Source organism: Bos javanicus, chromosome 8 (assembly GCF_032452875.1).
Source record: "Bos javanicus breed banteng chromosome 8, ARS-OSU_banteng_1.0, whole genome shotgun sequence".
Taxonomy (NCBI): domain Eukaryota; kingdom Metazoa; phylum Chordata; class Mammalia; order Artiodactyla; family Bovidae; genus Bos; species Bos javanicus.
The window spans coordinates 14,947,424-15,019,512 of record NC_083875.1 but is presented as its reverse complement, the minus strand read 5'-3'; positions in this window follow the sequence as shown (position 1 = coordinate 15,019,512).

The window sequence follows — 72,089 nt, the reverse complement described above, 5'->3', positions numbered from 1 at the left end:
AGATTTTGCTATTGAATTATTTTCTATCAGATTCTAATTTTCTATCAGAATTTCAGATAGAGTAACCACTAAAAATATAATTCAAAGAGTGTGAGTAAATAAGATAAATTGGACATAAAATTCAGTCATTACAGTAGTCAAAAATACAAAAAATAGGGAAAGAAGAAAAAAAACTAATAGAGGTTAATAGATGATCAGTCATAGGCTTTCAATAAAAGAATATCAAAGCCTGACATTGGAGGATTTCTGTTTCTGACATACACACAAAAAGTGACAGGTATTAGATCCATCCTCTCAAGTAGAAGGAAAAAAAAGGGGGAGTGGAACAAAAAGGACAAAATATACACAACAACAGTTCATCAGACTGTGGACATCAGAGATTAAAGGACAATGATACCTGGGAAAATGGGAAATGAACAATTTGAGCCCTACCGTCATCCCAGGTTAGTGTCTACTGAGGATTTCCATGGTATAATAAAAGGATGTGAAAACCAAGAAATTATATAGGTTGAGGACATGAATATTAGAGTCCAGAAAGACCAAGACAGCTAGCATTTAGAGACATACTATGGGGTCGCACAGAGTCAGACACGACTGAAGCGACTTAGCAGCAGCAGCAGCAACAAAGAGCAGAGAGCGTCACATAGAGAGAACACTGCAGATCTGCATAGCGTTTCTCTTGAGTGTTATTCAGCAGAGTACTGATCAGTACTTGTCTGTGAAGAAGATACTTATGTTTTAGAAAATAATCAGCTAAAAGAATCAAAAGGCACAGTACTGGGGACTCACAGCATGGGATTGTATCCCACTGCCATCAGTCAAACTAGAATACCTCATTGCTCATGAAAAATTGGGAATTGGGTGACAAACCCACAAGGTCTTGCATCAGAAGTTGGCAATAATTAGTACTTGTCTACATGAGATTTTGGCTTGACCTAACCAACCATATGGAAAAGGAAATGGCAAGCCACTCCTGTGTTCTTGCCTGGAGAATCCCATAGACAGAGGAGCCTGGCAGGCTGCAGTCCATGGGGCTGCAGAGTCAGACACGACTGAAGTGACTTAGCACAACCAACCATAAAATCCAACAAATCCAAATCAATTCCAAGAAACTTAGCTGCAACCCCAAACAAAACTGAAGAATATCTATAGGAATACAAAAATAACTAAAACCCAAGAAAATAAAATTAACAAGTGGTGGTAGTAATGCTTTAGTCATGAAGTCGTGTCTGATTCTTGCAGACTCCATGGACTGACTGTAGCCTGCCAGGCTCCTCTGTCCATGGGATTCTCCAGGCAAGAATACTGGGGTGGATTGCTGTTTCCTTCTCCAGGGGATCTTCCCAAGCTAGGAATGGAAGCCAGGTCTCCTGCACTGCAGGCAGATTCTTTACCAACTGAACTATGAGGGAAGCCCCTAAATTAACAAGTACTGGGATCCATTGAAAAAGTTGGGACTCAATGAAAAAGCACTAGCCATGCAAAGAAGCAGGAATATAGGCCAATAATTTGGAAAATACCAAATAAATCAAAACTCACCCACAAGTTTAAAGTATGTAAAAATTATTAAGCAATGATACATTAAGTTATTACTGCATCTCAGAGACATAGAAGATATTGCTTTTAAAAAGGAAATTGAAATTCTAGAGGCAAATACTACACAGCCTGAAATTTAAAATATACTAGATGAGATTAGTAACAGTTTAGATAATGTAGAATAGTAGAGGCATAACAATAAAACCTTTCCAAAATGAAACAATATTAAAAAAATCAAACTTGTAACAATTTAAATGGAAGATATCAGTGAGTTTATATGTTTGTGTGTGTAGAATAGGAGATGCAAAAACCACAGGGGTGGGGGAGGGATATCTGAATTAATATCTGAAATGTTCCCACTTTCAATTAAAATCCTAAATCCACAGTTCAAAGATGTCCAGTGAATTTAAAGCAAAGAACTGAGAAACAATCGAGAACCTTAAGTAATATAAAAGAACATTACAATCAAGTTGCTCAAAAGCAGAGATAAAAAAAATGAAAAGAAGGAAGAGAAAAACACATATATAGAGAAACAATCTTAGGAACAGTAAAACATTTATTATCAGAAAAGGGCAAGCAAGAATATAATGGAACAACATCTTATACTTTAAAAAAATATAGTTCTGTACCCAGTGAATTCTGTACCTAGTGGAAATAAATTCTGTGCCCAGATTTTATTATAAAGTCAGAATTTTCTCAGACATTCAAAAGCTAAAAGTATTTATCACCAGAAAACCTGCACTACCAAACTATTAAAGAAAGTCTTTCAAGCAGAATAAAAATGAAACCAGAAGGAAATGTGGATTTATAAAATGAAATAAGGGAAGTGATAGTGGCAACTTTATAGGTAAATATATAAGAGTTCTACACATTGGAGAAGGCAATGGCAACCCTCTCCAATACTCTTGCCTGGAAAATCCCACGGACGGAGGAGCCTGGTAGGCTGCAGTCCATGGGGTCGCTAAGAGTCAGACATGACTGAGCTACTTCACTTTCATTTTATACACATTTAAGTAATTTTTTAAAGGTAATAGTTTCAACAAAAATAATATAGTGTATGATTAATAGCATATGTAAACTCAAAACTTTGACAATACAGGACAAACTTCAGGAGGAAAGAAATCAACATGTGATATTTTAAGGTTCTTACAGTCTATGTGGAGTGGCATAATATCACTTGACTGTGACTGTGATAAGCTAAAATTATATATTATAAACAAAAACGGCAATACATCAAGAGAGGTGATAATGACTGGTTGTATCACTAATAGATACAGGCCTATTCAGATTGTTTATTTCTTCTTGTGTTATGTTTTGGCAGCTTGTCTCTTCTAAGGAATTGGTCCATTTCTCTAGGCTCTTAATTCCTCCAGTATCTAATTGCCACAAGACATATGAGATGTCATTTATTAGGGAAGCTCATTAGAGACTAACTGACCATGGGTTTTACTGGAGGCTAGCCATGTAGGCATCTTCTGCTTAGCATGTACCAAAACTCTAGACTTCTAGAAGGAATGCAATTATTCAGCATAAGCCATATCATTTGCAAAATCATTTAGGGAGCATAGGAGAAGGTGATGGCACCCCACTCCAGTACTCTTGCCTGGAAAACCCCATGGACAGAGGAGCCTGGTGGGCTGCAGTCCATGGGGTTGCTAAGAGTCGGACATGACTGAGCAACTTCACTTTCATTTTTCACTTTCATGCATTGGAGAAGGAAATAGCAACCCTCTCCAGTTTTCTTACCTGGAGAATCCCAGAGACTGGGGAACCTGGTGGGCTGCCGTCTATGGGGTTGCACAGAGTTGGACACGACTGAAGCGACTTGGCAGCAACAGCAGCAAGTACTTTTACCTGGTGACTCAGCAGGAAGGAATCCACCTGCAATGCAGGAGGTGCAACAGAAGCCATAGGTTTGATCCCTGGGTTGAGATGATCCCCTGGAGGAGGAAATGGCTACCCGCTCCAGTAGGTATTCTTGCCGGGGCAGAAGAGCCTGGTGGACTATAGTCCGTAGGGTCACAAAAGAAGCGGATATGATTTCAGTTCAGTTCAGTTCAGTTCAGTCGCTCAGTCATGTCCGACTCTTTGCGACGCCATGAATCGCAGCACGCCAGGCCTCCCACTCCATCACTAACTCCCGGAGTTCACCCAGACTCACATCCATCGAGCCAGTGATGCCATCCAGCCATCTCTTCCTCTGTCATCCTCTTCTCCTCCTGCCCCCAGTCCCTCCCAGCATCAGAGTATTTTCCAATGAGTCAACTCTTCGCATCAGGTGGCCAAAGTACTGGAGTTTCAGCTTTAGCATCATTCCTTCCAAAGAAATCCCAGGGCTGATCTCCTTCAGAATGGACTGATTGGATCTCCTTGCAGTCCAAGGGACTCTCAAGAGTCTTCTCCAACACCACAGTTCAAAAGCATCAATTCTTCGGCGCTCATCCTTCTTCACAGTCCAACTCTCACATCTATTCATGACCACAGGGAAAACCATAACCTTGACTAGACGGACCTTTGTTGGCAAAGTAATGTCTCTGCTTTTGAATATGCTATCTAGGTTGGTCATAACTTTCCTTCCAAGGAGTAAGTGTCTTTTAATTTCATGGCTTAGCCACTAAAAAACAAAAAAGACACTCTCATCATATAGGGAATGGTGGGAATACTCCTGAAATCCCATCCCAGACAGTAGTCAAGGGTCCGTTTTGCAAGCATGCCTTACTAAGGATAGCAGTCTCAGGACTGCTATGTTACTTATTCTCTGTACAATGTCCCTTTTGAGTTAATTTTGGTGCATAGTGTGAGGTAGGGTTCTAAATTAATCTTTTTGCATATGGATATCCAACTGTTCCAAAAACATTTGTTGAAAACATGATTCTTCCCTATTGAATTGCCTTGAAACCCGGGACAAATTTAACTGACCATAAATTTAAGTGTTTATTTATAGCTTCCAATTCTGTATCATTAATATATATTTATGCTAATACCAGTATTATATTTTATTAGTGTATTGTATAAGTTTTAAAATTGAATAGTGTAATTTTCCAAATTTATTCTTCTTTAACAAGATTGTGTTTACCATTTGGGATCCTTTGAAATTTTATATGAATTTCAGACCCACTTGTTATTATTTTTTAAATATGCCAGATAGGGTTTTGATAGGGATTATGCTGAATCAATAAACAAATTTATAGAGTTGATGTCTCATCCCAAACATTTCATTTTCCAATCCATGCACATATTTCTCTATTTATTTAGTATTTCAAAGTTTCTTTCAGCAATATTTTATAGAATTTGATATTTAACTCTTCAGTTCAGTTCAGTCACTCAGTCATGTCCAACTCTTTGTGACCCCATGGACTGCAGCATGCCAGGCCTCCTTATCCATCACCAACTCCCAGAGTTTACCCAAACTCATGTCCATTGAGTTGGTGATGCCATCATCGTCTGTCGTCCCTTTTCCTCCTGCCCTCAATCTTTCCCAGCATCAGGATCTTTTCAAATGAGTCAGCTCTTTGCATCAGTTGGCCAAAGTATTGGAGTTTCAGCTTCAACATCAGTCCTTCCAGTGAACATCCAAGACTGATCTCCTTTAGGATGGACTGGTTGGATCTCCTTGCAGTCCCAGGGACTCTCAAGAGTCTTCTCTAACACCACAGTTCAAAAGCATCAATTCTAGGTGCTCAGCTTTCTTTATAGTCCAACTCTCACATCCATACATGACTACTATAAAAACCATAGCTTTGACTAGACGGAAAATCATATTTTCTGTCACCAAAAGTTTTTTTTTTAATTTATTTTATAAACAAAATGTTTTAAAATTAATTTTCTTTCTTTGTTACACTGTTAGACCCTCCAACATAAAGCTGAAGAGAAGTGATAGTGGTCATTCTGCTTTGTTCCTTATCTTAGGCGAGTAGCCTTATGTCTTTCAATCTTAAACATAATGATGGCAATAGGATTTTTGTTGTTGCTTTTGAAGTTCTTTTATTCCTAGTTTATCAGTAGTTTAAAATGTTGGTATATTTCAAATGGGCTTCCCTGGTGGCTCAGTGGTAAAGAATCTGCTTGCCAATGCAGGAGACACAGGTTCGATCCCTGGGTTGGGAAGATCCCCTGGAGAAGGAAATGGCAACCCACTCCAGTATTCTTGCCTGGAAAATCCCATGGACAGAAGAGCCTGATGGGGTTGCAAAGGAGTCGCACAAACTTAGCAACTAAACAACAAAATTATGGTGTCTGTCAAGATGATCATGTGGCTTTTGTCTTTTATTCTATTAATATAGTGTATTTCAGTAATTGATTTTCAGGTATTTTCAATTTATTTTTGGGTAAAGAACAAAATTCTTCAGCTGGTCTTCTGAGCTCTGCCTGCACTGGTCTCTACAGTTTTATCCACTCTTAGCTTCTTCCCCTTGTCTCATTTTTTTTCTGTTCTTTAGAATATTGGCCTTCTTTCCATAGCCCAAGATTGCCTTTATACTTATCTCTACAAGGTCTTTTTATATACTCTTCTTTTGGGGCAGAAGGTACCTACCATTACCTGCCACATCTTTCAGTTAACTCACATTTTTCCTAGAGATCGTTTTTTAGTCATTCCTAACTGAGAGAAGTAGTTTCTCTGTTATAAGCTCCCAGTGTTCCATGTTGTCTTATCATAAGCCTTTGCCTCAATTCATAACATTGCAATTATACAATTTGAGAATAATTAATTGCAGCAAAGACTTATTCTCTTATTATTCCATGTTTTATTCCAAGTATCTAGCAAAGGACCTGGAATACGTTGGGCATTTAATAAATATTGTTGAATGTAAGAGTGATGAACCAAAATGAGAAAGGGTATTTTTAGGAGTGTTTTGAGGTATCTGTTAAGCTTAGATTATTTACTATGGCATATTCTGGAAAGTTTAAGTTGCTCAATATGGCTGAGCCAATAAATTCATACTGGACACTTATAAAAATTATGCTATAATTATAGACAGGCATGTTATAATGAGCTTACTACATCATAGTTAATAATTTTGTTTTATCCTGGTTATTTCCAGTTATTTAAGCTTTAATATTGGGGTCATTACTGTTCTCTGTTCTTTCTCCCTCAAATCTCACACAATTATTTAATAACATCTGAAACTTATTCTTTCCTTTAAAATGCCATTTCTACCACTATTTGCTTATATTTGTCTTATTATGTTATTCTTCTACCATCTCCCCAAAATTCATTTTACTTTTAATCCATTTACACCCTAATCCATGTGAAACATGTGAAAACAGATTTTTAAAAAGGGCAAAACATTTAAGAACAACTAAGAATTTCGCATGGCTGGATTTAGGGGTAAACTGGATGCAATCAAAGGTCTGAGGCTTGACAGAGACAACGGGTCCCCAAATTTGACTTTCTTCTGTTAAGTTCTTATGTATCATACAACCAGTGCAGGAAATTTTGGATACTTTTAGGCAAAAGAGTTACAGTACAGATATTTAACTTCTAGGAAAAGGATTATTATACCACTATAAGTGTTAAATAAAAATAATACAAATAATAGGCAGAGAAGTCAGAAGGGAAGTTATTGCACACTGAGTTTCTGATTAGTTATGTGGGTGGCACTGCCAAAGAATCTGCCTGCCAATGCAGGAGACTCAAGAGATGTGGGTTTGATCCCTGGGTCAGGAAGAGCCCCTGGAGAAGGAAATGGCAACCCATTCCAGTATTCTTGCCTAGAGAATTCCATGGACAGAGGAGCCTGGTAGCTACAGTCCATGGGGTCGCAAAGAGTCAGACATGACTTAGCCACTGAGCACAGCACATGTAATTACCTATAGTTAGGTTGAAAATAAACAGAGAAAGGATGTCTAAAGAGAGCCAATTTAATCTTTATCCTTGTTGTTGGCTGTATTAGAAGGAATAGCTGAAACAGGTCACATTTACTTTACTTTTTGCTTATGAGGCTTATTCTGCAGAGAGGACTGTCATCAATTTCCTTTCTGTTTTATTTCTACAAGTTTCGATGCTGTTGTCTTAATGATAATAAATGTACCTAATGTTGGCAAAAGCTGAGTAGTCTAATGAAAAACAAATCACAGTCTTTAATTTTCTATGCCCTATGCTAAATATTTATATCATTCTCAAAAGGAAAATAGGAAGTAGGTACTATTATTGACTCATTTTACAGATGAGGGAAGAGATGTAAGAGTAGATATTATTTGTTCCAGGCCAACCATTTAGTGTGTGGAACCATGACTCTGAGCTCAGGTCTGTGTCTAGGCTCTTAGCCACTGCATTTTACGGCCTGTGCTCTGTACTAGCACCTAAAAAGGGTCAAACAGTAAACAGTTTATTTCATCTTCACAATACTTAATGTTGAAAAATACATAAACTATTTCTATGTATTTTTGGTAGATTGAAAACTAGTTACTCTTTTACTTCATCTAGCAATAAAAATGACATTGTCTAACATAGCATTTCTTTTAATTCAATAGAGGTAAGGTTTAAACATTTATGTTTTAAACATTCTGTTAAGCCAAATAGGTTCATTAGGAGACATAACCCCTGTGGAAGTAAATAATATAGGCTTTTCTGTATTTCTCACAGAAATGGTATCACATTATATGTCAAATTAACCTCATGATTGTGTTTTATTTTTAATTATGTACATAAACTATGTCTTAAGAAATATAGTTAGTTTCTGTTATGTTTTTTCTTCTCATTCAGAATACCTGGAATACATAGAACATCATGTTTAACATAAAAACTCCAAATTTAGTACCAAAAAAGCAAAATATTAATGGAATACATCAGCAATAATATTCTTTATAAGCATTGCTACATTTTAGATTTCAAAAAAAGGGTTTTAGATGATGTTTCTGACCACAAAATAATTTGATTAAAAAACAAAGTGAAAAAACATCATCCTTGACTTGTAAAAAGTTATGCAAGTAGACACTATATGTTTATTAGTATCATAATTAGTTCTAAGAGGAATAAAATAGATAGTAGTTTTATAATTTTTCCTTTATTGAGTGAGATCATTTAATCCAATACATAAGAGACCTATGCTATGCTACCTTTTATATAATTATAAAATTTTACATTTTGTAGTCCCAGAAGAATAGTTTTGAGTTTCTGAAAGAGTAAGTTCAGAAGACTACTGAGGTACTGTTCTTTACCTCTTTAAGTAGATTTCATAAAATTCATCTGTCTTCACTTGCTACCATCTAAGATACCTCAACTTTATGACATTTTTTAAGTGAAAGTCTGCTGATTATTTTTTAATGTATTTAATTGTCTTCATGGGATTCCAGGTGGCACCGGTGGTAAAGAATCTGCCTGCCAAGGCAGGAGACACAGGAATCAAGGGTTCTTTCCCTGGGTTGGGAAGATGCCCTGGAGTAGGAAACAGCAACCCACTCCAGTATTCTTGCCTGGAGGTCTATAGTCCATGGGACTGCTAAGAGTGGAATATGACTAGGAACACACACATCCATTCAAAAAAAGAAAAACGTCCTCCATTAACATTGCATTTGCCTCAAGTTACAGCTTTAATCTTGTCTATCTTTCTTAACCAAAGTTCTCAGTTGAGTTGTGTATTACAATTATCACTATTTTTTGCTCTAAAGTCAACACATTGTTGAAACCCATTTTACATCTCCAATCCCTGCTATCTTCCAAAAGTAGAACAACCATGATTCTTTGGTGTTAAATCCAATAGGTATGACTCATATTTGAGATCTAATCAGCGGTCATCTGATTAGTTGATGGAGGGCATCACTGACTCCATGGTCATGAGTTTGAGCAAGCTTTGGGAATTGGTGATGAACAGGGAAGCCTGATGTTGCTGTAGTCCATGGAGTCACAAAGAGTTGGACATGACTGAGCAACTGAACTGAACTGAATCAGCTGTTGATACTTTTGACTACTCTGTCTTTGATTAAATTACTGAAGTCAAACTTAAGCTCCTGGTTTTCCTTTCCTGTGAGTCTTTATGTGTGTGTGCTTAGTCTCTCAGTCATATCCGACTCGTTGCTGCCCCCTGGACTGTAGCCCACCAGGTTCCTCTGTCCATGGGATTCTCCAGACAAGGATACTGGACTGGGTTGCTATTCCCTTCTCCAGGGGATCTTCCTGACCCAGGGATCAAACCCGGCTCTCCTGTATTGCAGGCAGACTCTTAACCATCTGAGCCACCAAGAAGCCTATTCAGTTCAGTCGCTCAGTCTTGTCTGACTGTTTGCAACCCCACGGACTGCAGCATGCCAGGGCTCCCTGTCCATCACCAACTCCCAGAGTTTACTCAAACTCATGTCCATTGAGTTGGTGATGCCATTCAGTCATCTCATCTGCTGTCATCCCCTTCTCCTCCCACCTTCAATCTTTCCCAGCATCAGGGAATCTTTTCCAGTGAGTCAGTTCTTCCCATCAGGTGGCCAAAGTATTGGAGTTTCAGCTTCAACATTAGTCCTTCCAATGAACACTCAGGACTGATCTCCTTTATGATGGACTGGCTGGATCTTCTTACAGTCCAAGGGACTCTCAAGACTCTTCTCCAATGCCACAGTTCAAAAGCAGCAATTCTTTGGCACTCAGCTTTCTCACATCCATCCATCCATACATTCATCTCACATCCATACATGACTACTGGAAAAACCATAGCCCATTACTGTGAGTCTCTCTGCCCAAATAATTCTACCCTTTATACTCCTCGATGTAATACTTAAATTATGAGATTCTTAGGACTCCATACTCATTCAATTATGTCATTCACCTTTCTGTCTTCAATTACCATTTATAATCCCTCAAACTGTATCTCTGGTCAGGTCTCCTGTCTCAGCTATAAATCTTCTGGTCCAAATAATTACTTGTCATATGTATTTATTTGTTTTATAAATGTCTGGACCTTAAAATTTCAAATGTAACATTTTGTTGAGTTGTAATAGTTCTTTATTTTGCATATTAGTCTTTTTTGAGATAAGTGCTTTGAAAATGTGTCCTCCCATTCCATGGGTAGTTTTTAAACTCTTTTATAATGTCCTTTGGTTTACAAAACTTCAATTTGTATAGACTGCAGTATTTTTTTTTTTTTAATTCATTGCCATGCTTTGGTGTCATATCTAGGAAACCAGTACAAAATCAAAGACTATGAAAAATGTTTGTATGTTTTCATCTATGAGTTTTATAGGTCCAGCTCTGATAATCTGAACTTTGATTTATTTTATTCTTTGTAAACAGTATAAAGTAAGGGTCCAAATATATCTTTGGAATGTGTATGTCTATTTGTTTAAGTATTATTTGTTAAAAATGATATTCCTTCCCTATTGAATAGACTTGGTACTTTTGTTGAAAATCAATAGACCACAGATGTATGGTTTATTTCTAGAGTCTCAATTTTATTCCACTAATCTACCTGTTCATACTTATGATGGTAACACAGTGTTTTGACCATGATAGGTTTGTAGTATGTTTTAAAATAGATAAATAGCAGAATAAGCTATTGAGGTTTTGATAGGCATTGTACTGAATCTTTATATTGCCTTTGGTGAGTACTGACATCTTAATAACTTTAAGTCATCTAATTCCATGAACACATGATTTACTTAGTCATTTTTAAATTTCTGTCTGCAATAGTTTGTAGTTTTCAGTATAATACTTAGTCCTACAATTACTTAGTTGAACATATTTCCAAGTATATTAATTTTTGATGCTATTGTCAATGGAATTGTATCTTGATGTCCTTTATAAATTTCTATTTTATCAAGACTTTATGTTTTTGAGCAGTTTTATGTTTACAGCAACATTGAAGAAAAGGTACAGAGATTTCCCAAATACTTGTTATCCTCATATGTGTACAGCCTTACAATTCCCAACATCCCCCACCAGACTGGTACATTTGCCTCAGTTGGTGAATTATACTTTCACATCATAGTCAACCAAAGCCCATAGTTTACATTAGGTTTCACTTTTGGTGTTGTATATTCTATGGAGTTGGAAAAATGTATAATGACATGTCAGCCTCCCTGGTGGCTCAGCAGTAAAGAATTCTCTTGCAACGCAGGATCAATCCCTGAGTTAGGAAGATCCACTGGAGAAGGAAATGGCAACCCACTCCAGTATTACTGACTGGCAAATCCCCTAGACAGAGGAGCCTGGTGGGTACCAGTCAATGGGGTCACCAGAGTCAGTCATGACTTGGTGACTAAATCACCACCAACATAATGATATGTATCCATCAGTATGGCAACATATAGAGTATTTCCACTGCCCTAAAAGCTCTCTTTGCATTGTATATTAATCCCTCTTCCTGTCGCCAACACCTGACAACCGTTGATATTTTAGGGTCTCCAAAATACATTTCAGTTCAGTTCAGGCGCTCAGTCATGTCTGACTCTTTGCGACCCCATGAATCGCAGCACACAAGGCCTCCCTGTCCATCACCAACTCCCAGAGTTCCCTCAGACTCAGGTCCATTGAGTCAGTGATGCCATACAGCCATCTCATCCTCTGTCATCCCCTTCTCCTCTTGCCCCCAATCCCTCCCAGCATCAGAGTCTTTTCCAGTGAGTCAACTCATCCCATGAGGTGGCCAAAGTACCGGAGTTTCAGCTTTAGCATCATTCCTTCCAAAGAAATCCCAGGGCTGAACTCCTTCAGAATGGATTTCCTTGCAGTCCAAGGGATTCTCAAGAGTCTTCTCCAACACCACAGTTCAAAAGCATCAATTGTTCAGCAGTCAGCCTTCTTCACAGTCCAACTCTCACGTCCATACATGACCAATGGAAAAACCATAACCCTGACTTGATGAACCTTTGTTGGTAAAGTAATGTCTCTGCTTTTGAATAAGGTATCTAGGTTGGCCATAACTTTCCTTCCAAGGAGTAAGCGTCTTTTAATTTCATAGCTGCAGTCACCATCTGCAGTGATTTTGGAGCCCAGAAAAATAAAGTCTGACACTGTTTCCCCATCTATTTCCCATGAAGTGATGGGACCGATGCCATGATCTTCGTTTTCTGAATGTTGAGTTTTAAGCCAACTTTTTCACTCTCCTCTTTCACTTTCATCAAGAGGCTTTTTAGTTCCTCTTCACTTTCTGCCATAAGGATGGTGTCATCTGCATATCTGAGGTCATTGATATTTCTCCAGACAATCTTGATTCCAGCTTGTGCTTCTTCCAGTCCCATGTTTCTCATGATGTTTTCTGCATATAAGTTAAATAAGCAGGGTGACAATATACAGCTTTGACATACTCCTTTTCCTATTTGGAACCAGTCTGTTGTTCCATGTCCAGTTCTAACTGTTGCTTCCTGACCTGCATACAGATTTCCCATCTCTTTCAGAATTTTCCACAGTTTATTGTGATCCACACAGTCAAAGGCTTTGGCATGGTCAATAAAGCAGAAATAGATGTTTTCCTGGAACTCTCTTGCTTTTTAGATGATCTGGTGGATATTGGCAATTTGATCTCTGGTTCCTCTGCCTTTTCTAAAACCAGCTTGAACATCAGGAAGTTCACGGTTCACGTATTGCTGAAGCCTGGCTTGGAGAATTTTGAGCATTATTTTACTAGCATGTGAGATGAGTGCAATTGTGTGGTAGTTTGAGCATTCTTTGGCATTGCCTTTCTTTGGGATTGGAATGAAAACTGACCTTTTCCTGTCCTGTGGCCACTGCTGAGTTTTCCAAATTTGCTGGCATATTGAATGCAGCACTTTCACAGCATCATCCTTCAGGATTTGAAATAGCTCCACTGGAATTCCATCACCTCCACTAGCTTTGTTTGTAGTGATGCTTTCTAAGGCCCACTTGACTTCACATTCCAGGATGTCTGGCTCTAGGTCAGTGATCACACCATCGTGATTATCTGGGTTGTGAAGATCTTTTTTGTACAGTTCTTCTGTGTATTCTTGCCACCTCTTCTTAATATCTTCTGCTTCTGTTAGGTCCATACCATTTCTGTCCTTTATCTTGCCCATCTTTGCATGAAATGTTCCCTTGGTATCTCTAATTTTCTTGAAGAGATCTCTCTGCTTCAGTAGTGTCCGACTCTGTGCAACCCCAGAGATGGCAGCCCACCAGGCTCCCCCGTCCCTGGGATTCTCCAGGCAAGAACACTGGTGTGGGTTGCCATTTCCTTCTCCATGAAGAGATCCCTAGTCTTTCCCATTGTGTTGTTTTCCTCTATTTCTTTGCATTGATCGCTGAGGAAGGCTTAAGCGCAGGCGGCTGCAACCGGTGCACTTGAGTGTGGCCGAGAGGAGCTACCCCACATCCAAGGTCAGGGGCAGAAACCGGGAGGACCCCATGCCCGAAGGGCAGCGGCCAAGAGGATTTACCCCACGTCCGAGGTCAGGGGCAGTGGCCGAGAGTGCCAGGCTGTGACCGCACAGGAATGGCCGAAAAGAGATACCCAAGTCCAAGGTCAGGGGCAGCAGTCTAGAGGAACTACCCCTTGTCTGAGGCCAGGGGTGGCGGCCGGGAGGACCAACCCCACGTCCAAGGATCGGTGGCTGAGTGGGCGCAGGAGGGCCTAGAGGAGCTATCCCACACTGAAGGTCAGGAAGAGCTGTGGTGAGGAGCTACCCCTCGTCCAAGGTAAGAGAAACCCAAGTAAGACGGTAGGTGTTGCAAGAGGGCATCAGAGGGCAGACACACTGAAACCATACTCACAGGAAACTAGTTAATCTAATCACACTAGGACCACAGCCTTGTCTAACTCAATGAAACTAAGTCATGCCCATGGGGCAACCCAAGACGGGTGTGTCATAGTGGAGAGATCTGACAGAATGTGGTCCACTAGAGAAGGGAATGGCAAACCACATCAGTATTCTTGCCTTGAGAACCCCATGAACAGTATGAAAAGGCAAAATGATAGGATACTGAAAGAGGAACTCCCTAGGTCAGTAGGTGTCCAATATGCTACTGGAGATCAGTGGAGAAATAACTCCAGAAAGAATGAAGGAATGGAGCCAAAGCAAAAAGATTACCCAGTTGTGGATGTGACTGGTGATAGAAGCAAGGTCCGATGCTGTAAAGAGCAATATTGCATAGGAACCTGGAATGTCAGGTCCATGAATCAAGGCAAATTGGAAGTGGTTAAACAAAAGATGGCAAGAGTGAACGTCAACATTCTAGGAATCAGCGAACTCAAATGGACTGAAATGGGTGAATTTAACTCAGGTGACCATTATATCTACTACTTCGGACAGGAATCCCTCAGAAGAAATGAAGTAGCCATCATGGACAACAAAAATATATTTAGTGTCCCCAAATAATACTAAATAATAAATTTAGTGCCCCCAAATGTTATATACTTGGGAGCCATGCCATATTTAGCTTTCAATTGATTTCTTATACTGAATAATATGCATTTACACTTCCTTAATGTACTTTCATGTCTTGGTAGCTCATTGCATTTTCAGTCAGTTCAGTAGCTTAGTCGTATCCGACTCTTTGCAACCCAATGGACTGCAGCATGTCAGGGCTCCCTCTCCATCATCAACTCCTGGAGTTTACTCAAACTCATGTCCATTAAGTTGGTGACGCCATCCAACCATCTCATCCTCTGTCGTCCCTTTCTCCTCGCACCTTCAATCTTTCCCAGAATCAGAGTCTTTTCAAATGAGTCAGTTCTTCGCATCAAGTGGCCGAAGTATTGGAGTTTCAAGCTTCAGCATCAGTCCTTCCAAAGAATATTCAGAACTGATTTCTTTTAGGATGGACTGATTGAATCTCCTTGCTGTGAAAGGGGCTGCCAAGAGTCTTCTCCAGCACCACAGTTCGAAAGCATCAGTTCTTTGGCATTCAGCTTTCTTTATAGTCCAACTCTCACATCCATACATGACTACTGGCAAAACCACAGCTTTGACTAGACAGACCTTTGTTGACAATGTCTCTGCTTTTTAATATGCTGTCTAGGTTGGTCATAACTTTTTCTCAAAGGAGCAAGCATTTTTAAATTTCATGGCTACAGATACAATCTGCAGTGATTTTGGAGCCCCCCAAAATAAAGTCTCCCACTGTTTCCCCATCTATTTGGCATGATGTGATGGGACCAGATGTCATGACCTTAGATTTCTGAATGTTGAGTTTTAAGCCAACTTTTTCACTCTCCTCTTCACTTTCATAAAGAGGCTCTTTAGTTCTTTTCACTTTCTGCCATAAGTGTGGTGTCATCTGAATATCTGAGGTTATTGATACTTCTGGTAATCTTGATTCCAGCTTGTGCTTCATCAGCCCAGCGTTTCTCATGATGTACTCTGCATATAGTTAAATAAGCAGGTGACAATATACAGCCTTGACATACTCCTTTCCTATTTGGAACTGGTCTGTTGTTCCATGTCAGTTCTAACTATTGCTTCTTGACCTGCATACAGATTTCTCAAGACGCAGGTCAGGCAGGTCATCTCTTTAAGAATTTTCCAGAGTTTGTTGTGGTCCACACAGTCAAAGGCTTTGGCATAGTCAATAAAGCAGAAGTAGATGTTTTTTCTGGAACTCTCTTGCTTTTTCAATGATCCAAAAGATGTTTTTTAGTTGCATTGCATTTTAGTGCTGATTTATACCCCATTTTGTAGGTGTATTAGTTTACTCATTCACCTACTGAAGGACGTTTTGGCTGCTTCCAATTTTTGACCATGATGAATAAAATTGCTATAAATCTCCATGAACAGATTATGGTGTAGACATAAGTTTTCAACTCCTTTGGATAAATGCCAAGGAGTCCTGTTGCTGGATTCCTCTCTCCATTTTGATACCTGGTGACTAGCAGTCAGAATCATATGGAAAGTATGTCCACAAAACTGTCTTACAAAGTAATTGTTCTACCATCTTGCATTGCCACCAGCAAGAAAGGGAATTCCTGTTGTATTACAACTTGTCAGCATTAAATGGTGTCAAGGGTTTGGATTTGGCCATTCTAATAGCTTTGCAGTGGTACATTGTTTTCCTTTGCATTTTTCTGATGACATATAATGTGGAAAATCATCTTTTCATATACTCATTTGCCATCTGTATATCTTCTTTCACTGGGGTGTCAAGTTTTTTTATCTATTTTCAATTTGAGTTTTTCTTTTTTCTTTTTGTTAACTTTTAAGAATTCTTCATGTGTTTTGGATAATGATACTTTATCAGATGTGTCTTTTACAAATATTTCATCCCAGTCTGCACCTTGTCTTCTCATTCTCATAAACTTTTTTTTTCACATAATTGGCATCTTTAATTTTAATAAAGCCCAACTATCACTTCTTTCTTAAAAAAAAAAAAAAAACACTTTATTTTTGGCTGCACTGGATCTTTGTTGCTGTACTCAGGCTTTCTCTATTTGCAGTGAATGGGGTCTACTTTCTATTTGCAATACATAGGCTTCTCATTGTGCTGGCTTCTTTTGTTGCAGATCACAGGCTCTGGGGTACATGGGCTTCAGTAGTTGTAGTATGAGAGCTCTAGAATACAGGCTCAGTAATTCAGTTCAGTTCAGTTCAGTCGCTCAGGCGTGTCCGACTCTTTGCAACCCCATGAATCGCAGCACGCCAGGCCTCCCTGTCCATCACCAACTCCCAGAACTCACCCAGACTCACGTTCATCGAGTCAGTGATGCCATCCAGCCATCTCATCCTCTGTCGTCCCCTTCTCCTCCTGCCCACAATCCCTCCCACCATCATAGTCTTTTCCAATGAGTCAACTCTTTGCATGAGGTGGCCAAAGTACTGGAGTTTCAGCGTTAGCATCATTCCTTCCAAAGAAATCTCAGGGATGATCTCCTTCAGAATGGACTGGTTGGATCTCCTTGCAGTCCAAGGGGCTCTCAAGAGTCTTCTCCAACACCACAGTTCAAAAGCATCAGTTCTTCAATGCTCAGCTTTCTTCAAAGTTCAACTCTCACATCCATACATGACCAATGGAAAAACCATAGCCTTGACTAGACGTACCTTTGTTGGTAAAGTAATGTCTCTGCTTTTGAATATGCTATCTAGATTGGTCATAACTTTCCTTTCAAGGAGTAAGTGTCTTTTAATTTCATAGCTGCAGTCACCATCTTCAGTGATTTTGGAGCCCCCCAAAAATAAAGTCTGACATTATTTCCACTGTTTTCTCATCTATTTCCCATGAAGTGATGGGACCAGATGCCATGATCTTCATCTTCTGAATGTTGAGCTTTAAGCCAACTTTCTCACTCTCCACTTTCAGTTTCATCAAGAGGCTTTTTAGTTCCTCTTCACTTTCTTCCATAAGGGTGGTGTCATCTGCATATCTGAGGTTATTGATATTTCTCCTGGCAATCTTGATTCCAGCTTGTGCTTCTTCCAGCCCAGCGTTTCTCATGATGTACTCTGAATAGAAGTTAAATAAACAGGGTGACAATATACAGCCTTGACATACTCCTTTTCCTATTTGGAACCAGTCTGTTGTTCCATGTCCAGTTCTAACTGTTGCTTCCTGACCTGCATATAGGTTTCTCAAGAGGCAGGTCAAGTGGTCTGGTATTGCCATCTCTTTCAGAATTTTCCACAGTTTATTGTGGCTCAGTTGTAGGTGGGTATGAATTTTTAATTCTTATACATTAGGAATAAATTGACTTCTTTTCAATTTATAGTGTCCTTTGACTATTGTCCTTTGACAAATTGTCCTTTGACTATTGTCAAAGGATACTAAATTCTATTATACCTGATATTAATACAGTCACCTCACATTTATTTTGGTCATCATTTTAATGGAATACCTTTTTCTATCCCTTCACTGTCAGAGTGGTTTGTATCTTTGGATCAAAAATAAGTTTTTAAGACCACATGTAGATGGGACATATGTTTCCATTCTGCCATTCTCTGCATTTTAATTGGCAATTTTAATCCATTAACATTCAAAGAAATTACAAGTAAGAAATGACTTACTTCTGCTATTTTGCTGGTTTTATATATGTTGTATATTCTTTTAGTTCCTTAAGTTTAGTACTTCCTCTGTGTTCAAATGATACTTGATAGTGTACTCTTTAATTCACTTATTTTTAATTGGAGGAAATTGCCTTGCACTAGCATGTTGGTTTCTCCCATAAATCAACATGGATCAGCCATAGGTGTTCATATGTCTCCTTCCTCTTGAAACACCCTCCTACCTCTCACCTCATCCCACCCCTCTAGGTTGTCACAGAGTACAGGTTTAGTCTCCTTGCATCATATAGCAAATTCCCACTGGGTATCTATTTTACATATGTAATGTAATCATTTTCATGCTACTCTCTCAATTCATCCCATGCTTGATATTGTACAATTTGATTCCCTTATCATGTCCTTTTCTGTACATCTTAAATTTATTTTCTTAGTGATTTTCTTGCAGGTTACAATTAACCTCATAAATTCACAGCAACAAATTTTGTATTAATACTAACTTAGCTTTGGTGTGCCATGTGTGATCAGTTTTGTCCAATTCTTTGCAATCCCATGGACTGCAGCCCACCAGGTTCCTCTGTCCATGGAATTTTTGAGCCAAGAATACTGGACTATGTTGCTATATCCTCCTCCAGGTGATCTTTCTGACCCAAGGACCAAACCCACGTCTCTTGCATTGGCAGGCAGATTCTTTACCACTAAGCCACCTGGGAAGCTTAGTGTCAATAGCATACAAATCCCTACCCCTTTATGTCTTTATCCCTCTTCCTTTATGTGGTTATTGTTAAAAAAAATTACAATATCCCATTAACATAGAATTATTCTTCTTTACATTGGTCTTTTATATTGTGTAGGCAAATAAGAAGAATGTCAAACCTGAAATAAAATAATATTGGCTTTTATATTTACCTTTGTGGCTGCTTTACCAATGTCCCTTATTTATTTATATAGTTTTTATTTACTGATTACTGTCATTTCATTTCAGCTTGAAGGACTATCTTTGGTATTTCATTTAGAGTAGATATGCTAACAATAAACAATTTCATTTTCTGTTTATCTAAAGGCTATAATATTTACCTTTAACTTTTGTAGGATTACTTTGATAGACAGTGCTTGATTGACAGTTTTTTTTTTGTTTCAACACTTAAATGTATCATCCCATTGCTGTCTTCCTTTAAGATTCCTCATAAGAAATAAGCTATTAGTTATAGTGGGGATCTCTTACACATGATGAGTTCCTTTTCTTTTGCTGTTTTCAAGATTCTCTCTTTTACTTTTTTGTCATATTGGTTATGAAAAAACTTGGTGTGGATATATTTGACTTTAAGTTTCTTGGAGATCATTAATTGGATATATAGATTCATGCTCTCATCGAAGTTGAGAAATTTCAATCATTATGTGCTCAAATATTCTTTCTGCCCATTTCTCTCTCTCCTTTCCTTAAAGTGCTCCTATTGTGTCTATATTGGTACACTTGATGGCATACCACAGATCTAAGCTTTATTTTTCTTCATTATTTTCACATTTCTGCTCCTCAATTGGGATCATTCAATAGTCCTATCTTCCAGTTCATAGATTCTCTCTTCGCTTCTTGATTTTCTGATGACCTCTTCAGAGAATCTTGAATTTTAGTTATCGATCTTTTCAACTCCAGACTTTCTTTCTGGTTCTTCTTAATAATTTCTCTTTTTGATATTTTGTTTGTTGAGTCATTATTCTCTTAGCTTTCTTTAGTTATTTTCTCAGTTACCTTTTGAACATATTTAAGACAATTTAAAGTTATTTTATACTACCAATATGTCTGTTTCCTGTCAGCTTCAGTTTCTCCTTCCCTGTGAAAAACCCATAGTTTCTTGCGTATCTCATACTCTTTTGTTGAAATTGGATACCTTTGATAATATTATGTGGTATCTCTGGAAATCAGATTCTCCCTACACCCAGATATCATTGCTTGTTGTTAGTTGTAGCTGCTTTAGTTTTCTAAACTATTTGACTATATTGTTTGTTGTGTGGTCTCAGAAATTTTTATTAATTTAGTTCATAGTTATAGTTTTAACATGAGATTTTCTTAAACTTCCAGACCCAAGAAAAAAATAACAAAACAAAAATGTTCTTTGTCTTTGCCAATTGGCTCTGTTTCAGAACACTCCTCCCATGCTTTGTTGTTGATGTTCAGTGGCTACACCATGTCTGACTCTTTGGGATCCCCTGGACTGCAGCACACTAGGCTTTGCTGTCCATCACTATCTCCTGGAGTTTGCTCAAACTTGTGTTCGTTGAGTTGGGGACGCCATCCAACCATCTCATCCTCTGCTGCCCCCTTCTCCTCCTGCCCTCAGTCTTTCCCAGCAACAGGGTCTTTTCCATTGAGTTGGCTCTTCATATCTAGTGGTCAAACTACTGGAGTTTCAGCATCAGTCCTTCCAATAAGTATTCAGGGTTTGTTTCATTTAGGATTGACTGGTTTGATCTCCTCGATGTCCAAGGGTCTCTCAAGAGTCTTCTCCAGTACCACAATTCGAAAGCATCAATTCTTTAGTGCTCAGCCTTCTTTATGGTACAACTCTCACATCCGTACATGACTAGTGGAAAAACCATAGCTTTGACTAGACGGGCCTTTGTCAGCAAAGTGATGTCTCTGCTTTTTAATATGCTGTCTAGATTTGTCATTGCTTTTCTTCCAAGGAGCAAACATCTTTTAATTTTGTGGCTGCAGTCAAAATTCACAGCGACTTTGGGCCCCACCCCCAAAATAAAATATGTCACTGTTTCCACTTTTTCTATATCTATTTGCCACGAAGTGATAGGGCCAAATGCCATGATCTTTGTTTTTTAAATGTTGAGTTTTAATGCAGCTTTTACTCTTCTCTTTCACCCTCATCAAGAAGCTTTTTAGTTGTTCTTTGATTTCTGCCATTAGAGTCATATAATCTACATATCTGAGGTTGTTGATATTTCTCCCAGCAACCTTTATTCTAGGTTGTGATTCATCCAGCACAGCATTTCACATGATGTACTCCACATGTAAGTTAAATAAATAGGGTGACAGAATATAGCCTCGTGTCACTCCTTTCCCAATTTTGAGCCAGTCTGTTGTTCTTTGTAAGTTTTTAACTGTTGCTTCTTGACCCACATACAGGTTACTCAGAAGACAGGTAAGGTGGTCTAGTATTCTCAACTCTTTAAGAACTTTCCAGTTTGTTGCGATCCACACAGTCAAAGGCTTTAGCATCACAGAAGCAAAAGTAGATGTTTTTTTCTGGAATTCCCTTGCTTAATCTTTGATACAACAAATGTTGGTAATTTGATCTATGGTTCCTCTGCCTTTTCTGAACCCAGCTTGTACATCTGGAAATTATTGATTCATGTACTGTTGAAGCCTAGCTTGAAGGAATTTGAGCATAACTTTACTAGCATGCGAGATGAGCACAACTGTATGGTATTTGAACATTCTTTGACATTGCCCTTCTTTGGGATTGGAATAAAAACTGAGTTTTTCCAGTCTTGTGGCTACTGTCGAATTTCCCAAATTTGCTGACATATAGAGTGTAGCACTTTAACAGCATCATCTTTTAGGATTTGAAATAGTTCACCTGGAATTCCATCACCTTCACTAAGTTTGTTCATAGTAACGCTTCTTAAGGCCCACTTGAGTTCCCACTCTAGAATGTCTGGGTCTAGGTGAGTGACCACACCATCATGGTTATCTGGATCATTAATACCTTTTTTTTTGTAGAGTTCTTCCATGTGTTCTTGAACCTCTTCTTATTCTCTTCTGCTTCTGTTAGGTCCATACCATTTCTGTCCCTTATTGTGCCCATCTCTTCATGAAATGTTCCCTTTGGTGCATTTGGTAAAATTGGTATCTCCAATTTTCTTGAAGAGATCTCTAGACTTTCCCATTCTGTCATTTTCCTCTGTTTCCTTGCATTGTTCACTTCAAAGCCTTGTTATCTCCCCTTGGTATTCTTTGGAACTCTGCATTCATTTAGTTATATCTTTCCCTTCCTCTTTTGCCTTTCTCTTCTCTTCTTTCCTCAGCTATTTGTAAGGCCTCCTCAGACAACCATTTTGCCATCTTGCATTTTTTTTTCCTTTGGGATGCTTTTGGTCACCACCTCCTGTACAATGATATAAACCTCTGTCCATAGTTCTTCAGGCACTCTGTCTACCAGATCTAATCCCTTGAATCTATTCATCACCTTACTGTATAATCATAAAGGATTTGATTTAGGTCATATCTCAATGGTCTAGTGTTTTTCTCTACTTTGTTCAATTAAGCCTGTGTTTTGCAATAAGTAGCTCATGATCAGAGCCATAGTCACCTCCAGGTCTTATTTTTGCTGACTGTGTAGAGCTTCTCCATCTTTGGCTGCAAAGAGCATAATAAATCTGATTTTGGTATTGACCATCTGGTGATTTCCATGTGTAGAGTCATCTCTTGTGCTTATTCAGGTCATTTACAACTCTGCTTCAGCCTGTAAACTTACTGCTGTGTTGAAACTAAATTTCAGTTGAAACGTTTTGATCTTTCAGGTCTTTGCTGAGTATACATTCTACTTTTTGAAAGTTTTTAGCTTTCCAAATTTCCTAGTGTATTCAGGAACATTTCAGAGCTCTTTTTCCACAAAGTATCTTTCTAACCATCTTTACCTCCAAGGATTTTAGCATGCCTATTGTCTGTCCTCTTTCAGTATCCTATCATTTTGCCTTTTCATACTGTTCCTGGGGTTCTCAAGGCAAGAATACTGAAGTGGTTTGCCATTCCCTTCTCCAGTGGACCACATTCTGTCAACCCTCTCCACCATGACCTGCCCGTCTTGGGTGGCCCCATGGGCATTGCTTAGTTTCATTGAGTTAGACAAGGCTGTGGTCCTAGTGTGATTAGATTAACTAGTTTTCTGTGATTATGGTTTCAGTGTGTCTGCCCTCTGATGCCCTCTTGCAACACCTACCGTCTTACTTGGATTTCTCTTACCTTGGACATGGGGTATCTCTTCACGGCTGCTCTAGCAAAGCACAGCCACTGCTCCTTACCTTGGATGAGGACTATCTCCTTACCACCGCCCCTCCTGACCTTGAATGTGGAATAGCTCCTCTAGGCCCTCCTGCATCCGCGCAGCCACCACTCCTTGGATGTGGGGTAGCTTCTCTCGGCCGCTGCCCCTGGCCTCGGGCATAGGGTAGCTCCTCTCATCTGCTCCTGCGCTGTCGCATATTACATAAACCAAACCTGCCTCCCAGTGCTCCACCAGGACCAGAGGCCACCTTGATGCCCAATCCAGGGCCAGGTGAAGTTCCTGTAGCAGCCACCTTGGCAGGCTCTGATCCCAGTGACAGAAGCCTCTGGCCAACACTTCTAGGATCTGGCTCCAGCCTAACTGCTCAAGCTATACCCGCCTCTCCCAGTGAGTACTGACTCCCCAGGTCAGTAGGTGCCCAATATGCTACTGGAGATCAGTGGAGAAATAACTCCAGAAAGAATGAAGAGATGGATCCAAAGCAAAAACAATACCCAGCTGTGGATGTGACTGGTGATGGAAGCAAAGTCCGATGCTGTAAGAGCAATATTGCATATGGACATGGAATGTTAGGTCCATGAATCAAGGCAAACAGGAAGTGGCAAACAGGAGATGGCAAGAGTGAATGTCGACATTCTAGGAATCAGTGAACAAAAATGGACTGGAATGGGTAAATTTAACTCAGATGACCATTATATCTACTACTGTGGGTAGGAATCCCTTAGAAGAAATGGAGTATCCATCATGGTCAACAGAAGAGTCCAAAATGCAGTACTTGGATGCAATCTCAAAAACGACAGAATGATCTCTGTTTCCAAGGCAAACAATTCAATATCAGAGTAATCCAAGTCTATGCCCAACCAGTAATACTGAAGAAGCTGAAGTTGAATGGTTCTATGAAGACCTACAAGACCTCTTAGAACTAACACCTAAAAAAGATGTCCTTTTCATTATAGGGGACTGGAATGCAAAAGTAGAGGAAGTCAAGAAACACCTGGAGTAACAGGCAAATTTGGCCTTGGAATACGGAATGAAGCAGGGCAAAGACTAATGAGTTTTGCCAAGAAAATGCACTGGTCATAGCAAAAACCCTCGTCCAACAACACAAGAGAAGACTACACATGGACATCACCAGATGGTCAACACCGAAATTAGATTGATTATATTCTTTGCAGCCAAAGATGGAGAAGCTCTATGCAGTCAACAAAAACAAGACCAGGAGCAGACTGTGGCTCAGATCATGAACTCCTTATTGACAAATTCAGACTTAACTTGAAGAAAGTAGGGAAAACCACTAGACCATTCAGGTATGACCTAAATCAAATCCCTTATGATTATACAGTGGAAGTGAGAAATAGATTTAAGGATCTAGATCTGATAGATAGAGTGCCTGATGAACTATGGATGGAGGTTCTTGACATTGTACAGGAGACAGGGGTCAAGACCATCCCCATGGAAAAGAAATGCAAAAAGCAAAATAGCTGTCTGAGGAGGCCTTACAAATAGCTGTGAAAAGAAGAGGAGAGAAAAGCAAAGGAGAAAAGGAAAGATATAAGCATCTGAATGCAGAGTTCCAAAGAATAGCAAGAAGAGATAAGAAAGCCTTCCTTAGCAATCCATGCAAAGAAATAGAGGAAAACAACACAATGGGAAAGACTAGAGATCTCTTCAAGAAAATTAGAGATCCCAAAGGAACATTTCATGCAAAGATGGGCTCAATAAAGGACAGAAATGGTATGGACCTAACAGAAGCAGAAGATATTAAGAAGAGGTGGCAGGAATACACAGAAGAACTGTATAAAAAAGATCTTCACGACCAAGATAATCATAATGGTGTGATCACTCACCTAGAGCCAGACATCCTGGAATGTGAAGTCAAGTGGGCCTTAGAAAGAATCATTACAAACAAAGCTACTGGAGGTAATGGAATTCCAGTTGAGCTAATTCAAATCCTGAAAGATGATGCTGTGATATTTGGCAAAAGTAATACAATTATGTAAAGTTTAAAATAAAATAAAATTAGAAAAAAGAAAAAAGATGATGCTGTGAAAGTGCTGCACTCAATATGACAGCAAATTTGGAAAACTCAGCAGTGGCCACAGGATGGGAAAAGGTCAGTTTTCATTCCAATCCCAAAGAAAGGCAATGCCAAAGAATGCTCACACTACGGCACAATTGTGCTCATCTCACACGCTAGTAAAGTAATGCTCAAAATTCTCCAAGCCAGGCTTCAGCAATACGTGAACCGTGAACTTCTACATGTTCAAGCTGGTTTTAGAAAAGGCAGAGGAGCCAGAGATCAAATTGCCAACACCTGCTGGATCATCAAAATAGCAAGAGTTCCAGAAAAACATCTATTTCTGCTATATTGACTATGCCAAAGCCTTTGACTGTGTAGATCACAATAAACTGTGGAAAATTCTGAAAGAGATGGGAATATCAGACCATGTGATCTGCCTCTTGAGAAACCTATATGCAGCTCAGGAAGTAACAGTTAGAACTGGACATGGAGCAACAGACTGGTTCCAAATAGGAAAAGGAGTACCTCAAGGCTGTATATTGTCACCCTGCTTATTTAACTTCTATGCAGAGTACATCATGAGAAATGCTGGGCTGGAAGAAGCACAAGCTGGAATCAAGATTGCTGGGAGAAATATCAATAACCTCAGATATTCAGATGACACCACTCTTATGGCAGAAAGTGAAGAGGAACTAAAAAGCCTCTTAATGAAAGTGAAAGTGGAGAGTGAAAAAATTGGCTTTAAGCTCAACATTCAGAAAATGAAAATCATGGCATCTGGCCCCATCACTTCATGGGAAATAGATGGGGAAACAGTGGAAACAGTGTCAGACTTTATTTTTTGGGGCTCCAAAATTACTGCAGATGGTGTCTGCAGCCATGAAATTAAAAGACGCTTACTCCTTGGAAGGAAAGTTATGACCAACCTAGACAGCATATTGAATAGCAGAGACATTACTTTGCCAACAAAGGTCCATCTAGTCAAGGCTATGAATTTTCCAATGGTCACGTATGGATGTGAGAGTTGGTCTGTGAAGAAGGCTGAGCGCCGTAGAATTGATGCTTTTGAACTGTGGTGTTGAAGAAGACTCTTGAGAGTCCCTTGGACTGCAAGGAGATCCAACCAGTCCATTCTGAAGGAGATCAGCCCTGAGATTTCTTTGGAAGGAATGATGCTAAAGCTGAAACTCCAATTTTGGCCACCTCATGCGAAGAGTTGACTCATTGGAAAAGACTCTGATGCTGGGAGGGATTGGGAGCAGGAGGAGAAGGGGACGACAGAGGATGAGATGGCTGGATGGCATCACTGACTCGATGGACGTGAGTCTGAGTGAACTCTGGAAGTTGGTGATGGACAGGGAGGCCTGGCATGCTGCGATTCATGGGGTCGCAAAGAGTCGGACAGGACTGAGTGACTGAACTCGACTGAAGTGATTGTCTGTCCCAACTTTTAGCGTTTGCCCCAGGGGCTTACACATTTGCCTTTCTATTGTTTTGAGGAAGGAAAATCTTTTCCTGATCATAAAACTGATTGTTTTGTTAACAATCTATCTAAAACAAAAACTCTGCCTTTTAGGCTCAAATTTCCAGTATTTTATTCTTCCACATATCATCTTGAGGACGTTATTGACAAATAACCTCTTTCTAAAAAGAATACTGGATTATTCTTGCATTTTATGGCAAAGAGTTATGCTACTACTGATTAGAAACAAATACCATCCCTTTTTTGACAGAAAATGACGATGTGCAAGTGAGATGTTGAATTTGTGTCTGCGTGTGTTTTCCATCTCCAAGTGATGGTGACTTGGATTAACTCTGACATTATCATTTTATCATAAATACACTTGACCTTCAAGAAGAGTCTACTGATTAGTACCCTGAGGATACAGATGGAATTTTCTTCAAAGGCTTGTTCAGCCCCACGTTTATGGTGTCATGTTATAGACATGTCAGGTGAGTGTATGCTCCTCGGTTCTGTCTCATCACAACAAACATTTGGAGTGACGGACATTAAAGCCTTTGGCGCGTTACAGGTCTCGGGTCTTGGACAGACTGTGTTATATATCTTAGACAAATCAGTGTTACAGCTCTATTTTATTTAGAAAAGAGCAAGAGAATCCATCCTCAAGGCTCGAGGGCATGCCGATCCACAGACGTGAAGAGAATAGAGTGAGGAAGAGCTCCAGCGCATGGGAGAGAAAGAGAGAGAGAGCACGCTTTGGCTCCTCTTTTTATATGTTTTTTCCTCCCCCTGGGCCTGCCCTATGTAAATTGGGCTAGCCAGGAGTGCTGTTTGTTCTACCCGAGGTCCTCACTAAGGTCCTCGGACCTTCTTTTGACCTTCCTTTGTTCTATTTTCACTGGGTTTTCCCTTCCTTGTCTTTTAGCCACCGCCATTTTGGACTCCTGTTTCCTATTCTACCTACCTAACAGACAGAATGCTTTCCCAGGTGGTGCTAGTGGTAAAGAACCCGCCTGCCAACAAAGGAGATATTAGAGACTCAGGTTTGATCTCTGGAGAAGGAAATGGCAACCCATTCCAGTATTTTTGCTTGGAGAATCCCATGGACAGAAGAACCTGTGGAGGTAAAGTCCATGTGGTCACAAAGAGTTGGATATGACTGAAGCGACTTAGCACATACACAAAGTTGCTTCTCCAACCTGAAAGAGTCCTCAGTGAGGCAAAACAAAGTTAAGCTTCTGTGCCAATCTTTCAGGGAATCTCTAGGCATCCTGGAATGGATGAAGCATCCGGGCTGGAAGAAGAACAAGCTGGAATCAAGACTGCCAGGAGAAATATCAATAACCTCAGATATGAAGATGACACCACTCTTATGGCAGAAAGCAAAGAAATAAAGAACCTCTTGATGAAAGTGAAAGAGGACAGTGAAAAAGTTGACTTAAAACTCAACATTCAAAAAACTAAGATCATGGCATCCGGTCCCATCACTTCATGGCAAATAGATGGGGAAACAATGGAAACAGTGACAGACTTTATTTTGGGGGGCTCCAGAATCACTGCAGATGGTGACTGCAGCCATGAAATTAAAAGACACTTGCTCCCTGGAAGAAAATCTATGACCAACCTAGACAGCATATTAAAAAGCAGAAACATTATTACATTGCCAACAAAAGCCCATCTAGTCAAAAGTATGGTTTTTCCAGAAGTCATGTATGTATATGAGAGTTGGACTATAAAGAACGCTGAGCACCAAAGAATTGATGCTTTTGAATTGTGGTGTTGTAGAAAACTCTTGAGAGTCCCTTAGGCTGCAAGGAGATCAAACTAGTCAATCCCAAAGGAAATCAGTCCTGAAAATTCATTGGAAGGACTGATGTTGAAGCTGAAACTCCAATACTTGGCCACGTGACATGAACAACTGACTTATTGGAAACTTTCCAACTTTCCCTGATGCTGGGAAAGATTGAAGGCAGGAGGAGAAGGAGACGACAGAGGATAAGATGGTTGGATGGCATCATTGACTCTATGGACATGAGTTTGAATGAGCTCTGGTAGTGGTGATATACGAGGATGCCTGGTGTGCTGCAGTCCATGGGGTTGTAGAGTTGGACATGACTGAGCAACTGAAATGAACTAGACATCACACAAGCTCAATTACTTTTGCATAAAAGTACTTCTCCTCCCTCTGGAACCAAGAACACATCTAAAAATCCAGAACACCATCTTCAAGACTGTCACTGCCCCCAGAAGCGCTGTGTGATAAAAGTAAATGAAAACTGCACAAAGCTGTCCAACTGACAGCTTCCTTTCTTCACTATAACTGAAGAGGAAAAGTTAAAATTTACAATAGCTTCCTACTCATTCTGCTTCTGTAACTCAGCTTGCTTCTTGCAAAGTCTGGATCACATAGGTCACGTAGTCTTGGAAAATGGAGACTTACAACCATGCTAGGAACTGAAGCTTATCACACTCATGCTTGCCCTGCTTTTGCAATTGCCTAGCAATGGCAACCCACTCCAGTACTCTTGCCTGGCAAATCCCACGGACAGAGGAGCCTGGTAGGCTGCAGTCCATGGGGTCGCTAAGAGTTGGACACGACTGAGTGACTTCACTTTCACTTTTCACTTTCATGCATAGAGAAGGAAATGGCAACCCATTCCAGTGTTCTTGCCTGGAGAATCCCAGGGATGGGAAAGCCTGGTGGGCTGCCGTCTATGGGGTCGTACAGAGTCGGGCACGACTGAAGTGACTTAACATCAGCAGGAACAGCCCCTATAATCCTGCTTAACCATGCCTGTACGTGTAAAGGTCAGGCATTCCCCCCTACCTCCCTGTCCTAAGCACTGCTCCGTGTGCATGAGACCACTAGTTTAAACCAGCCCATAAACAGTTAGCATCACCCACTATAGTCTGATGTCATGCACTGTCTATAAAAACTTTGTAACCCCTTTGTTCGGGGCTCACAGCTAGTGTTAACTCCTCTGGGCCCACCGGCATTCACCAACTCTCTGACTGCGGTGCTTGGTTTCTCAGTTACTGGTTTCTGCAACATAACCATCAAATTAAGCTAAGCCATTCTTACCTCTTCCCAGAAGATATCCCTGTTCTCTTTATAGGTCATCTCTTATGCATATTTGGCTCTGGTCAATGCATTCCCCATCTGAAGAATCTGCAGACTAAAATCTACAAATTTGATTATTTAATTTTTATGCTTAGAACATGTGAGAGTTTCACATAGGCACTTAGTCTAAAAGCTAAGATGAGTCCAATAGATTTAAAGACTTCATGTTTGTGTTCCTGTCTATTTCAACTTGTTAACCACCTTCTTTAGATCTCTACATTTGAGGTGTACTGGTCTCATCTCACTTTCTTGAATTAACCTTACAAACTCCTCCCTATTTTCTCTTCATCTCAGTGGTCTCTTTTTGCTTTTTGTTTCGTTTTCTCTTTTACCTATGAGTTCTCAGGCTTGTTAAATCTTTCTGATACTCATTACCTCACTAGTTCAACTAGTTACTAACTAGTTCAACTAGTTACTTTCTTAGCTTCAGGTCTACTCAATGCTTACTTTAATAGAAATGACTATTGTTGCGCTCTACATTCTTTTATGCAAAGCATTGTCACTAGATTGGCAACATCTGCATTACTGGTAGGCTTGATACAAATGAAATATCTGTACAGCAACTTAGATATGCTGAAGATAGCTTGGGAGTTTGAAGTTTTGAGGCTGATGAGCAAGAATCAGTGCTTTAACAAGCTCTCTGGACAACTAGTAGTTATGATCAAATTTCAGAATTACTGCTCTAGTGTAGTTTTATAACTTTCATAGCTTCTTGTATTTTCTCTTTTGAAATAGTTATCACTTATTTTTCAAGTTCTTTCTACCTCATTCTTTTAAAAGTTCCTTAAGAGCATGACTATAAACATTTTTTATCACAACATAAATAAGAACTGAAATATATCTTTTGAAAGAATAAATTAGTTAATTCAATAATTGATTTTAGGACCATGTATTGCAAAGAATGGAAGACCTGCTGATGACCTCTGAGGTTTCTCCCTGTGATCTGGAATCCAGATCATTATTTCTCACATTGCTAGTGTCCATCGAAATTGCATAGAGGTTTTATTAAAATACAGATTCTAATTCAAGAGATGTAATTGTGAGACCTGAGATTCTGCATTTTTAACAAGGTTCCTGTTGATAGCTACTGCTATAATTTAGAATGTAATTTAAAGAGTATGGATAGCATATTCCTTGAGTATTTTGGTGCATCAAATCTTTGACTAGAAGAACCAAATACACTTTTATTTTTGCTGACCTGTGCTTTAAGATAACCACTATGTTTCTTCCTGTTATTGAGGTGAAGCTTTTTTTTTAGAAGTATACCTGTGACATATTCCTAAGTATACTATGTGGGTCAGGGCTCTTTGGTTTTCTGTGGATGAAAAAATAGGTTCAACCACTATTTCCTAATAGCCTCGCATGCCTTGAGCTATTCTGTTCTGTTCTTTTTAGTGCAATACACATCTTTTCAAACAATTTGTTGATGTTAAAAAATAGTAAAAGAACTGGCTTGTCAAGAGTGGAGTTGATACTTGTCAATCAAAACAAACCTCTTGGGAAAAACAATCCAGATTCATTTTATTTGACTGTTTTCTGAAAGGCAAGTGCATTTTGAGAGGAGTTTGGTAATGAAGCAAGGAGAGCTTTAAGCCAGAATTGACAGGTAAAGCTTCAGCAAATTTATCTTAAATTATATATTTAAATAATACAAAAGGTGAAAACCACTTTAGGAAAGAATTAAATAATGAAAAGTTCAAAGAGACAGGCCCAGAGGCCTTGCTAATAACCATTTTATTAGCTGTGGGTCATTCGATAAGTCCCTTAATTACTCTAGGCCTCATTATTGAAGTGGAATTGATAATTACTACTCATCTTGCGTTATGGTTTTATGAATCAAATCAGGTAATATATAATAAAATAGTAGTACATGAAAATGTAAATGATTAGGATTAATTCATATTGTTGTCATTCAGTCACTAAGTTGTCTGACTTTTTGTGATCCAATAGACTGCAGCATACTTGGCTCCTCTGTCCTCTACTATCTCCTGGAGTTTGCTCAAATCCATGTCCGTTGAGTCAGTGATACTGTCTAAACATCTCATCCTCTGCTGCCCCCTTCTCCTTTTGCCTTCAATCTTTCCCAGAGTCAGGCTCTTTGCCAGTGAGTCAACTCTTCACATCAGGTCGCCACAGTGTTAGAGCTTTAGTATCCGTCCTTCCAATGAATATTCAGGGTTAATTTCATTTAGGGTAGACTGATTTACTCTCCTTGCTGTCCAAGGGACTCTCAAGAATCTTCTCTAGCACCACAATTCAAAAACAATAATCCTTCAGCGCTCAGCCTTCTTTATCATCCAGCTCTCACATTTGTACTTGATTGCTGGTAAAACCATAGTTTTGACTATTCAGACCTTTGTCAGCAAAGTGATGTCTCAGCTTTTTAATATGCTGTCCAGGTTTGTCATAGCTTTCCTTCCAAAGAGTAAGTGTCCTAATTTCATGGCTGTGCTCACTGTCCCCAGTGATCTGCAGTTCGTAATACATAGTAAATGCAGCACTGTCCCCAAAGTCATGTGCATCATCCGGGATCTTTACCATCTCTTTGAGAATAAGTACTTGACTGTCTGTGACTACTAGAAGCTGTGCTAACATTCTATTAATAGCATGACTTCAAAGAAGGACTAAAAAAAAAACCACTTTAAAAATTGAGTAAATTAGAAAATGTGAGCTAGAATGTATCTGATTATTTTAAACTGCTTTTCTGACCTTAGATTTGGAGAAAGCTTATGAGGATTTCAAGAGTTATTTTAGAACTAAAATTAGATTCTGTGTAAGTTTTCTGTTTTAACACAGTGATATTCTAAATTTGTACCTGGAAAGCATCTCTGGTCCTCCCCACCCACCTTAAATTATTAATACATATTAGAGGTATAGCATTGCCACTAAATAGTTTTGCAAAATGAATAATTATATCAAGGCCTCATTTTGTGCCCATGCTAGAAGAATCTTGGTAAAAATGTTTTAGTCTGGACACAAACTCATTTGTATAACAAAGTGAGAATCTCCACCCCCACCCTTACCCCCACATACACACAAAAGAATAAGGAAAATTAAGTGAGGGAAAGTGAACATTTAGAAAAGATGGGTGATTGTGACAATGGCATATGATTCCTATTTCCAGCATCATTGAACTCAAAATTGGGTATTAGAGTGAGAAGGTGACAATGCAAAGATGAATAAAAGCTAATGAATGCTGCTCTACAATACTCTTAGGACACCAAGAGCAAGGCATGTTGGGACTATTACTAGGGTTAATAGAAAAGGCACTGGCAAATACGGTGCTCGGACTGCCAATGACGGATGCAGCAATTACAGTGTCAGTGGCAAGCATACCAGCTGTGATGCCTCACTAACTTCAATGTTAGGAACTGGGACCAGAGATTAATACTCAGGATCATTGCTACTGAGGTATCAGTGGTACTTTGAGTAGATAGCAACTCTGGTCACATAGCTCCTCCTTTTTGGATGTAGTGTTGATTAGAGACACCAGTGAAGCAGCAAAGAAAGAAAATAGACAACATCTGTTATCCAAGACAGTTAATCCTTGGAACACTCATCAAGCATCCTCTGGTCATTTCTAGACAATTTTAGGAGAAACATGTGGCAGGACAGATTTAGGTTAGAGATGTTGAGAGAGTGTCAGTGAAATGCTATTTTATTTTTCAGTTGTGATCTGAGAATCAGTGGTCACATTTTGTATAATTTGGGTAAGCAAAAACATAACAAAAGCAATACTTCATTCTAATGCAAACAACACATTTAAAGTTTACTACAATAATATTTATTTTTTCTGGTAACAAGACTAATATGTTGAGAATCTAGTCTATTCTAGCCAATGCACTTACATCTAATCTTTATAATGAAAGGGCTTCATTCTTTGGTTACTTCAACTCTCTCAAATCAACAGGCTCCCTTCTTTACTCACATCACTCTGAATAACAAACTGTAATATCTTATTTAAACAAGGACATTAATAAAACCTTCCCTCCACTTCCTCCTTCATTTTGATGAAGATGTTCATGTTAAGACCATTGATCACTTCATTCTGTAAGATCCAGAGGAAACATTTTGTTTTACCTGAATGACATTCATCAACATCTGACATGATTGCCTATTTGTTTCTCAGTTTTCCTCCTATCACTTCACCCTACTACACTTCCTTCTTATTTTTCTGAACACTTGTACTAAGTCTTCATTATCATTCTTCCATTTTTTCTGACCTCTACATGGTATAGTTGTTTAGTTTTGGGCTTAGAACCCCTTCCTTTTTTCTCTGTATTTTGTCCCTAGGCGAGCTCTCTCCTGTACTTTGATGATGTCAAATAACATTAATATGGATCTTTGTGATTTTTATGTATATGTCAGGAATCTCTCTAATCAGCTCATTTTTATATTAAAGAACCTACTTGAAGTCTTCACTTAAATCTTGCAAACATATAAAACTGAACTTTTAATTTCGTTTCCACCCCTTGTTTCCTCCTGTTCTTCTACAGTTTATTTCAGTTCAGTTCAGTTGCTCAGTCATGTCCCACTCTTTGCAACCCCATGAATTGTAGCATGCCAGGCCTCCCTGTCCATCACCAGCTCCCGGAGTTCACTCAAACCCGTGTCCATTGAGTCAGTGATGCCATCCAACCATCTCATCCTCTGCCATCCCTTTCTCCTCCAGCCCTCAATCTTTCCCAGCATCAGGGTCTTTTCAAATGAGTCAGTTCTTTGCATCAGGTAGCCAAAGTAGAATCCCAGGGATGGGGGAGCCTCGTGGGTTGCCGTCCATGGGTCGGGCAGAATCAGACATAACTGAAGTGATTTAGCAGCAGCAGCCAAAGTATTGAAGTTTCAGCTTCAACATCAGTCCTTCCAATGAACACCCAGGACTGATCTTTAGAATGGACTGGATGGATCTCCTTGCAGTCCAAGGAACTCTCAAGAGTCTTCTCCAACACCACAGTTCAAAAGCATCAATTCTTCAGTGCTCAGCTTTCTTCACAGTCCAACTCTCACATCCATACATGACCACTGGAAAAAGCATAGCCTTGACTAGACAGACCTTTGTTGACAAAGTAATGTCTCTGCTTTTCAATATGCTATCTAGGTTGATCATAACTTTCCTTCCAAGGAGTAAGTGTCTTTTACTTTCATGGCTGCAGTCACCATCTGCAGTGATTTTGGAGCCCAGAAAAATAAAGTCTGACACTGTTTCCCCATCTATTTCCCATGAAGTTATGGAACCGGATGCCATGATCTTAGTTTCTGAATGTTGAGCTTTAAGCCAACTTTTTCACTCTCCTCTTTCACTTTCATCTGTGAATGGTGCCACCAACTATTCATATCCTTTATGTATTCCTTCCCTTCTCATACAAACCTCTCAGTCCAACCCATAAACCCTAGGTTTTCAATCCTCCTTCTGGCACGTTTTGTCTGTAGTCATGTGTTTTAGTGAGGGCTTCCCAGGTGGTTCACTGGTAAAGAATCCACCTGCCAATGCAGGAGACATGGGTTCGATTCTTGGGTTTGTAATATCCCCTGGAGGTGGAAATACCAACCTACTCCAGTGTTCCTGCCTGGAAAATTCCATGGGTAGAGGGGCCTGGTGGGCTACAGCCCATGGGATTGCAAGGAGTCGGACATGACTGAGCACAGCACAGCACATGTGGTTTTAGACTCTGGAACTGAAAATAATAAACTGCTCTTACACATTCCATTCATTCAATCAAAACATATGGACTATATATTTAAAATAAACATAACACTATCCATCATTTCATTCAACTTTAAACTAATGAGAACCTATACAGTTTTTCCATCAAATAATCCACTGCTTTTTAGCAGCTATAGCACTAGATACATATTCATTTGCTGGTTGTGTATGTTGTCAGATATTACTTTTGAAACTTGTAAGGGAATTTTAAAAGGAACATAATGGCCCATGGGAAACCTTGTAAATTTAGAAAGAAACAGTCACCTGCAAAATAGTAACCGTGTTTACTCACTAAACAATTATAGCTGAATTCTCTTTAGAGAAATAAACAAGCTATTCAGCTCCTTCAAATTGATTTTTACCTTTATATACATTACACTTATTTTGGCCACCCCTTTTCTTAAAAACCACTAAACATAAGAACCTTATAAAGTTATTTGTACCTAAAATAAACTAGGAAGACATTATTACTATTCCTCGCTCTTTTCCCTTAGAGACAATGTGCTTTCTTCACTCTGACTTTTGCTTTAATATTTGTGAAAATTAAAGGATGATGCATCTTAAATAGACAGCTTTGATTTGCATAAAATACAAGTTTGCCCAAGCTCTTGAAAGCACTTCAGAGAGTACTTAAAGGCTGAGAATATTTCCCTGCTCATTATATATGCAACACTCAACTGCATCTGGTGATATATATTTTATTAACAGTGTTTCCCTGTCTCCCTGCCCAAATATATTGATTTACTCATCACACTACCCTTTCTCTCCCTATTCCTATTTGGTTAGAGTGCCATTGTGTATGGAGGTGGGTGGGGACAGGAGAGAAAAAGGGGAGTTTTGAGTCAAAGCACAGGAAACTGCTCCAAGGTGAATAGGATGAGACTTAGTGTGCTTTTCTGAAGAGGCAAGGCAGGAAGGGAGGGGGAAATAGACAAATATAGACAGCCTCTAGCCTTGCCAAGAATTTTAATTTGCGTGAATATTTAGACAGTGCTTGGATGCTCAAGTACAATGAGGGGGAAACATCCTTACTTTTGTGAGTACATTAATCCAAATTTTTTTGTTATCATCTTGCTTTTCATCAATTTACTTCTTCCTTCCTTCCTTTCTGCCTTTCTCTCTCTTCTTTGTTCCCTTCCTTCCATCCTTCTTTATTAGCTCACCTTTTTGCTGGTCTAGTATAAACAGTGCATCTTAATTTTCCATTGGAGAAAATCAAAATGTTACCTCATCAGTACAAGGTTTAGCATAGCTCTCAGAAACTGTGCTGTGGCAAGTGTGTTCCCCAAGCCAACACAGGTTCTCATTAACGCTTACCTGAACTCTACTGAAAATATTTAGCTGGGCTTCTAAATTGCAATCTTCCTTTGTTGTATTGTTTACGTAATCACCTTATAGTTACTGTACATACACATACACACACACACAGACACATATATATAGCACATATATATTTTGATAAAAGATAAACTGAGACACATGAAAACTCTGGTCCCATGGTTCCATGATACTTGTATACTAAATGAATTCCTTTAGATTTCATTAGAATGCAGATTCCCAAAGCCTATCTACAAAATTTGATTTACTTGTTCTTGGAATGTCTCATGAATCTCCATTTAAAAAAAAAAGATGATTCTGATATTTAACAGTCTAATCACATTTTTTCCTGATAGCTCAGTTGGTAAAGAACCCACTTGCAATGCAGAAGACCTTGGTTCGAGTCCTGGGTCGGAAAGATCTGCTGGAGAAGGGATAGGCTACCCATTCCAATATTCTTGGACTTCCCTTCTAGCTCAGGTGGTAAAGAATCTGCCTGCAATGTGGGAGACCTGGGTTTGATTCTTGGGTTGGGAAGATCCCCTGGAGAAGGGAACGGCTACCCACTCCAGTATTCTGGACTGGAGAATTCCATGGACCTTAGTCCATGGGGTTGCAAAGAGTCGGACATGACTGAGCGACTTTCACTTACTTAATTACATTAAACTTCTCAATATACTCATAAAAAATACCTACTTCATTCTCCATGTTTTTAGTAGTTTCTTCTTTTAGAATATTCTGAATTTCACAAAAATCAAGTCAAAAGTCTCCTGTATATCACTGTCTAGACTAAAATAACCCTGTCTCATCAGTCCTTCCCAGCACCTCACCCATGCTCCCAACTGTCTTCTTTGATACTGTGTTAAAGTAAGTCTTGGGATTTCTCAGGTCGCTCAGTGGTAAAAAATCCACCTTGTAATGCAGTGGGTTGAGAAGATCCCTTGGAGAAGGAAATTGCCACGCACTCCAGTATTCTTGCCAGGGAAATTCCATGGACAGAGGAGCCTGGTGGGCTACAGTCCATGGGGTCACAAAGAGTCAGACATGACTGAATGACTAAACAATAACAACAATAATAAGTTTTGTTTCATTTGACAATTGTGTTTGTTTTTGCAAGCTTTTGTTAGTGTTTGCATTTCTTATATTGGTGCAGTGACTGACACATAATTGTGACACAGAAAAACATATTTTAGGAATAAGCATAGAGTTTTCCTTTTCTTTCAGAATATTTGATGTGGAGATATGTATAAAAACACTAGCTATATGTAATTTCCTCATTTTTATTTTCAATTATAAATTTAATATGTATAAAATAAAATTTAAATAGGTTTAATTAAATAAATACAAAGGGTGTCCCTGGTGGTTCAGAGATAAGGAATCCTCCTGCCAATGCAGGAGACTTGGGTTCAATCCCTGGGTGGGGAAGATCCCCTGGAGAAGGAAATGGCAGCCCACTCCAGTATTCTGGCCTGGAGAATTCCATGGACAGAGGAGCCTGGTGAGTCCACGGGGTCACAAAAGAGTCAGACATGACTTAGTGACTAAATGACAACAACAACAAATAAATACTAAAGGTCTCCAAAACCTACAACCCAGAGAAAATACATTTGCTGACATTTCTTGTAGATCTTTCAACTATCTTATACACGAAATATTATTTTTCTTTCAATAAAAAAAGGGTGGTTGCATTTTAGAATTTGCTTTAATTTTTTAATCAACAGATTGCATTTCTTAGAGCAGTATTAATGTTGCAGAAAGGACAGAGAGATGCTCAGCCCTACTCCTCAGGCCACCCCCCATCCTTTATCCACCAAGTCTTTCCCTATTATTAACATCTATCATTGGTGTGATACATTTATTAAAATCAATAAACCAATACTGATACATTATTATTAACTAAAGTCCATAGTTACTTTATTTTTTTTTTTAATTGGAGTATAGTTGCTTTACAATGTTATGTTAGATTCTGCTGTACAACAAAGTGAATCAGTAAAATTATACATATACCCCCTCGCTCCTGGACCTCCCTACCCCCCACCCCTATATCCCACCCCTCTAGGTCATCACAGAGCTGAGCTCCCTGTGCTATAGTACAGGTTCCCACTGGCTATCTATTTTACGCATGGTAGTGTATGTACGTCAATCCTAATCTCCTACTTTGTCCCACTCTCCCAATCCTCCTCCATGTCCAGATATCCTTTTTCTATGTTGGTGTCTATTGCTGCCCTGGAAATAGGCTCACCTGCACCACTTTTCTAGATTCCATATATATGCATTAAAATATGATATTTGTTTTTATCTTTCTGATTTACTACATTCTATATGGGGTTCATTCTTGGTGTTTTACATTTCTTTGGGTGTAATATCATGTATTCACAATTATATTATCATAAAAAATAGTTTAACTGCCTTAAAATTCCCTGGGCATCACTGATCCTTTTATTCTCTGAATTGTTTTGCCTGTTTCAGATGTCAGCTAGTTGGAATCATATGGTATGTAACCTTTTCAGATTGGCTTCTTTCACTTATCAATATGTATTAAAGGTTTCTCCATTGTCTTTTATGGGTTGATAGCTCATTTCTTTTTATTGCTGAATATTATTACATTACTGGATGAGTCATAATTTTCATATCCATTAACTTATTGAGGGACATCTTAATTGCTTCTGTACTCAGTCTCTTAGTCGTGACCTCTTGGACCATAGCCCACCAGGCTCCTCTGTCCTTGTAATTTTCCAGGCAAGAATGATCCAGGGATCAAACCTGCATCTCTTGTGTCTCCTGAATTGGCAGGGGAATTCTTTACTACTAACACCACCTAGGAAGCCCTTAGTTGTCTCTAAGTTTTGGAAGCTATGAATAAAGCTCCTGTAAACACCCAAATGCAAGATTTTGCATGTTCATAGTTTTCAATGTATTTTGGCAAAAGACTAGGACAAAGATTGCTGGGTAAAGTGGTTACTCTATGTTCAAGTTTGTAAGAAATATCCGGTTTCTTCCAATGTGATTGTACTATTTTGTATTCCCATCAACATGAATGAGAGTTAATCTTACTTCATATCTCACCTGGATGTGGTGTTGTCAGTATTTTGGATTTTAGACATTCTGGAAGATGTGTAGTGGTTCTCATTATTGTTTTAATTTTCAATCCCTTAATGACATATGATTGCAATCAACCTTTTATATACTCATCTGTATATCTTCTTTGGTATGATGTCACTTCAGATCTTTTGTCCTGCTTTTCTTTTCACTTATTTTGAAATTTCCAAATCATAAGTTTATTTAAAAAAAAAAAAAACAACAACAGATGTCTATTTTTGACAGTATCTACAAAATACTGTAACTTAGGAAATTTGTATGTTGATATGGTAGATTTTCTCCCCTAAATATTCTTATAAATATTTTCTAGTTGAACTAAAGTGATCCCGTAAGTTGGGCTAGGTATCATTATAAAGTAGGAATAAATGTCTGAGATTAGTAAGTCTCATTCAAGTAGCAAACATAGACAGGTATTTAGAAGACTTAACTTCTAATGTACAATCATAGAAGATGCCACTCAAGTTGGTTCCTATAATGTAAGCTGTGTAGACAGGAGCTATTAAATAGAAAAGTCTAAGCATAAAATTCTGATAGTCACTTAAATGTATATAATCTCCCTTCAGAAACACATATGGCATTATTTAATATAAGCATCATTATACATAATTGATTTTATTTAAAATATACACTATTAAGAGCAAATTATAGTTTTATTACTGATCTTGACAAAATACTACTTTAAAAAATCACTTGTGAATCAAATGGATATAAAAACTAGTTATCATTTTTGCCTCAGGACATGTAAAGTTTAAGGACAAGAGACAGTGTAATGGAAACAGTATAATATATATTGTGGTAGAATTTCTATGTAAGAAATCTAGTGACAAAAAACTACTGGAGAGGATTTTGACATACATGTAAAGACTCATATTTTACAATGTTAATATTTACTCCACACTGCAACACTGATTCCTTTTTCATAAATGCTTATGAATACCCCACTTCCATATTCAGAATTACAGTGCCCTCATGAAAAGAATTGTGCTTTATCTACTTCATTAGCCCTTGAATGAATGAATGTGCTTCAGTAATATATATTCTATAGATTTCTGAGAAATTCAAGAGAAAGACTTCTGTGGTATGGTTACGGAGTTATATTTAGAACAACAAAGGATAGAGAAGAAATTTAGAAAACAGAAACCTACAAAAGATGTGTGGTTTTTGTACAATTATGTCGCCAAACTGATTCAGTAAAACAAAGTGAGTGTAGCCAAGTAAATTATGTTCACTCATATAAACCTCCTGCTGTATATGTTTTTGTGTGTGTGTGTGTGTGTGTGTGTGTGTGTGTGTATTTTATGCTTTATGACTATTTTATTTTATTTTTTTTAAACATGACTTCTTAAAGGCACTCAAAAAATTTTGTAAGTTGTTTAAAACTGTAGTCATTATAGCCATTTGCTAGACTACTTTAGAAATGCAGTGAATAATTAGAATGAGAGGCATTGGGCATGATAGTATATTCTTCTCTATGCTGTATGCCAATGGAAAATTAAAGATGTGTCCTGGTTTCTTTCCATATGTATCACATAATCTAATGGTTGCTGCTGCTGCTAAGTCACTTCAGTCGTGTCCGACTCTCTGTGACCCCATAGACACCAGCCCACCAGGCTCCCCCATCCCTGGGATTCTCCAGGCAAAAACACTGGAGTGGGTTGCCATTTCCTTCTCCAATGCATGAAAGTGAAAAGTGAAAGTGAAGTCGCTCAGTCATGTCCGACTCTTAGCGACCCCATGGACTGCAGCCCACCAGGCTCCTCCGTCCATGGGATTTTCCGGGCAAGAGTACTGGAGTGGGGTGCCATGGCCTTTTCCGAAACTAATGGTTATGTACTTCTATAATCAATAACTGTTATATCATACATCAAAATAAACAGTTGAAATTCTAATAGTCATCTCAAAATGGATGTTTCCAAATCTTAACTACTATTTCCATTACCCTCCTGACTCTAGCATTCTCCAGTCACCGTCTCAGTTAAATATACTTCCAGTCTTCTTGTTGTCAGGCTCTAATACCTGGAGTTATCCTTGATCTTCTCTTTCTCTCACACTCTTCATCCATGCCTCCAGGAAATTATGGTTATTTTATTTAGAAGGTATCTTCACAACCTGAATATTCACTACCTGTACTGCTATCAGCAGACAGAGATACCATCAACTTTTTTCTAAATTATTGCAAGAGCCTCCTGGACTGTTTCCTTGTTTTTAAACCTGTCCCCCTGTTTACTTTGAAATTCTAATGTCTTAACATAGACATTATGTTATGTTATATCTAATGTCTGATCCTTAACATAGAGCACCCAGGATGAATATTTTAAGACAACTTAGAATATAACACTCAAATCTTACTAAAATACTATTTTAAATGGCTCTCCATTTCATTCACAATAAAGCTAGAACCCTTATATAGTCTCAAAAGTAATGGTAAGACCCTCATTACCTCTAGATAGCATCTTTTTTGCCCTACCCTGTATTCACTAAACTCCTTCATGTTTCTTTAACCCAAGTTTACTCTTGCCTCAGTGGTATTGCTTCAGTCTTCTAGCTGCAGTTAATTTTCCCCAGATACATCCTTGGTTAAATTTCTAGCCAATGTTAAGTTTTGTTCACATCTCACCTTCTCAGATAGGTTTCCCTTAATGACTCTAATTCATATTGTAACCTGTTCCTTCCACCCCTATTTCACCTCCTCATGTCTGTCATATCTGATCCCTTTTTTATGCTCTATTCTTTTCTGTTTGCTCTACAGTCTTCTTAAGGACACTCAAACACAGTTCTGTCTCAGTCTCTGTGGGGTCTCTGGGTTCTGGTGAGCACAAGGTATGTTTGAGCTGCAGGGTCAGGGGCTCTGGGTGTAGTAGACCTGTGTATGGCATAAGCCCTCTTGGAGGAGGTTGCCTTTAACCCCACCACAGTAGCCACCAGAACTTACACAGGACTGGTGAAATAGACTATTGGAGGGCAGAAACAGAACCTTAGTGCACCAGAACCCAGGAGAAAGGAGCAGTGACCCCACAAGAGACTGACCGAGACTTGCCTGTGAGTGTCCAGGAGTCTCCAGTGGAGGTGTGTGTTAGCGGTGGCCTGCTGCTGGGGTCCAGCACTGAGTGCAGGGTTTGTGCATGCAGCCTTTTGAAGGAGGTCACCATTGTCTTCATCTGCAGGTCAAACAACAGGGAGGGAACACAGCCCTACTCAGGGACAGAATAGTGGATTAAAGATTTACTGAGAATGACCCCAGTGGAAAATTCTGAAAGAGATGGGAATACCAGACCACCTAACTGGACTCTTGAGAAACCTATATGCAGGTCAGGAAGCAACAGTTAGAACTGGACATGGAACAACAGACTGGTTCCAAATAGGAAAAGGAGTACGTCAAGGCTGTGTATTGTCACCCTGCTTATTTAACTTATATGCAGAGTACATCATGAGAAATACAAAAAGGTTAAATGGTTGTCTGAGTAGGCCTTACAAATAGCTATGAAAAGAAGAGAAGTGAAAGGCGAAGAAGAAAAGGAAAGATATACCCATTTGAATGCAGAGTTCCAAAGAATAGCAAGGAGAGAAAAGAAAGCCTTCCTCAGTGATCAATGCAAAGAAATAGAGGAAAACAATAGAATGAGAAAGACTAGAGATTTCTTTAAGAAAATTAAAGATACCAAGGGAACATTTCATGCAAAGATGAGCTCGATAAAGGACAGAAATGGTATGGACCTAACAAAAGCAGAAGATATTAGGAAGAGGTGGCAAGAATACATAGAACTGTACAAAAAAGATGTTCATGACCCAGATAGTCACGATGGTATGATCACTCACCTAGAGCTAGACATCCTGGAATGTAAAGTCAAGTGGGCCTTAGGAAGCATCGCTATGAACAAAGCTAGTGGAGGTGATGGAACTCCAGTTGAGCTATTTCAAATTCTGGAAGATGATGCTGTGAAAGTGCTGCACTCAAAATACGAGTAAATTTGGAAAACTCAGCAGTTGCCACAGGACTGGAGAAGGTCAGTTTTCATTCCAATCCCAAAGAAAGGCAATGCCAAAGAATACTCAAACTACCTCACAATTGCACTCATCTCACATGCTAGCAAAATACTGCTCAAAATTCTCCAAGCCAGGCTTCAACAGTATGTGAACTGTAAACTTCCAGATCTTCAAGCTGGATTTAGAAAAGGCAGAGGAACCAGAGATTAAATTGCCAACATCCCTTACATCATCAAAAAAGCAAGAGAGTTCCAGAAATATGTCTACTTCTGCTTTATTGACTGTGCCAAAGACTTTGACTGTGTGGAAAACAATAAACTGCGGAAAATTTTTAAAGAGATGGGAATACCAGACCACCTGACCTGCGTCCTGAGAAATCTGTATGCAGGTCAAGAAGCAACAGTGAGAACTAGACATGCAACAACAGACTGGTTCCAGATCAGGAAAGGAGAGCGTCAAGGCTGTATAGCATTACCCTGCTTATCTAACTTATATGCAGGGTACATCATGGGAAACGCTGGGTTGGATGAAGCGCAAGCTGGAATCAGATTGCTGGGAGAAATATCAATAACCTCAGATATGCAGATGACACCACCCTTATGGCAGAAAGAGAAGAACTAAAGAGCCTCTTGAAGAAAGTGAAAAAGGACAGTGAAAAAGTGGCTTAAAACTCAACATTCAGAAAACATTCATGGCATCCAGTCCCATCACTTCATGGCAAATAGATGGGGAAACAATGGAAACAGTGACAGACTTTATTTTTTTGGACTCCAAAATCACTGCAGATGGTGACTGCAGCCATGAAATTAAAGGACGCTTGCTCCTTGGAAGAAAAGTTATGACCAACATATCAGCATGTTGAAAAGCAGAGGCATTACTTTGCCAAAAAAGATCCATCTAGTCAAAGCTATGTTTTTTCCAGTAGTCATTTATGGATGTGAGAGTTGGACTATTAAAGAAAGCTGAGCACCGAAGCATTGATGTTTTTGAACTGTGGTGTTGGAGAAGACTCTTGAGAGTTCCTTGGACTGCAAGGAGATGCAACCAGTCCATCCTAAAGGAAATCAGTCCTGAATATTCATTGGAAGGACTGATGCTGAAACTGAAACTCCAATACTTTGTCTACTTGATGCGAAGAACTGATTCATTTGAAAAGAGCTTGATGCAGGAAAACATTGAAGGCAGGAGAAGGGGATGACAGAGGATGAATGGCTGAATGGCATCACTGACTCAATGGACATGAGTTTGCGTGAACTCTGGGGATTGGTGATGGACAGGAAGGCCTGGCATGCTGCAGTCCATTGGGTCCCAAAAAGTCAGACATGGCTGAGCAATTGAACTGACTGAGTCTTCTTAAGGACTAATCAGTTTCTTCTTTAATTCATCTCTTGTCTCATATGCTATCATAGGCAGCTAAAAGAAGCTGAAAATCTCTAACTGGGATCTCTTTAACCAAAGTAATGAGGTTCATAAATTACTCCTTAATCTCCTAAATAACTCCCTTACAACTTGAAGGAGACCTATGATCACCCACCTTTCTGCCTGGTTAAGGGAAGAGCAACTGAAGCAACCATCCTAAATCAAGTGAAGTAAAAAAGAGAGAGAGAATGGCTAAGGTGGCTGGGTCTTGTAGAGCAGAATATTAGCAAGGAGGGAGCTACACAAGAGTTCTAAAAAACATTACAAATAATTACAAAGGAGATATAGCCAAAAACTGAATAAACCTTCTTTTAGCTCTTATAGAACTGTCTTCCTTCAGAATCAAAATTACTTTGTATTGTATATATCTGGACTTCCCTGGTGGCTCAGATGGTAAAGCGTCTGTCTACAATGTGGGAGACCCGGGTTCGATCCCTGGGTTGGGAAGATCTCCTGGAGAAGGAAATGGCAATCCACTCCAGTACTATTGCCTGGAAAATCCCATGGACAAAGGAGCCTGGTAGGCTACAGTCTAAGGGGTCGCAAAGAGTCGGACATGTATGCTTTGCTTACACCTTTTTTTGTATTCTGTAAACTTTTTGAAGGCAGTTGGTTGTGCATAAAACCATGTATTTTTAGCAATGATCAGTATTTGTTGAATTTTTTTAAAATATTAAAATAGTAAAAAAATGTCTAGCTCATCTTCTTTTTTTTTAAGTAAATGGAATCACTTAGTTTGATATTATGAATATATATCTATTTTTAAGTTAACTATAATTTTCAGTAGCATAATTGATTGCCATTTTGCCTCTTTATAAATTCTTAACATATCATAATATATACTTAAAAGTTATTAACTGGCATTAGGCACGCTCTTCAACAGTGCCTAGACACTCTTTGTGCTTAGTCGCTCGGTTGTGTACAACTCTTTGTGACCCTTTGGACTGTAGCCCACCAGGCTCCGCTGTTCGTGGGATTTTTCAGGCAAGAATACTGGAGTGGGTTGCAATTTCCTTCTCCTGGGGATCTTTCTGACCCAGGGATCAAATGCACATCTCCTCTGTCTCCTACATTACAGGTGTATTCTTTATCTGCTGAGCTATCTGGGAAGCCCAGACATTCTTTACATCTAAGTTAGAAACAAAATTAAGATACTATATGTAGCTTGTAAAAAGAAAAAAAGGCTAGTTGTTGGTTTTAACTTCATAACTGTTTAAGCTTATGAATTTTATCCAATCTTCAATGCATGCTAGAGAAGAAAATTTTACTAACAAATTAAAATTTTAGTTTTAAACAGAAACTATCCAAATTAGCTAATTTCTAGCTGCATTTCCTTTACCACTGACTATAATATGTGGTGATTATATAGGTAGGCTATAACCCTCACCCCTTACCTCCTGTTAGTATTCACTAGAAATGGAAAATGATGATTTGAACAAGCCTATAAAATATGATTTATCTTAAAATTCACTAAGTGAAAGTGAAGTTGCTCAGTCGTGTCCGACTCTTTGCGACCCCATAGACTGTAGCGTACCAGGCTCTTCTATCCATGGGATTTTCCAGGCAACAGTACTGGAGTGGATTGCCATTTCTTTCTCCAGGGGATCTTCCCAACTCAGGGCTCAAACCCGGGTCTCCCGCATTGTAGACAGACGCTTTACCATCTGAGCCACCAGGGAAGCCATCAAGGAAAACTCACTAAAGTTTCTTAATAAATTCTTACATCGTATTCTAAAACTCTGTAGTACTTATGACTCTTTTACTTTATAAAAGTCCAAGATTAATAAACAGGAAGAAAGAAGGAAGAAATATGAAAGAAGTATTTTCCCTAAAGTGAAAATTATAGTCTATTTTTATCAATGTTTACTTTCAAAAATAAGGATGTGGTAGGCTTGGCACCCCACTCCAGTACTCTTGCCTGGAAAATCCCATGGACAGGGGAGCCTGGTGGGCTGCAGTTCATGGGGTTGCTGAGGGTTGGACACGACTGAGTGACTTCACTTTCACTTTTCACTTTAATGCGTTGGAGAAGGAAATGGCAACCCACTCTAGTGTTCTTGCCTGGAGAATCCCAGGGACGGGGGAGCCTTGTGGGCTGCCGTCTATGGCGTTGCATAGAGTCGGACACGACTGAAGCGACTTAGCAGCAGCAGCAGGCTGAATAATGGATCCCCAAGAGCTTGTCATGTCCTAATTCCTGGAACTTGTGAATATTATTTTATATGGTAAAAGATTGGAGAAGAGAATAATCTTGATTTATTCAGGTTGACTCTAATTGCAGTCACAAATATCTTTATCAAAGGGAGACATGGGGAAATTTGACACAGACAGGGTAAATCAATGTGACCAGGGAAGCTGAGACTATAGTGATGTGGCCATAAGCCAAGGAATGCTGGAGGAAGCAGAGAATATATCCTCCCCTCGGTTTCCAGAGGGAGTATGACTTGGTCAACATGACTTTGGCTGAGTGAAACTGAATTAGACACCTGGCCTCCCTAAATGTGAGAGAATCAATTTATGTTTGTGGTGATTTGTTGCAGAAGCCAGCAGAAGATAATATAGTATTGTTGATAACCAGTTAACTATTCTTAAAGCCCAGTCTTTACGGGTTTCCCAGGTGGTACATGATAAAGGATTTACCTGACAATGTAGGAGACACAAGAGAAACAGGTTTTATCCCTGGGTTGGAAAGATCCCCTGGAGATGGAAATGGGAACCCACTCCAGTATTTTCATCTGGAAAATGCTATAGACAGAGGCTCCTGACAGGCTACAGTCCATGGGATCACTAAGAGTTGGACACAAGAGATTGACTGAGCACAATAACGTTGAGTCTTTAATAGCAGGAAAAAATGAGATTTGTATACAATAAGATTGTGGAGCTACTCTGTAACTTTTTCTATTTAACAAAATAAAAACAAATATTTTGAGTAAATATTTTTGTTCCCTGTTCTAGCACCTCATCTAGTCTTAGGAAAAGAATCATAATAGGCACTGAATAGGTTCAGGATTCTCAAGGCATTTCATTCACCCTATTTGAAAACTCAATAGATTTTCCTCCTGAGGAGAACAGATGAATCTGGGCTGTGTTGGCCTCCATTGCCCTATCTTCTCTTTCCACAGTCTTTTACAACTTCTTTTCTTTTAGTTGGGATGCAAAGCTTGAGGAAGGGGAAGAAAAAGGGAACTAAAATTGATCCCATCCCAACTTATATTCTGGTTAAAAATACACAAAAGCACAAGAAGTTCCCCCAAAGAAGAGAGGACTACGGAGGAGTTCTCTGGACACGTCTGCATTTTCTCAGATTTGGGGAAATACATGTAAACCTGGGACAAATGGAAAAGCACATTCCTGAACTTTGTCCTGCTCACTTTCACTCATCCGTCAGTTCCTACCATCTGAAATCTAGTAATTAGATTTTTTCTTAGGCCCTTTCAAGTTACAAGGAAAGAAGAATGAGTTAGGAAACCAAAGATGAAAGGGACTTATTAGGTGAATATACGAAGAAAGGAAATCCAGACAGCTCTCTAAGTGGCTGGACCTGTACTTCAATAAATATTATTTCCATCTTCACTTAAAGCGGCCAGAATTCAAAAGCACTATGGAGAGCTGTAACTAATGCTGACAAGTCTTTGACAGGGAGAAAAAAAATTCACCACATTCCATTGGCTTTAAAACAGGTTTTGGTATAAAGGAACATTTTCTAGAAATGTTTGATAATCCCGCTTTCTTGGATTATATCTGGTATTTCCGGTAGTTCATATTCTAAGCATTTCTATTTTCTTGTTTGCTTGGCTTAATTAGTACTCAAGTCGGCAGTAGTTTGGACACTCAAGCAGCAATAGAACTTAATAGGCTTTTCCAGTAAACACCAGTTTCGGTTTTATAGAATCTATTAGTTTTGGAGGAATCTCTCTTATGGTCTTCTCCTGTTTGACTTATTCAAACAGCTTCTGCTCTTTCTCCTTCTTGGGTCATTTTCTGATTTTTCTCACATAACATTTCGTCAGGTTACCTAATTAAAAAAAAAAAAAAAGTTTGGCAACCACTTTCAGTCAAGTTGGGCCGTAGGCGCTAAATAATTGGCAAGTTCCCATCTGTATTATATGTTAATGCAGGTACAGAAAATAAAAGGATGCATTTTCTGTATAGATATAGTAGCGATAGAATTAACTAGAAGTTTATTTACCATTAAAAAAATAACTTTGCACTAATAATTCTAAATAGTATTAGTGATAAAACATTCCTCCTTGCTGGGGTACATGGCTGCAACTGCTCCTTCTCTCTTGATATACCATTTACAAATAGCCATCTTCCCCATTCTTATGAATTATATCTTAGAAGAATTTTTTTACATGTTTTCCTATTTTTTTAATTTTTTATTTTGTATTTGAGTATAGCTATTCATACATATACATATATCCATTTTCCCCCAAACTCCCCTCCTATCCAGTCGGCCACATAATATTGAGCAGAGATCTGTGTGCTATACAGTAGGAATTTGTTAATTATCTGTTTTAAATATAGCAGTGTATATATGTTGATTGCAAGCTTCCTATTCTGTCCTTCCTATTCTGTCCTCCCATCTTTCCCCCCTGGCAACCATAAGGTTACTTATTAACTTTATTTTTTATTGAAAAATAATTTACAGATGGTAAAATGCACAACACTTAGGTATTCAACTTGATGTATTCAAACTGAACCCTTGCAACCACCCATCTTAATAAAAATATAGAACATATCCATTAACCAGAAATATATCTTTAGTTCACTTCTAGTCAATTCAAAGCCAGCCCAAAACACCTCATTTCTAATTTTTTCACTGTCAATTACATTTTCATCTTCTTGAATGCCATTTAAATGAAATATGTCCAGCTACATTTTCATATTGCTCTGTGTGTCTGTTTTGTGCCAGTAACTTATTGCTTTGATGACTGTAGTTTTGTAGTATAAAGTCAGGGAGGGTGATACCTCCAACTTTGTTCTTTCCCCCCTCCCCCCTTAAGATTGGTTATTCAGGATCTTTTGTAGTTGCATATAAATTTTAGGATTATTTGTTCTGATTTTGTGAAAAATTCATGGTATTTTTTATAACAGGGAGTGCAATAAATCTATAGATAATTTTGGGTCATACAGGGACTTCCCTGGTGGCTCAGATGCTAAAGCGTCTGCCTACAATGTGGGAGACCTGGGTTCAGTCCTTGGGTTGGGGAGATCTCCTGGAGAAGGAAATGGCAACCCATTCCAGTATTCTTGCCTGGAAAATCCCATGGACGGAGGAGCCTGGTAGACTACAGTTCATGGGGTTGCAAAGAGTTGGACATGACTGAGCAACTTCACTTTCACTTTGGGCAGTATGGACATTTTAACAGTATTCATTCTTCCAACTCATTAACATGGGATATCTTTCCAATTTTTATCACCTTCAATTTCCTTCATCAATGTTTTATTTTTTTTTCCTGTATGTTAATGTTGCATCCTGCAACTTTTCTGAATTAATTCATTCTCACAGTTTTGATGGAGACTTTAAGGTTTTCTATATGTAGTCTTATGTTACCTACAAATACTGACACATTTAATTCTTTCTTCCCAATTGAGACACCTTTTATTTCTTTTTTCCATTCTTTCATTAAAAAAAAAAAGAAATCTGATTGGTGTGGCTAGGAATTCAAAGGGTGAAAATGTTAGTCACTCAGTCGTGTCTGCCCATGGACTGTAGCCCACCAGGCTCCTCTGTCTATGGGATTCTCCAAGCAAAAATACTGGGGTGGGTTGTCATTTCCTTCTCTAGTGGATTTTCCTGACCCAGGAATCAAACCCAGGGTTCCTGCATTGCAGGCAGATTCTTTACCATCTGAGCCACTAGGAATCCAAATAATATAGTAAACAGAAGTGGCAGGAGTGGGCATCCTTGTCTTATACATGATTTGGGAGGAAAAGCTTCAGCCTTTCACCATTGAGTATGATAAATGTTGGTTTGTCATAAATAGCCTTTATTATGTTATGTCCCCTGTATACCCACTTTGATGAAAATTTTATTATGAATGGATATTAAATTTAATCAAATGCTTTTTATGCATCTATTGAGATGATAAGGTGATTTTTATCTTTCTTTTTGTTAATGTGTATCACAATGATTATGTTGAACCATCCTTGTGACTCTGGAGTGAATTAAACTTGTTCATAGTGTATGATCCTTTTTATGTATGGTTAGATTTAGTTTGCTCATGTTTTGTTGAGGACTTTGGCATTTATGCTCATCAAGGGTATTGGCTTGAATCTTTTTTCTTTTTTTAGTGGCTTTGTCTGGTTTTCATATCGTGGTAGTAGTCATCTCATAGAAGGAATTAGAGAGTGTTCTGTCCTCTTCAATTTTTTGAAATAGATTGAGAAAGTGAAAGAAAATGAAGTTGCTTACTCATGTCCGACTATTTGTGACCCCATGGACTGTAGCCTACCAGGCTCCTCAGTCCATGGAATTTTCCAGGCAAGAGTACTGGGGTGGGTTCCCATTTCCTTCTCCAGGGGATCTTCCTGACTCAGGGATTTAACCGAGGTCTCCCGCATTGCAGCAGACGCTTTACCGTCTGAGCCACCAGCGAAGCCCATAGATTGAGAAGGATAGGTATAAGTTCTTTCATGTTGGGTAGAATTCCCATGTAGCAATCTGGTTCTGAACTTTTGTTTGATGAGAGGATTTATTTTGTTTTTACAAATTCAGTTTCACTACTAGTTATCAGACTGTTCAGATTTTGTATTTCTTACTGATTCAATCACGCTAAAATGTAGATTTGTAGGAATTCACCCATTTCTTCTAGATTGTCCAACTTGTTGGTATAGGGCTGTTTATAGTATTCTCTTATGGCTTTTTTCATATATCAGTGATATTGGATGTAATTTTTCCATGTCTATTCCTTGTTTATTTGAGTTCACTCAGTTTTTGTCATGATGAACCTAAATAAAGGCTTTTCCAAAAATCTTTTTGTTTCACAGATCTTTTCTATTGTTTCCTTTCTTTTTGTCTTTAAAAAATTTGCATCCTCACTGATCTTATTTCCTTCCTTTTGCTGAATGTGGGCTCTGCTTATTCTTCTTTGTATAGTGACACGAGATGGTAGTTTAGGTTGTTTATTTGAGATATTTCTTGTTCCCTGAGTTGATACTGTGCCTCTCTAAACTTTCCTCTTAAGACTGCTTTTGATATGTCCTACAGATTTTCAAGGTTTTTTTTTTTTTTAATTTTCACTTGTTTTGACGTATTTTTTTTAGATCCTCTTTGATTTCTCCTTTGATATATCGGATTTTAATAGCATGTTGTTTGGTCTCCATGTTGTTTTCACTTTTTCTCATTTTTTTCCTCCTGTTATTGATTTCTAGATTCATACTAGAAATCCTGTGGTCAGGAAAAATGGTTGATATAATTTATTTCCTTTTAAATTTGTTAAAACTTGTTTTGTGGCCCACTTGAAAAGAGTGTATATTCTGCCATTTGTTGGATGGACTGCCCTGTAGATATCTAAGTACAACTAGTCTAATGAGTCATTTAAGATGACTGTTTCCTTACTGGTTTTCTATCTGAATGATCTGTCCATTGGTGTATGTGGGGTATAAAGATCACCTACTATTATTATACTATCATCAATTTCTCCCTTTATGTTTGTTAACATTACTTTTTATATTTAGCTGCTCCTATATTAAGTGTGTATATGTTAACAAATGTTATATCCTCTTCTTCTATCAATCCCTTTATCATTATATAATGCTTGTCTTTATGTTTTATTGTAAACTTTGTCTTAAAATCTATTTTGCATATGAGTATTGCTACCCTCACCTTTTTTATTGTTTTCATCTGCATGAAATATCTTTATCTCCTCACTTTCAATCTTTGTGTGCATTTAGCTCTGAAGTGAATTTCTGATAAGCAACATATAGATGGATCTTGTTTTTTTTTTTTTTTTTAATCCAGTCAGCCACCTCATATCTTATCTTAAAATTTTATTTTTAATTGGAGGATAATAGTTTTACAATATTGCATTGGCTTCTTCCATACAACAATGTGAATCAGCCATAAAGAGACATATGCACCCTCCCTCGTGAAGCTCCCCTCCACCCCCTACTCCATTCCACTCCTCTAGGTTGTCAAAGAGTACCACATTCAGTTATACAGCAACTTCCTATTAGCTATCTATTTTACATATGGTAATAGATGTATTTCAGTCTTATGCTCTCAATCCATCCTACCCTCTCCTTCCTCTCTTGTATACAAAGTCTTTTCTGTGTTTGTGTCTCTATTCCTGTCCTGAAAATTGGTTCATCAATACCATTTTTCAGGATTCCACAAATACTGTTAACATATTTGTTTTTCTCTTCCTGACTTATTTCACTTTGTATAACAGGATCTAGATCCACCCACTTCACTAAACTGACTCAAATGTGTTCTTTTTTGTGGCTGAGTAATATTCTATTGTATACATGACATGTACCAAAGCTGCTTTATCCACTCATTTGTTGATAGACATCTAGATTGCTTCCATGTCCTACCTATTGTAAATACTCATATCTTTTGATTGTAGCATTTAGTCCATTGACATTTAAAGTAATTATCAAAAGGTATGTACTTATTGCCATTTTGTTTTGTATTTTTTTCTGATTGTTTTCATAGTTCTTCTTTTTTAGTTTTTTTCCTTATGACTTGATGATTTCCATTAGTGGTATCTTGTTTTTTTTTAATCTCTAGTTTTTATGTATTCATAATAGAGTTTTGATTTGCAGTTACAATGGGATTCTTTTATGTTGATCTATAACTATACTTGTTTTATATTGGTTGTTATTGTGATTCAAATACATTCTGAAAGATCTACATTTTCTTACTCAATATTTGTGTTTTTTTATCTCATCTTTTATACCTTTATGTCTGAACAGTTAAGTAACTGTTTATTGTAGTTATAGTTGATTTTACATTTTTTGTCTCAGTCATTAACAGCTTATTTAAGTAGTTTATCCATATCCTTTATATATTTGCCTTATCTACTTGGATGATCCTGACTTATAGCCTTTTCTTTTCCACTTAGAATATAATTTTTAATATTTCTTTTAAGGCAATATTAGAATTAGTGAACTCTTAGTTTGTCTGAGAAGTTCACTTTCTCTCCTCCAATTCTAAATGATAAACTTATTGGGTAGAGTTCCTAGATGGTACATTTTCCCCTTTCATCCTTTAAAATATGCTGCTTTCTTCTAATTGGCAGTGTTTTTTTCAGAAAAATCAATCAATAGCCTTATGGAGGTTGCTTTGTATGTTACTCTTTGTTTTTCTCTTGCTGTATTTTAAATTATCTGTAATTTTTTCCCATTTTAATAATGATATGTCTTGATATGGGAGTCTTTGATTTTAACTTGCCCAGAATGCTCTGTAGTTTCTGTACCTAGATCTGTTTCTTTCTTCATGTTCAAAAATTTTTCAGCTATAATTTCATCAATACATGTCTAATACATTTTTCTCTGTCTCCTCCTTCTGGAACCCTTATAGTGTGATGTTGGTATTTGATGTTATCCTTGTTGCTGTTCAGTTGCTCAGTCGTGTCCAACTCTTTGCCACCCCTGGACTGCAGTTTACTTTTTTCTAGTATGTTTTTTACTTCAGATTTATATTCTTTAGTTCTGATTGGTACTTTTTATACTTTCTAGTTCCTTCTTAAGATTTTCACTGGGTTCACTTATTCTTTTCCCTAGTTTAGTTAGTATTCTTATTATTAATGCTCTGAATTCTCTATCTCATAAATTATTTATATGTTTTATTAGATTTTTTTCCCCAAGTTTTTTTTTCTTGTTCTTTTATTTGAAACAAATTCCTTTGTTTTTTCATTTTGCTCTATGAAATTAGGTGAAATATTTACCTGTCCTAGTTTTGAAGAGGTATCATTACGAGGGAGCATCCTGATACTGTCTGCATGTGCCTGGTGGTACTGGTGGGAGGACTGGATCTCAAGTGAGCACAAGTCTCATCTTTCCCCAGGCTGAGTCAGGCATGATGCAGTGCTTCTGCTCTGCTCAGTGGTCAACACCACACTAATGGAGATGAAGGTGGGTCCCAAGTTGCTGGATCAGAAACCATGAGGTTTGAGTCTGAGCTGGTTTTGTTCACTTTAAGTATGAGCTTCTCTCTGGCACATTTGCCCAAGAGGGAAGCAGTGCTGGAGCAAGAGGGCGCAAAGTGGGCATCCTGTTATGTGCCAAGGTGCTGACTGGGGTGGTCCTAGGATACCAGTCAGGGCTCTGGACTGCCCCTGATCTGGTGCCTCTGTGAGCACCAGTAATGGCCGTCCTCACTCTGTTCAGCTGTTGTGCTGGGTCTGAGCCAACTCTGTCCCCCACAGTTGCACACTCTCCTTGGTAATGGCGTTCTTCACCCTTGTGTGGAGCTACACTGGTGAGCAAGAGGGGCCAGAGTGGGTGATCCATTCAATCTGTGGTGGCCATGGGAAACCGGTCAGAGGCCTTGGCCGTTTCAATCTTCTTCCTCCACCTTTTCTTCAGGAGTAAGCAAGCATGTGTGAACTCTTCAGGAACAGAGTCTGGATTTCTTATAGACTCAATGTCAGTCCCACTGGTTTTCAAACCATGTAAGAGGACTTGTCCTCCTGGTGCTGGACTCTCCCAAAACTAGGAAGCCCACTGTGTGGTTCAAACCAGTTACTTCCCAGGGAGGATTACTGAGTCCATGTAATCCCCCATTTTCTTCTGTGTCCCCACCTGGAGGTGGACGTCCTGACATGATTTCTTTATCCTTCCTATTCAACATTCTATGGATATTTACTACATCCTTGATTGCATGAGTCTTTCTGCCTATTTCCATGATGATTGTCCTACATGTGGGTGTGTTTTTAATGTGCTTGTGGGAGGAGGTGAGCTCTGCCTCTTCTTACTCTGCCCTCTTGATCTCTTCTCATTATTCAGATAATTTAGTTCATTATTTTATTCATTAAATAAACTTTTAATCAATCCTATGAAAAAGGTTTTTCAGATTGATAATTTCAAATATTTTAAATAATGCTACTTTTCTCCTAATATTTTACTTTTTATAACTTTCCCCCATATAATTAAGAATATTAGAATAAGAAAAAGTTCTTTATTGACAAATATTAATTGTATAAAAGTCAACAAGTGTAATGTACTGTTTTTAGTTTTACTTCAGCTTTCAGTTTTATTTCTTTCCCATAGCACTTATAGAGACTGTATATGCCAAATTAAAAATATAAAGAAAAACTCAAATCTAGGATATATTTTGTTCTATGTCCACTGCCTTTCTTGTAAAATGAGAAAACTACATGCAAGATCATCAATGCATAATCTTTGCTTCATTTATATTAGTTTTTCATTGTTTGCTTTTAATTCTGTCCTTTTATTTGTCTCTTGATTGATTTTTTTACATTCATCAATATTATTTATAAAACACTTCTATTCCAAACTCCTATCAAAATTTAAAAAGAACTCTATATTTCAATGCCATTCTCCCATTGAGATATGTATAATATCATATAGGAAACAAGTCACCAGTCCAGGTTCAATACATGATACTGGATGCTTGGGGCTGGTGCACTGGGATGACCCAGAGGGATGGTATGGGGAGGGAGGAGGGAGGAGGGTTCAGGATGGGGAACACATGTATACCTGTGGCAGATTCATTTTGATATATGGCAAAACCAATACAATATTGTAAAGTTAAATAAAATAAAATTAAAAAAAGAACTCTATAGGATAATATTTATTGCAGATTGATATTTTTGCTATGCATTTGGGTATGTGTGAACTGATCACAAAAGGCTGAAATTTATAGTTTTCACACTCCTTTTAAATCCTTGCTTCGTATCTTTAGCAAATTGTTGAGTATTGCTTAAGATTTTCCCCCTGTTTTGTTGTTGTTATTCAACCACTCAGTGGTGTCCGATACTTTGTGACACCATGGACTAAAGCACACCAGGCTTCCCTGTCCATCACTATCTCCCAGAGTTTGTTTAAACTCACGTCCACTGAGTCGATGATGCCATCCAAACATCTCATCCTCTGTTACCCCCTTCTCCTTTTGCTTTCAATCTTTCCCAGCATCAGGGTCTTTTCTAGTGAGTCAGTTCCTTGCATCAGGTGGCCAAAGTACTGGAGCTTCATTTTTAGCATCAGGCCTTCCAATGAACCTTCAGGGTTGATTCACTTTAGGATTGACGGGTTTGGTCTCCTTGCTGTCCAAGGGACTGTCAAGAGTCTTCTCTAGCACCACAGTTCAAAAGCATCAATTCTTCAGCACTCAGCTTTCTTTATGGTCCAACTCTCACATCTGTACATGACTACTTAAAAACCATAGCTTTGACTGGACAGACTTTTGTCAGTAAAATGATATCTGTGCATTTTAATACACTGTCTAGATTGGTCATAGCTTTTCTTCCAAAGAGCAAACGTTTTTAAATTTCATGGCTGGAGTTACCATATGCAGTGATTTTGGAGCCCAAGAAAATACAGTCTGTCACTGTTTCCACAGTTTCTCCATCTATTTGCCTTAAAGTGATGGGGCCAGATGTCATTATCTTAGTTTTTTGAATGCTGAGTTTTAAGCCAACTTTCTCACTCTCCCTTTCACCTTCATCAAAAGGCTCTTTAGTTCCTCTTTGCTTTCTGCCATTAGGGTAGTGTCATCTGCCTGTCTGAGGTTAATGATATTTCTCCCAGCAATCTTGATTCCAGCTTGTGCTTCATCCAGCATGGCATTTCACATGATGTACTCTATATAGACCTTAAAATAAGCAGGGTGACAGTATACAGCCTTGGCATACTCTTTTCCCAGTTTTGAACCAGTCTTGTTCCATATCCAGTTCTCATTGTTGCTTCTTGACCTGCATACAGGAGATTTCTTAGGAGGCAGGTAAAGTGGTCTGTTATTCCCATCCCTTGAAGAATTTCCTGCATTTTGTTGTGATCCACACAGTCAAAGGCTTTTGTATAGTCAATGAAGCAGAAGTAGGTGTTTTTCTGGAATTCCCTTAGTGTTTCTATGATCCAACAGATGTTGGTAATTTGATCTCTGGTTCCTCTGCCTTTTCTAAATCCAGCTTGAACATCTGGAAGTTCTCAGTTTATGTACTGTTGAAGCCTGGCTTGAAGGACTTATTCATCTTCAGTGGCCAGAGAAAGTTAAGATTGTGGCCGGTATTAATTTTGGGGGCTTGTCTGGGTTCTGATTGTGGGCAGGCAGGCCTGCAGAAACCCTTGGCTTGATTGAAAGCTCCAAATCTCTCCCCATGCCAGCCTCCCTTGGGAGAGCAGAGGGTTGAGGTATTTCTCTGAGACCAGACTCCCTGCAATAGGGCCATACTGCTCACATATGACCAGCTGACTAGAGTGCAGGACTCGCAACAAGATTGTTCTTGTGAACAATGGAAGAGAGGTTGCCCTTTGCGGCTGCTAAGGTCTTTTGCCTTGAGGACATCTTTTTATTCTCCTGTCTGCACCAGCCTGAACTTCCACTCTGAGAAATGCAAATATTTGAGGATCAGAAAGAGGGTGTCTGGGATATTGCGACACACACTAGCATTTTTGGTACATCCTTCAAGGTCCACCTCGAGGCCTCTTGATGTTTTCCATTTGGGGAACTGATGCGGTTCCAGTTTTGAGGTTTCTCCTTATGGAAGGGGGCCCCCATTTGTAGGGCCTTGCTTTGGAGAAGCATCAAGGGTTAGTGGAACTTGGAAGTCAAGTCTTGGGCAGTCTTGCCATTTGGCTTTTGTATTTATGGGCATCTCTTTGCATTTGCTTTGTTTTTGGTGACTTCCCACTAGCGTGTTTTGGTTTGGTTTGTGCATGCAGACTTCTGACACTAACTGCTTGAACCAGAATGGGATATGCTTCCTCCTAAGTTCCATCTCACAGTCCCCTAGAAAGAATCCTAAGTGACTGCTTCACCTATAGTTATGATAAAAATTTACTTAATTAGAAATTAAAGGTGATCATACACATGTAATTTCCACCCCCCCAGGGGAGGTTTTTTTTTTTTTTTTTTTAATTGCCTATGTGATTAATGAAGGTGAAAAAAAAAGAAAAGAAAAAGGAAGCTGGTTTGGTAACTTTAAACAAAGACCTCCTGGGGGAAACTTACATTTCTTTGTGTCTTTGAGATCTAAACATTCTGCCTTTCTAGGTTGTTCTATTGTGTGTTCCTTTTAGGCCTATTAAGAGGTCTTTTTTATCATTTGTTAGTGGTCAAATGATGGTGTTATGGAATCTGGAGTCACAAAACATACCTCAGAGTGAAAGGTTGTTGTTGAATCACGCAGAGACACTGGGATTCTTGGCCCCCAGAGGTGAATAATTCAATCCGGGGCCAGAGACGAGGCTTGATCGCTCAGAGCTTTTGTGTAATAAAGTTTTATTAAAGTATAAAGGAGATAGAGAAAGCTTCTGACATAGGCATCAGAAGGGGGCAGAACGAGTACCCACTTGCTACTGTTAGCAATGAAGTTATATACTCTCCAATGTTGTTCGATGTCCAGTTCTAACTGTTGCTTCCTGACCTGCATACAAATTTCTCAAGAGGCAGATCAGGTGGTCTGGTATTCTTATCTCTTTCAGAATTTTCCACAGTTTATTGTGATCCACACAGTCAAAGGCTTTGGCATAGTCAAGAAAGCAGAAATACATGTTTCTCTGGAACTCTCTTGCTTTTTCCATGATCCAGCGGATGTTTGCAATTTGATCTCTGGTTCCTCTGCCTTTTCTAAAACCAGCTTGAACATCAGGAAGTTCACGGTTCACATATTGCTGAAGCCTGGCTTGGAGAATTTTGAGCATTACTTTACTAGCGTGTGAGATGAGTGCAATTGTGTGGTAGTTTGAGCATTCTTTGGCATTGCCTTTCTTTGGGATTGGAATGAAAACTGACCTGTTCCAGTTCTGTGGCCACTGCTGAGTTTTCCAAATTTGCTGGCATATTGAATGCAGCACTTTCACAGCATCATCTTTTAGGATTTGAAATAGCTCCACTGGAATTCCATCACCTCCACTAGCTTTGTTCATAGTGATGTTTTCTAAGGCCCACTTGACTTCACATTCCAGGATGTCTGGCTCTAGGTCAGTGATCACACCATCGTGATTATCTGGGTGGTGAAGATCTGTTTTGTACAGTTCTTCTGTGTATTCTTGCCATCTCTTCTTTAATATCTTCTGCTTCTGTTAGGTCCATACCATTTCTGTCCTTTATTGAGCTCATCTTTGCATGAAATGCTCCTTTGGTATCTCTGATTTTCTTGAAGAGATCCCTAGTCTTTCCCATTCTGTTGTTTTCCTCTATTTCTTTGCATTGATCGCTGAAGAAGGCTTTCTTATCTCTTCTTGCTATTCTTTGGAACTCTGCATTCAGATGTTTATATCGTTCCTTTTCTCCTTTGCTTTCGCTTCTCTTCTTTTCACAGCCATTTGTAAGGCCTCCCCAGACAGCCATTTTGCTTTTTTGCATTTCTTTTCTATGGGAATGGTCTTGATCCCTGTATCCTGTACAATGTCATGAACCTCATTCCATAGTTCATCAGGCACTCTATCTATCAGATCTAGTCCCTTAAATCTATTTCTCACTTCCACTGTGTAATCATAAGGGATTTGATTTAGGTCATACCTGAATGGTCTAGTGGTTTTCCTTACTTTCTTCAATTTAAGTCTGAATTTGGCAATAAGGAGTTCATGATCTGAGCCACAGTGAGCTCCTGGTCTTGTTTTTGCTGACTGTATAAAGCTTCTCCATCTTTGGCTGCAAAGAATATAATCAGTCTGATTTCGGTGTTGACCATCTGGTGATGTCCATGTATAGAGTCTTCTCTTGTGTTGTTGGAAGAGGGTGTTTGTTATGATCAGTGCATTTTCTTGGCAAAACTCTATCAGTCTTTGCCTTGCTTCATTCCGTATTCCAAGGCCAAATTTGCCTGTTACTTCAGGTGTTTCTTGACTTCCTACTTTTGCATTCCAGTTCCCTATAATGAAAAGGACATCTTTTTTGGGTGTTAGTTCTAAAAGGTCTTGTAGGTCTTCATAGAACCATTCAACTTCAGCTTCATCAGCATTACTGGTTGGGGCATAGACTTGGATTACTGTGATATTGAATGGTTTGCCTTGGAAACGAATAGAGAGTTCTGTCGTTTTTGAGATTGCATCCAAGTGCTGCGTTTCAGACTCTTTTGTTGACCATGATGGCCACTCCACTTCTTCTGAGGGATTCCTGCCCACAGTAGTAGATATAATGGTCATCTGAGTTAAATTCACCCATTCCAGTCCATTTGAGTTCGCTGATTCCTAGAATGTCGACGTTCACTCTTGCCATCTTTTGTTTAACCACTTCCAATTTGCCTTGATTCATGGACCTGACATTCCAGGTTCCTATGCAATATTGCTCTTTACAGCATTGGACCTTGCTTCTATCACCAGTCACATACACAGCTGGTTATTGTTTTTGCTTTGGCTCCATCCCTTCATTCTTTCTGGAGTTATTTTTCCACTGATCTCCAGTAGCATACTGGGCACCTACTGACCTGGGGAGTTTCTCTTTCAGTATCCTATCATTTTGCCTTTTCATACTGTTCATGGGGTTCTCAAGGCAAGAATACTGAAGTGGTTTGCCATTCCCTTCTCCAGTGGACCACATTAATAGGAAAAGGAATACATCAAGGCTGTATATTGTCACCCTGTTTATTTAACTTATATGCAGAGTACATCATGAGAAACGCTGGGCTGGAAGGAGCACAAGCTGGAATCAAGATTGCCGGGAGAAATCTCAATAACCTCAGATATGCAGATGACACCACCCTTATGGCAGAAAGTGAAGAGGAACTAAAAAGCCTCTTGATGAAAGTGAAAGTGGAGAGTGAAAAAGTTGGCTTCAAGCTCAACATTCAGAAAACAAAGATCATGGCATCTGGCCCCACCACTTCATGGGAAATCGATGGGGAAACAGTGGAAACAGTGTCAGACTTTATTTTTCTGGGCTCCAAAATCACTACAGATTGTGACTGCAGCCTTGAAATTAAAAGACACTTACTCCTTGGAAGGAAAGTTATGACCAACCTAGATAGCATATTCAAAAGCAGAGACATGACTTTGCCAACAAAGGTCCGGCTAGTCAAGGCTATGGTTTTTCCTGTGGTCATGTATGAATGTGAGAGTTGGACTGTGAAGAAGGCTGAGAGCCGAAGAATTTTGAACTGTGGTGTTGGAGAAGACTCTTGAGAGTCCCTTGGACTGCAAGGAGATCCAACCAGTCCATTCTGAAGGAGATCAGCCCTGGGATTTCTTTGGAAGGAATGATACTAAAGCTGAAACTCCAGTACTTTGGTCACCTCATGCGAAGAGTTGACTCATTGGAAAAAACTCTGATGCTGGGAGGGATTGGGGGCAGGAGGAGAAGGGGACGACAGAGGATGAGATGGCTGGATGGCATCACTGACTCGATGGACGCGAGTCTCAGTGAACTTCGGGAGTTGGTGATGGATAGGGAGACCTGGCATGCTGCGATTCATGGGGTCGCAAAGAGTTGGACAGGACTGAGGGACTGATCTCATCTGACTCTCCAATGAGTCTAAAGAATGTCTGGAGGTTGTAAAGACCTCACCAGACCTACTCCCATAATTTACATTTTAAGATAACGGAATTAGTCAGAAGGTTTAATCCAGAGACTGTCCTCAAGCAGGATACATTATTGTTATATAATCCTAAGGAATGTAGAGAAAGAAAAAAAAGTTTGTCCTTTCTTCCTCCTTGAGAATTCCAGACCCCTCTCTCCTTGGGGACCCCTAGACTCCTTATCAACCTGCCTAGGAAATGACTCTCTCAAGAGGACACTCAAGACAGTGCAATACAGCTTGTTATGCCAGTGGGTCCAAGCGGAATCAGTTCCCAAAAAGGACCCTGATTTTTCTGAAAGGTCCAGTTTTATACCCTCCACTATGTGACATGTTAGCAAGCTGTTTGTTGTATATGACTGAGTTTTACAACAAATAGGTGCTAGGAAGACAAACAACTAAGGTTAAAGAGGGGGAAGAGTGATTATACATCAAGGGGGGATGTCTCCATGGTTAATGTAACAGGGGCAGCCTGACCTCAACTACAGTCTCCATTTGTCATCTGTAGGGAGGGAAGTCTCCAGGAGACCTGGTTTTTATTAGCAACAGTTTCCTCACTCTTGGGCAAAGTTCATGCCCAGTTCACATCTTGTCTTTTAAGATGGATGACAGGCTTGAAGATGAAGTCTCTCTTGCTTTTCTCACACTGGCTCCAACATTGGCTCCTTTTAAAATTAGAGAAACTAACACATTATTAAATCTAGAGCCCTCTCATGTAAACAACTGTTTTGTTGGTATCTATAAAACCAAAGTCAAATTAACCTGAGAACTAGAAAAAATGGTTTGGGAAGCATCTTTAGGATCTTCCCCTCAATGTCTGGTTTCCTTGTATTTTAAAATATTTTTCTACTATTATTAGTGGTCTCCCAAAAGAAAAAGAAAAAACATGTGTCAAATTTGCTTTATATTACTAGGATTATTGTTCAGAATTTCCAGAGAAACCAACAGGACGTCTCTTCTCTCTCAGAGAGAAAAATTTATTATATAGAGTTGGCATATGTGATTATGGAGATTCACAAATCCCAAAAGCTGCAGTTGGCAAGCTGCAGAAGTAGGAGAGCCATAGTATTGCTCCCGTTGGGGTGTTCTCAAGCTTCCCAGGTGGCACTAGTGGTAAAGAACCCAACTGCCAATGTAGGAGACATAAAAGACATGAGTTGAACCCTGGGTCTGGAAGATCCCCTGAAGGAGGGCATGGCAACCCACTCCAGTGTTCTTGCCTGGAGAATCCCATGGACAGAGGAGCCTGGCAGGCTACAGTCCATTGGTCTCAGAGTCAGATAGGACTGAAGTGACTTAGCCGGCACTCAAGACCCAGGAGGTTTTGATGTTTCAGTTCAAACCTGAAGGCAGAAAAACAATGATGTCTTTACTCAAAGGCAGTTAGATAGAAGGAATATCCTCATACTTGCTAGAGTGTCAGTCTTTTGTTTTATTCATGGCTGTAACCAATTGGATGGGGCTCCCTCATATTAGTAAAGGGAAATTGTTTTACTCAATTTACCTATTCAAATGTTAACTTCATCCAGAACACCCTTACATATACACCCAGATTAATGTATGATCAAAGGCCTAATCACCCTGTCCAGTTGAAACATAAAATTAATCATTGTACTAGGTAATAAGAAATTTGAAGATTTCTCAACTGTAGAACAGTCTTCAATATGCTAATGTACATTGCTAGCTTGCAGAGTATGAATATTTCAAAATATTTTCATAGTATAGTCCCTCTTTTTTTTTTTTTTAATTAAAAAGGAACAACAAAATAATGTCTCGAGTAATTGCCACAAAAAGTAGTTTGGAATATACAGCTGATGCTTGAACAACGTTAGGAGACTGATGCACTGACCCTCTCTACTCAGTCAAAAATCTGTGTATAAATTTACAGTTGGCCCTCAGTGTCTGCAGTTCTGCATCTGTGGATCTTACCAACACAGATTATGTCATACTGTAGAACATATTTACCTTAAAAAAAATCCATATATAATTGGGCCCCACAGTTTAAACTTACACTATTCAAGGGTCAACTGTATATACTTTCATCTCTGAATAATAGTCAGATAATGCTCTTGAGAAACCTATATGCAGGAAACCTATATGCAGGTCAGGAAGCAACAGTTAGAACTTGACATGGAACAACAGACTGGTTTCAAATAGGAAAAGGAGTACATCAAGGCTATATCTTGCCACCCTGCTTATTTAACTTATATGCAGAGTACATCATGAGGAACGTTGGGCTGGAAGAAGCACAAGCTGGAATCAAGATTGCTGGGAGAAATATCAATAACCTCAGATATGCAGATGACACCACCCTTATGGCAGAAAGTGAAGAGGAACTAAAAAGCCTCTTGATGAAAGTGAAAGAGGAGAGTAAAAAAGTTGACTTAAGGCTCAACATTCAGAAAATGAAGATCATGGCATCTTGTCCCATCACTTCATGGAAAATAGATGGGGAAACAGTGGAAACAGTGGCTGACTTTATTTTTCTGGGCTCCAAAATCACTGCAGATGGTGATTGCAGCCATGAAATTAAAAGAGGCTTACTCCTTGGAAGGAAAGTTATGACCAACCTAGACAGCATATTAAAAAGCAGAGATATTACTTTGCCAACAAAGGTCCATCTAGTCAAAGCTACGGTTTTTCCAGTAGTCATGTATGGATGTGAGAGTTGGACTGTGAAGAAAGCTGAGTGCCGAAGAATTGATGCTTTTGAACTGTGGTGTTGGGAAGACTCTTGAGAGTCCCTTGGACTTCAGGGAGATCCAACCAGTCCATTCTAAAGGAGATCAGTCCTGGGATTTCTTTGGAAGGAATGATGCTAAAGCTGAAACTCCAGTACTTTGGCCACCTCATGCAAAGAGTTGACTCACTGGAAAAGACTCTGATGCTGGGAGGGATTGGGGGCAGGAGGAGAAGGGGACGACAGAGGATGAGATGACTGGATGGTATCACCAACTCGATGGATGTGAGTTTGAGTGAACTTCGGGAGTTGGTGATGGACAGGGAGGCCTGGTGTGCTGTAATTCATGGGGTTGCAAAGAGTTGGACATGACTGAGTGACTGAACTGAATTACAAAAAATTCTAGTAGGAACAAATAGTCTATTTCTTCCCATTATCAAAATTCCAGAGACTTTACATGTGGAATTATAGTAAATTACAAACTATAATATCTTTCTTCAACTGCTCTTTGTCATGTTTAGCCAAATATATCAATATATCATCCTAAAGATTCAGGATTATTTATTTATCTAGCAACAAAAATGCAAATGGAGCTAATACTGGACTAACTTGTGCCCAAATAATGGTTCGTATGTTTCCAGCTCTTTTTTAGATGGCCTTTTACACACAGTGAATACTTCTGTATTTTAATGTTTCTTGTTAAACCCAATTATCTGATATTTTATTTATCATCTATGGGCCCCACTGGTTCTCTCTCTCTTCTGTACCAGAAAGTACCAAATGGAAATTCAAAATAATCTGGTAATATTACAGGTACATTTTCTATGAACAAATTGTTCCATTTTTTTTTTTTTTTTCTGATTTCATGAGGGGGCATATTGGAGATGGAATATTAAAGTTTAATATAATTCAACTATTTGTTCCATGAAAGTGTGTTCTCCCCCACTAAGTTCTTAAATAGACAACTGTTACATGAGTATAACCACTAAATTCTTACTATTTTATTCATTGAGAAAAAAAACAATTGTTTTACTCTTTTGGTAGTCTGGTTATATAGGTTTATTGATAGTCTTATACAAGTGTTCAGTAATATGATTAGGTCAGTGCATTTAAAACCCTAAATAAACATATTTTGACACTGCAAAATAAATCACAAGCTTTCTTTGGAAGATTTAATGTAATTACCCAGAGTATCTGTGATAATTATCAATTTGCTAAATTGACATAAACAAAACAAATAAACCCTTACATTTGAAATTTGAATTGCCAGGCAAGTAGTCATTTCCATGTTGATTAAATTACTGGATATCAATATTCTGTGATCCAATGGCTAGTCTTCAGTGGAATATTCTCAGAGTTTAAAATCTGTTTATGTCTAATTTCATACCTCTTTATGAAGCTTAATTGTTTCTAAAAGTGGTCTAGAACTCAAATATATATTTCTGATTTTCTTTTCATTACTCTTCTAGATACATGCCTCACCATATTAAAATCGCCTTATAGGTGTTCCCTTCAGAGTCATTATGTTCATTTTAACTGGTGAGCACATTGTGTAGGTTGAGATATGCAAATGAGAAGGTCTAATGAGACAATTTATAAGTTCCCTTAGTAAAGTCTCGCAAGTGAAATTGAACGTTGCTCAGTAGTGTCCAAGTCTTTGTGACCACATGGACTATACAGTCCATGAAATTCTCCAGGCCAGAATACTGGAGTGGGTGGCTGTTCCCTTCTCCAGGGGATCTTCCCAACCCAGGGATTGAACCCAGGTCTCCCCCATTGCAGGTGGATTCTTTACCAGTAGAGCCACCAGGAAAGCCCAAGAGTACTGGAGTGGGTAGTCCATGCCTTCTCCAGTGGATCTTCCTGACCCAGGAATCCAACAGGGGTCTCCTGCACTGCAGGTGAATTCTTTACCAGCTGAGTAAAGTCTTGAGGGAGATGAAAGAAAGAATACACAAAGAATACTAGAGAGATGGGGAAAGAGTAGAAATCAAGAGAGGGAGATAATTTTAGATGGTCACTAGCATCAGACTTTGCAGTGTGACATAACTGTAGTTACTGTGTTCAGTGTTAATTCTCTTCCGAGGATAATTTCTGAAAGATGTACTTTCATATCTCTTTTGTTTCCACTTCTGTTAGGCTGACCTCTTTTATATTAGTGGGATAATAGGCATACTTTGGAGAGGCTGCAGGTTCAGTTCAGGATCACTGGAATAATGTGAATATCATATTAAAGTGAGACATATGAAATTTTTGGTTTCTTAGTACATATAAAAACATATAGTTTATTAAGTGTGATAGCATTGTCTAAAATAATGTACATATCAGTTAAAATACTGCTAAAAAATGCTAACCACTATCTGAGCCTTCAGCAAGTTGCTTCTGCAACAGCAACATCAAAAATCACTGATTAAAGATCACCATAACAAATAAAAGAATAATAAAAAAGCTTGAAATACCATGCTGCTAAGTCGCTTCAGTCGTGTCTGACTCTGTGTGACCCCATAGACGGCAGGCCACCAGGCTCCCCGTCCCTGGGATTCTTCAGGCAAGAACATGGGAGAGGGTTGCCATTTCCTTCTCCAATGTATGAAAGTGAAAAGTGAAAGTGAAGTCGCTCAGTCGTGTCTGACTCCTAGCGACCCCATGGACTGCAGCCTATCAGGCTCCTCCATCCATGGGATTTGCCAGGCAAGAGTACTGGAGTGGGGTGCCATCGCCTTCTCCATAAGAATTACCAAAATGTGAGGCAGAGACAAGAAGTGAACAAATATTGTTAAAATGGCACCATTAGACTTGCTTGATGTAGGGTTGCCTCAAACCTTCATTTTGTTAAAAAAATAAAGAGCAATATCTGCAAAGTACAATGAAGTGAAGCGCAGTAAAATGAGGTGTGCTGGTATATATACAAGTTCAAAGCCTAGTATCTTTCCCCAAATCTTGTAGCTAGTAGAACAGTGACAGAGCCCAGTAATTTGGGCTTCTGTTCAAGAGAGTTTTCTATTACCCCAGAACTTGATTCTCCATTTACTCTTTTCCTTTATGTTTTTCCCACCTTTCTTAGGAGATCTTTAAGATATGTGTATTATATCCTTGTGGTGAAGAGAGTAGGATAGTTTTGCTAGGTAATTAACCGAGTAAATGAAATCTCTGGGAGATGCACCATTTTATTACTATGAAGACCAGGCTTTGGGGTGTATTGTGATAACAGTATGTTGAAACAATATGTGCTTTCAAAAAAGTCATGTTTACTAGATTAGTGGTAGTCCCCTTATCTGTATGGGATATCTTCCAAAATCCCCAATGGGAGCTTAAAACTGCTGATAGTACTGACTCCTATGTGTACTATGTCTTTTTCTTCAATATACATATCTGGGCATCCTTGGTGGCTCAGATGGCAAAGAATCTGCCTGCAATGCAGGAGACCTGGGTTCAATCCCTAGGTGAGGAAGATGCTCTAGAGGAGGGCATGGCAATCCACTCCAAGTGTACTTGCCTGGAGAATTCCATGGACAGAGGCGTGGGCTACACAGTCCATTGGGTCACAAAGAGTCAGACATGACTGAGCAACTAACACTATCAACACTACACTGAGTATATTTATTTTAATTTATACATTAGGCACAGAAAGAGAATATCTAGTATCTATCCAGTATTGCTACTCTTGTACTTTGGGGGCATTAAAAGTAAACTAAGGGTTATTTGAACAGAAGCACTGCAATACCTTGACAATCAATCTGGTAACAGAGACAGTTAGTTACATGAAGTGAATAGTGAATAAGGAGTGAAATTGGATGGACAAAGGGATGATTCAGGTCCAGAGCAGGATAGAGCAGGACGGCATGAGATTTCACCATGCTACTCAGAATGGCACACAATTTAAAACAGAAATTGTTTATTACTGGACTTTCCCATTTACTATTTTCATACCAAGGTTGATCACAGGTAACTGAAATCACAAAAATTGAAGCCATGGATAAAGGAGACTACTGTAGTAGGGCCAGAATTGCTAGGGCCAGAAAGGAAAAGAGATTATATTTCCTTGGCACTTTCTTTTGTTCCCTCAAGGAAGGACCACAGTGAAAAAGGCCTTTGTATTTTATTATTGTGCTAATAAAAGAAAAATGCCAGTTCATGTATTCTATCTGCTGTCTTAGAGCTATAAAACATTTATCTCAGGCTCAGCTTTAGATGGATATTTCTTCCCTTAATTTTATTCTACATCAGCAGAAAGAAGACAACTGGTAAATTCCTTGAGTAGCTAAAGATGGAATCCTTCACTTCTCTTACAAATCTGGGGATCACAGGCATTCAGTTCAGTTCAGTCGCTCAGTCGTGTCTGACTCTTTGCGACCCCATCAATTGCAGCACGCCCGGCCTCCCTGTCCATCACCAACTTCCGGAGTTCACTCAAACTCATGTCCATCGAGTCGGTGATGCCATCCAGCCATTTCATCCTCTGTCATCCCCTTCTCTTCCTGCCCCCAATCCCTCCCAGCATCAGGGTCTTTTCCAATGAGTCAACTCTTCGCATGAGGTGGCCAAAGTACTGGAGTTTCAGCTTTAGCATCAGTCCTTTGAATGAACACCTAGGACTGATCTCCTTTAGGATGGACTGATTGGACCTCCTTTAAGTCCAAGGGACTCTCAAGAGTCTTCTCCAACACCACAGTTCAAAAGCATCAATTCTTCCATGCTCAACTTTCTTCACAGTCCAACTCTCATATCCATACACGACCACTGGAAAAACCATAGCCTTGACTAGATGGACCTTTGTTGGCAAAGTAATGTCTCTGCTTTTTAATATGCTATCTAGGTTGGTCACAACTTTCCTTCCAAGGAGTAAGTGTTTTTTAATTTCATGGCTGCAATCACCATCTGCAGTGATTTTGGAGCCCAAAAAAATAAAGTCTGACACTGTTTCTACTGTTTCCCCATCTATTTCCCATTAGAACAATACAAAGTTCTTAGGAAGTACTGTTTTTCATGTTTTTTTTTTTAATATTATTCTTTTTCAGCTTATTCTCTATAATCTTTACAATTGATCAAAACAATATATGATATGGTGTTTTTCTCTCATTAGAATATAACATACAACTATGCCTAAAACAACTTCAATAGCAATAATTAATCATGTATCTTTCCTTTTTGTCTATCTGTCTCTCTGTCATCACTCATTTTGCACCATGCACTGCTCTATGATTGGGCACTATTATTATTTCCTTTAACTGATGAGGAAAGGAAGCACTGACAGAATATTTACTGTAAATAAATTTTATAGTCACACAGATAAATTCACTATTATAGGCTAGTCAATTATGTATGAGTTTGCTAAATTTTCCTTCATTTTATCTAACCTACCAGAAAGATAATCATGCATATAATTTATCTTCAGAGACATGATATATATTTAATTTTGGATACAAATCATTAATTTCACCTGCTTTAATTTTTGACTCACATCTCTATTAAAATACATTATTAGAGTATATCCTATCATAAAGACATTGTATCATTACATATAATAGAAAAATTTTAAACATAAATGTTCATAAAACTAATTAACTGAATTATGACACATCTATACATACAGTATTATATAGCCATTAATGCAGTCATTTTCAAGAATGTTCATATCATAAGGCAATAAAGGGCATAAAATTGAATGAAATTTTGGTATTTAGTTAATATAAAGTAAAATCAGCTTTACATGGACATGACATTCATTATAAAGGTACATATATGTATATGCATGTAGATAAAAATAATGGAAAGAAATACTCTGAAGAAGCTGTGGGTGGTTATCATTAGAGGGTGGGACCGTGGAAAATTGTTATTTATGTCTTCATACACTTTATTTGTCTAATTTTATGCTATATATATAACCAATAAAATTGAAAACACTTTTTATTACTTGTCTCAAATGTTCTTTGTAGGTTATTATTTCTGAATAATTTAAGGTAGTAGTTGCAATAAAGTTTAATAAAAGGTATATTAATCTTACATTTAGGAGACATATTGTTGACTTCTGTCTCTCATATGAAAATTTGAAGTTGTTTTCAAAATAAATTTAGGATTATCTCTAAACCTACTTAAATAAAATTAACCTATAATTGTCATCTATAAAACTATAATTTTAATCAAAGAAATTATAGAAATTTTATGAAAATGTTATATAGTTTTTTTCTGATATAGAATACTTAAAATATAAA